We start from the raw sequence: 71,104 nt of genomic DNA, 5'->3' as shown, positions 1-71,104 counted from the left end.
GCTGTTCCCAGGAGAAAGGTGAGACTCACAAGCCTGGCGTGGACAGGAACTAGTGCATCAAGATGGATCTGCTGACTCGAGCGACAGCCTCTCGGTCGCTTGCTCGAACTAACTGTCACTTCATCGGAGCATGAGCAAAAGGGCCCCTAGGGTCCCAGGGATGCATGCAGAGAGCACCGGGTTGTCAGCCAGCAGAACAGCATCTCCCTCTGGCTCTGTGCCAGTCAGCTGGTTGTTTGTGAGAATGACGCTTCCTTTGGTTGGTTTGCCGCTTGCTTGCTTGCTTGCTTGCTTGCTTGGAGACTCGATCTTGCTATGCAGCCCGAGTGGCCCTCAAACTTGCAAGGGTGGGCAAGCTGCAGTTGCCTTCCTGAAATTGCAGGGTTGGGCCCTCAGACTGGGTGGGAATTGTTTCCTTACGTTCCAGGCTCCTAAATGTCAAAGCAGGTTAGAGCGTTGCTTCGCAAGCTGTGTTCTGAGAGCCCTTAGTCACCTCTGTTAACTTTGGGGGAGTAGTGGTATTAAAGAAGAGGGGTCCCATCCAAACCACGTTGACTCCCGACATCCTCTCAAATCCCATCTGATCTCCTTTGGAACAGTGCTCCCTCAGTGCATCAGGTACTGAACCCTGCCAACTCCCCACCCCTCAGGAAGGCTTTGACATTTCAAGTTAGTTACCCAAGTGTCTCCAGCCCTTCAGGAAAAGGCTTGCTGCCAAAGTCAGCCTACAAAAGCAGTGTTCTTCCCAGAGTAAAGGGTCTCAGGTACCTCGTGTCCTGCAAGTCCCTCTCAGAAGGAAAGGTCACAGCCCGGAGGATACAGGAAGAACTCTGCCAGGGGGAACCAATGATACCGATACCAGTTCCTAAGAGCATAATCTGGCTCGCGGCTCCCCTAGCATGCTCACATAGCTCTTCTACTGCCGTCTCCTCCTCACCTTCCTATCTTCTGTCTCCAGCTTCACCCTGACATTCCCGTGCCAGTCAGCTGAAGGCTTTCCCCCTGAGAGAGCCCAGGAGGGAAGGAAGGAAGGTCCAAGGTGGGACCCTCTACCTCACCTGGTGGATTGGCTACCCAGCACAGCCCTGACCCCCACCTGCCTATGGGGCCTCCTCATTCTGGGACTGTGAAGGAGAACACCTCCGCCCCAGTCTGCTGCTGCCTGAAGCCTGGGACCCTCCTCTGCCAGGACTCCACCAGGCTGGGCCCAGCTTGGCTGCCCGCCTGGGCTGCCGTATCGATTCTTTTGGCTCCTTTTTGCTGGGGATATCAATCTAGCGGGTTCCCGGGATGGCTGTGTTTTAACCTCTCACCCTGGTCTAGACTCTGTCGGCTCCTGCTGTCCCTCAGCCAGAAGGAGATGGAGGCCCCGAGCCTCTTGGGCAGGCTCTGGAGCCAGCGGATTTCCAGGAACCGAAGCTGGGATCGCCTGGCGGCTCCGCAACCCGCCAACCTGCCTCTCTCCAAACTGGCCGGTGAATTATTAAAGATGCAATTTCCTCTCATCTTTCCAGTAAAATTGCTCCCTGTACCGTGCGTTGCTGTCTTCCTGTCACTGGCCAGCTGGGGTCTTGGCAGAACTGTCATTCACCCCAGACTAGGGCATAGGGAACTGGGGTCGTAGAATATTGGTGCCTGTTTGATTCACAGCCCAAGTGAAGGCAGCTCAGAGAGATCCAGCCACCAGCCCCGGGGTAGCTCCGCAAGCTCCCGGCAGAGCCAGGCTGCGACCCTGTGTTCCAAACAGGGCTTCCTCTTCTCCGTACCAGCAGAGCCTGGAGAGTCCCCACCCCGTTGCTCAGGACTACTGGCACACACACTCCCTGGTGAGAGTTGGGTCAAGTTCCCTGGGTATCGATCTGGTCTCCCAGGGTGATTTACAGTCTTTTTGCTTGTTTATTTACCGCCAGGTCCCCCACCGCAGCCGCTCAGCTAGGTAAAGCCATCATGGTTAGCGCCCCCTTGTCTGGATTTATTGTTTTGGGTTTTGCTATTTACCGCTGGTGGTCATAACAGGGGGGTTAAGAGCAGGAGCTTCATGTATGTCCTCTGGGACTACGTGGCCGTGTGCCTGGGTACTGCTCCTTAAAGCCTTGCTCTGGCTGACTTTCTCTAGATGCCCCTTTTGTTTGTGAGAAGGAATTCTGTGTGAGAATTCTGTGTGTGAGAAGGAATTCTGTTAGAGAAAAGTCTGTGAGGGAGAGAATTCTCTTGTGTGAGAGAATTCCATGTGTGAGAGACTATTCTGCCTGTGAGAAACAGTTCTGTCTGTGAGAGACAATCTTGTGAGAGGAAGAGAATTCTGTGAGAGAGAAAAGAATCTCTGTATGAGAGACAGTTCTGTGTGTGTGAGAGAGAAGATTCTGTGTGTGAGAGATAATTTTCTGTGTGAGAGACAGTTCTGTGTGTGTGTGTGTGTGAGAGAGAGAGAATTCTCTGTGTGAAAGACAGTTCTGTGTAAGTGAGAGACAGGATTCTGTGTGTGAGAATTCTCTGAGAGAAATTGTGTGTGAAACACAATTCTGTGTGAGAAAGACAATTCTGTGTGTGACAGACAGTTCTGTGTATGTGTAAGAGAATTCTCTGTGTGAGAGACAATTATCTGTGTGTGAGAGAGGCTTCTATGTATGAGAGAGAATTCTCTGTGTGAGAGAATTTGTGTGTGAGAGACAATTCTCTGTGTGAGACAGTTCTGTGTATATGTGTGAGAGAGGATTCTGTGTGTGAGAGAATCTGTGTGAGAGAGAATGCTGTATATGAGAGAGAAAGAATGGCTGTTGGTGGGTGTGTTTAAGAAACAAAGACAACAGTGAGAATTTTATTGGCGAGAAACAGTAAGTTCATGAAGGCAGTGATCATGAACTTTGAAACAATGTTCATGAGTAGATGTCCCTTGCTGCAGGTCTGTTTTTAGAGAGTGGACACGTTGGCTCTGGAGTAGTAGAGCTTCTCCTACAGTGACTCAGGCAGGCCGTGAAGGAGAATGTCCCCCACAATGTCTACCTTTTTGGAGGGCTCCTTTGTCACCCATCATATCAAAGTGGTGGAGTGGAGCTTGAAAATTCTCACATGTTCACCTGTCACCAGGCTTAGCTTGGTGGTCTCTCTCAGAAGCAGGAGCCTCAACAAATATGCCACTCGCTGATAGGATGGCTTTCCTGTCAGCAGCTACTGAGAGGGCTGGCAAAGAGCCCTCTGCTGTGTGACAGCCACCCAAACCTTAAAACTCTGTGGAGAATTCCTTGGAGAACTCTGGGCACTGGCCCCATCCATGCTCAGAGTGGACAAGACGGTCCTCTCTCCAGATGCCCCCAGAAACTGGGGAACCGCTATATGGCAGGGAAATTGTGCCAAACCCGCACGCACATTCAGGCCTTTCGCCCTTCGTGGAGTCTTGGAGTTCTTTGAGGAACTGGGGGAAGCTTGGGTCCTCTTTCTTTTTCTTTCTTTCTTTCTTTCTTTTAGTTTTGTTTTGTTTTGTTTTGTGTTTTGTTTTTCGAGACAGGGTTTCTCTGTGTAGCCCTGGCTGTCCTGGAACTCACTTTGTAGACCAGGCCAGCCTCGAACTCAGAAATCCACCTGCCTCTGAGTCCCAAGTGCTGGGATTAAAGCCACTACCACCACCCGGCTTTGGGTCCTTTTTCTAAAGAGATGGTTCCATCCTTGCAGATCTCTCCTCTGATCTTAGAAGCTTCCTGAGTCCCACTCCTCCATTCAGTGTGGGTCTCCAGGCCCTTGGGAAATGCAACAGAGCCCCTGGCACCAAGGTAGCCTGGGTCATCCAGGTTCTCAATTGTATCTATGGCTTTTCCATGTCAGAAAATGTGCCAGGTACACCAGGCAACAGGAGCATATGAGTAAAACAGGAAAGAGAAAAAATAGTAGCAACCTATATGAATATTAGGTATATCTAAATATTGCTATTTAAAATCATTGTGATTCCTATGTCAAAGGGGTAGAGAAAATAAAGAATTTTAAAAAGACCTAGAAACCAGCCAGGCAAGGTGGTGACATCCTTTAATCCCAGCTCTTGGGAGTCAGAGGAAGGTAGATTTCTGAGTCTGAGGCCAGCCTGATCTACAGAGCAAATATCAGGACAGCCAGGGTTACACAGAGGAACCTCGTCTCAGAAATAAATAAATAAATAAATAAATAAATAAATAAATGGAAACTTTCAAAGATATAAAGTGGAACTATAGAAACAAAAATATAACCATAATACAATGGATAGGTCATTCAGCAAATTGGATGAAGTTAAGTGAGGATTAGGAACCTGGAAAGCATATAAAATATGAAGCACAGTAAAGTAACCCAATAGAAAATATGGACATAAAAGCATTGTAGTCACATTAGAAAAATCCTTAAACTTACCCCTAAGCAGCCCTCATAGGATAGCCTATATGTATACTACAAGCAATAATGAGCCCTCTATAATAAAGAATACAATGTACTTAAAGCATTCTACCATCTAAAAGCTAAAGAGTACAGGAGTCCGGGGTACTAATGCGCTACTGTTTCTCTCCCTGGGGAGTCAGACAAGGCAAGAGAACAGGCTTTAGACCACAGCTTGGTGGAACCCTGTGCCTGCCGCCTGGACTAAAACCATGAGCTTCTCTGAAACTGTCTTGTCATCTTAGAAGAGAAAAATACTGCAGTGTCATCATGAGGATCCAACAGGTGTGTGTTCCGGGTACCAAGTGCTGCATAAAGGAAGTGAGGAGAAGCTGGCTAGACTCAGGAGAAGCAGGCTCTCCTTGTGTCTCCACCACAGAAGTCTCTCTGTCCCTGCTTTCAGGCCCTCCAACCTGGATTTAGTTGAGCCAAACCCTCCCCTCCATTCCCCAGTGGATGTTGGGTGATATTTCCTGGGAAGATACAAACATCTCTTCACTACAGATTGGCTGCTAGAAAACAGACCAAAGGAATGATCGTAGGATCAAGTCCAGCCTGGTGATCTTTTAATTTATTTATCAGGGTTACATAAAGGAGTGTGCACGGCTCAAAAGAAACCAACCGCATCACCAAAATAAAGCAAACTGAACTCAGCACGTGCGATGACTTTGGTTCTGTAGGACAAAGCGGGGTTCTGGTTTTTTGCAGGTCTCTAGAAGGAGATGGAGGAGGGGCTCATGTTATCTAGCCTACATGCTAAGAAGTCACGAGGCAGGAAGACACCAGATGGACTTCAAGGTTTTCTTAAGCCTGGGCTTCAGAGGAACTGGGCTTTGTGCACAGCTGCAAAGGGGAGGGAGAGGACTCTAACTACTGCAAGGTCACAGAAGCTCTCTGTAGCCAGCCTTGAGAGACTGTGGAGGGGAGGGCTTGGCCTGATCTGGGGGAGAAAAGAAGGCTAACTAGAGAATGTGTGAGCTAACACCCGTTATCTTGCCTCTACTACTTAAAATAGCTTCTATAGTGTCTTGCATACATCACCATCTCTGTCAATTTGAATCTAGAGATAGATACTACTTGTCTGAGGGTTTCTATTCCTGCACAAACATCATGACCAAGAAGCAAGCTGGGGAGGAAAGGGTTTATTCGGCTTACACTTCCATACTGCTGTTCATCACCAAAGGAAGTCAGGACTGGAACTCAAGCAGGTCAGGAAGCAGGAGCTGATGCAGAGGCCATGGAGGGATGTTCTTTACTGGCTTGCTTCCCCTGGCTTGCTTAGCTTGCTCTCTTATAGAACCCAAGACTACCAGCCCAGAGATGGTTCCACCCACAATGAACCCTCACACTCCTGATCACTAATTGAGAAAATGCCTTACAGCTGAATCTCATGGAGGCATTTCCTCACCTGGAGCTCCTTTCTCTATGATAACTCCAGCTTGTGTGAATTTGACACGCAGAACCAACCAGTACACCATGATGGTATGGAAGTGAAATGTCTCCTACGGACTCCTGTTTTAAGGACTTGGTCCTGACTTGGCGGCACTATTTTTGAAGGTTTTGGAAACTTGGAAGGAAGGAAGTGGGTCTCTAGGGGTGTGTCATGCTATCCCTGAGCATTTCCCCACCCACCACCACCTCAGCGATGTCACCCTCCCCTGCCAGGATGCACCGAACCCTTTGAAACTGTGAACCAAATGAATCTTTCCTTCTCTAGGTTGTCTGTGCCACATAATTTAGACACCGCAATGGAAAGGGAACTAATAACACAGGCATCCTTCATAGAATGTTTTCTTAGTTCTTGTGCTGTCAGCAAAGGCACCAAGGAAGACCAAGACTCCACCCTGGTGGATTTGGGAAGAGGTGTGTAGAAGCAAGCACAAAACTTACCAAGGGTGGGGAGTGTACCCGGGACACATACAGAGGCTCAAAAGAGGATTACATTGCAGGAGAGGGTCCCTAAGACCCCTCTGTTAAAGTAATACACGCACAAGCAACCTGAAGGAAAGGTGACACCAGCCAGGAGATAGATAGATAGATAGATAGATAGATAGATAGATAGATAGATAGACAGACAGACAGATAGAGATAGGTATTCATATATAAAAGAGGAAGGATCCTCTCAGAGCCCTCAAAAGAGGATTCGTTACTCTTGGCAAAGTAGGAGATTGTGTTTGTGTTTGGTTTCTAAAGCAAGTTGTCTCTTGTAATTTAATAACATAAACCAAGGCTTTAAACTGCTTTCTCTGATCCACATGCCCACTTAGGAACTCAGCCACTGGAAAAATAATGTACACATGTATTTATGTGTAAGGTTATTGATTAGGGAAAACTTTTTTTTTAAAGAAAGATAAATGTTTAACAATGGGGAAATGGTTAAAATAATTTAAGGTCATCCACACTACTCAAAGGTGTATTACTTTATCAGCCTTTGGCCAAGGACAAGAATAACATCTAAGCCAGGAAGTTGTGGTACACGCTTTTAATCCCAACACATTCAAGGCAGAGGCAGCGGATCTCTGAGTTCAAGGCCAACCTGGTCTCAAGAGTGAGTTCTAGGACAGCCAGAACTGCACAGGACTACTTTGACTCGAAAAACCAAACCAAACAACAAAACAAAACATCATTTTGTTAAGGAAAACTATATTGATGTATAGAAAAAAATATATGCCAGGTGGTGGTGGTGCACGCCTTTAATCCCAGCACTTGGGAGGCAGAAGCAGGAGGATTTCTGAGTTCGAGGCCAGCCTGGTCTACAAAGTGAGTTCCAGGACAGCCAGGGCTACACAGAGAAACCCTGTCTCGAAAAACCAAAAAGAAAAAAAGAAAAAGAAAAAATATACATATAAAATTATGGACAATAATTAATAAATGATTATATGGTTAACTGGAGGGTATACACATGATCTCAGGCACCTGTGCAGGCCAGAGGCACAAGATCCCTGGAGTACAAGTGGTTGTCTGCTACCTGATATTGCAGAGAGAATATCTTGTGTACCGTATGGATGCATCACCTGTCAATTAAAAAGCCTGTGGCCTGTGGTACGGCTTAGGCAGAAAATAGAGGTGGGACACTCGGGAGGAGAAAGAATTCTGGGAGAGAGAAGGCAGGAGAGTCACTGAAAAGATGTGACAAGACAGAAGCATGGTACCTGAGCACAGGTAACCAGCCATGTGGCAGAATGTAGAACAAATGGGACATTTTAAGCCTACTCTGCGAAGAGCCTAGCTATAGGGCCAATGGATTTGTAAATATATTTTTGAATCTGAGTCTTTTTTTTTTTTTGGTTTTTTCGAGACAGGGTTTCTCTGTATAGCCCTGGCTGTCCTGGAACTCACTTTGTAGACCAGGCTGGCCTCGAACTCAGAAATCTGCCTGCCTCTGCCTCCCAAGTGCTGGGATTAAAGGCGTGCGCCACCACGCCCGGCTTTGAATCTGAGTCTTATTTCTGGGAACATGGGGCTGGGAGAAAGAACCAGGGCTTAACTTCTACATGATATAAATGCTAGGAGCTGTACTCAATTTCTCTGGAAGAGCAGCAAGCACTCCTAACTGCTGAACCATCTCTCCAGGCCCTTAAAGGTTTTTTTTTGTTTTGTTTTGTTTTATTTGTTTATTGTTTGTTTGTTTATTGCATGTCTGTTATCTAGGGCTTTTGTACTGAATATATCTGGTATTAATTTTTTTATCTATGAATACTAGTCAAAAGTCCAGATCTTGGGAAGCTCTTTTGTAAACTCAGCACACTGGAGGCAGGAGGAGCCAGAGTTCAAGGTCAGCCTGGCCTATAGACCCAGATTGTGTCTCCAAACCAAACAACAACAACAAAAAGTAACCGGTATACTTGGCTCTTTCTAACAGTCACATACTTCGTGAGCAGGTCTTTGATTAGCGTCTACCTTATGCCAGCTGCTCTGATGGTAAATCTCTGTAACAAATCAGCCGGTCACTTCCATGTTGGGAAAAGGGGGCTTGGGGGGGAGGGGAGAGTTAGATAGAGGATTGAAGGTCTCATAGCCTCCATCTGGATAGAGACAGAAAGTATAAGACGTGGTCACGGGCCACCAGTGGGAAGAAGAGCGCTGGCTGTGAGGAGGGCGTGAACCCTGAGGGACAGCTGATTTCCACCTAGTACCGAGAGCATGCTGTCCCCTAGGAAGCGTTGGCTCACGTGCCAAGACCAGCAGGAGCTACAACCGAGGGATGATCAGCCACATGCAGCTCCTGATAGAGCCTGCATCCCAAGGAAGAAGGGGAAATGGAGAGAGAGAGAGAGAACGCAGCCTAGTTGGAATGAGCGTCACAGATACCTGAGGCTCCCCAGGGAAGAAGGAAAGATGGCCGGGAAACCCCGTGGAGGCAAACATGGTGTCTTCCCCCTTCCTAGTTCTAAGCTGACTGTGGGAAGGAAGAGACCTACCCTACCAGACGGCCTCCCGGAAAAGCAGTCTTCAGGAAGCATCAGCCCCACAAGAGCTGAGCCGTACATCCTTAGAGATCACCTAGGACAAAGAAGAGCTTGTGGCTTGTCCGGTGGCAAACTTGGGGGATCTGCCCTAGGCTGTGGAACTCTGTCCTGTCTTCTCCAGCAGGTGCCACGCTCCTGGGACCTTCTCCCCTCTTGAAGGGTACCACTGCCCCCAGAGCATGCTGTGCTTGCGCCTGCATCGCGCCTGTGCACTCAGCACCAGGCCTCCCGCCTCGGCCCTCGTGGCATGACATTCTCCCTTCCCAAGCATTCCATTGTGCTTTAATGCAGCGCTGTACTTGTTAAAAGAGTAAATTTAGCTTTTATTGGGAGAAGCGACAGGGTTTGGTCAGGGAGGATGAGGCGGGGCCTGAGACATGCCAGCCATGGCAACCTCAGTCCCTCGGGGCCTGACTGGGAGGATCCTGCTCCCAGACACCTCTCCATCTTCCTCACCTGCTTCCACCTTCCCTTGTCCCCACTCTCTTACCTGAGCAGGAGCTGAAGGTGGTATGACAAGATGAGGGAGAGGCGACAAGGGACCATAAGTCGGCTAGTTCCTCTGGGGCTTCATATGGGAAATGGGTGGAGTAGCCAACAATGACTTCTCAGAGGTGGAAGAGAGGAAGCTGTCTCAAGGCTGCCCAGAAATATTTGCCGCTTTTTATGTCGCAAAGACTGGACTAGATAAAAGCAGAGTTCATGTTCTCCTAGAGCAGCAGTGGTTCTCAACCTTCCTGATGCTGGAACCCTTTAATACAGTTCCTCATGTTGTGGTGACCACCCCTCCCAGCCATAAAATAATTTTTGCTGCTACTTTATAACTGTAATTTTGCTACCGTTGTGAATCGTAATGTAAATATCTGTGTTTTCCTTTGGTCTTTGGCAGCCCCTGTGAAAGGGTTGTTCAACTCCCCCAAAGGGGTCGTGCAATTCACAGATCGAGAACCACTGTCCTAAAGAGCCCCCAAATTATAGAACTGTGAAGGAAAGTCTTGAAGAGAGCACCCAGGAATGCCCTGAGCCACCTCTGTGCCTCTACCTACCAGAAGTCTCAGGAGCAATAAGGAAATAAAGAGCCCTGACTTCTCAGCTATGCTGATATCATTCCCCAATGTCCCCAAGATACAGTAATGTGCCAGGAGAAATGGCGCACACCTTTAATCCCAGTACTCCAGAGGCAGAGGCAGGCGTATCTCTATTAATGTAGGACCAACCTGGTCTACAAACCAAGTCCAGGATAGCCAGAAGTCTGTCCGTATTATACATACAAGCAGTTCGTCAAGGCACCGCATCAGTTCAGAGACTAGGGAGCAACGAATGAGATCTGGGCGTGAGATCAGAGCACACGGAGAAATGAATTTCAAGCCCTGCGTGAAATGAGAGACTGCATAGCCCAGGGCCTGCACTTGGTGCCCTAAGGACTCTGTCCTGTCTGTAGCAGGCAGGTGGTGGCACCCACCACGGAGGAGTCCTGAGGGGTGTAGAGACAGCCTGGCAGCCGACCTCAGCCAGAAGTCTGCACTTTCTGCCCAGGTGCTGCTTTCTTCTCTCCTTAGCCTGCCCAGCTCTAGCTGAGTGCCATGTCCTGTGCAGGAAGGGGAAGCTCTGGCCTGGGAGACCAGGTCACACCAAGCACACGTGGGGCAAGGGTCTGCCCAATGAGCTGCCTTTAGGAACACGGAACAGACACAGCGCAGCATCTGCAGTGTTCTGAGGAGTACTGGGCTCAACACAGATCTAGGCGCAGGCACTTAGGGCTGATCCCTCTGCTTCTGAGATGATGTCTTAAGTGCCAAACTGTCCTATGGAGGAACACTGAAGATAAGAAGGCACGGGAGCTTATCACCACATGCCTCTAGGCTGCTATGCACCAATCCACACAGGCACACTACTCCCCATCGGGCCCATCCCAACACTGCTCCATGGGGATGAAAGTGTCAAAGCACAATCCACCAGCCACCCCACAGACTTGTTCATTCAAGAAAGGCCCCTGCCCTATTGCTAAGGTCACCGACACCTCAGGTCAGAGAACTATGCCTTCTCCCCTAACCCCCACAGGCAACTGTCCCACAATCTGACAAGCTGTGGATGAGTTTGTCTCCTCTATGAAGGCGGTACTGTGTGTTTCTGGTTGGTGGTGGCCAGAGCCCTAGGAAACATTCATGGCCTCTGTCTACTTCTCCCTGGTATGTGATCTTAAGGCAAGAAACATCCCTGCTTGGGGGCTGGTGAGATGGCTCACTGGGTAAGAGCACCCGACTGCTCTTCCAAAGGTCCGAAGTTCAAATCCCAGCAACCACATGGTGGCTCACAACCACCCGTAATGAGATCTGATGCCCTCTTCTGGTGTGTCTGAAGACAAAGACAGCTACAGTGTACTTACATATAATAAATAAATAAATCTTAAAAAAAAAAAAAAAGAAACATCCCTGCTCTACACAGGTGTGGTGGGATTTGGAGACCCCATGGGTTAGAAAGTCATTCCAGATCTTTTCTCAGGACCCTGCTTGTTATATGACTAAATCAGCCAGCCTGGCACATAGCGTAGGCCCTAATAGAAAGATACTACAATAATAATCCCTTAGTTAAGAAATGGGCTTTCTCAGGAGCTGGATGGCCTGGGACCAAAGGAATTAAGATACTAGTGGGTCATGAAGTGGAGAAAAATTGGGGTTGAGAGGAGGGGACACAACAGTTTCTGGTCCTAAAACCGTCTCGTAGTTGGCCATGTGGACCATGCTGGCTGCAGAGAATGTCACCTATGGAACCGACCATCCAGGGTGCTATCTCTGTCCTCGAAGTGTATTTAGGAAGTGTCAGCCTTCCCTACTACAACCCATCAGTTTCTCCCACCAGGATCCCTGTGGGGTAGGCCTTGCCACACCCATTTGTCAATGAAGGCCCAACGAGGCTCCGACAGTTTTACATTGTTCCAAAGACCTTCCTGCCATCACTGTCACAAACATCATCACACCCATGGTGTCTCCCTTTGACCCACAGAATGGTGTGTGGATGTGACCAGAATCCAGGCTCTCACCATTTAATATCAGAAAGATACAGGGGCATCATCAGTGGGATCAAGGCTTCCTGACTGGCGCATAATGATCCAAAGTAGAAGATGGAAGACTAGGCCCAGATCATCCCAGACTGCAGAAATAAGGGGCAGAGAAGAAATGGGCAGCTGAAGGCACAGAGATAAATGGCCAAGGCGAGTAGCTGAAGCATCACTAGAACTCACTGCAGGGTAGGTAGAGACAGTCAGTCCATGGCAGCCCTGGCTTCAACACCAGCTCCGAGGCCCAGACAGTAACCTGCCTCTGCTGGTTACAGCTGCCTTATCTGTGAGGCTAGTTCTGGTCTTTTACTTCCTGTTGGAACTGAGTGGTTTAAAAGGATCTGCTAAAGAGCTAGAGACAAGGAATAGCAGTTAAGAGCTCTGTGTTTTCCCCAAGGACCCAGGTTTGATTCCCAGCTCCCACAGCGGAGACTCACAACTGTGTGTTAACTCTAGTCTAGTACCTGATGCCCTCTTCTGGCCTCACTGGGTACTGCTTACAAGTGGTGCCTAGACATGCGTGCAGCAGAACACCCATACATATAAAAAATAATTAAGATTAAATTATGTCACGAGCAGGAAGTCTTTTGTGCTAGATCGTGTGTGTGATAACTAGTCAATATAGGATACAGCTATGAAGCTGGAGCCAGCCAACACTTAGGGGACCTAGAGAGATTGGGACAGGCTAGCAGACCCTGGAACTGTGCCCGTGCAGGGTGCTGAGGAAGGGCCCGTTGCAGAGGACATGCTGGGAAGACTGCCATTCCGCAAGGCTCCGTCCTAACCCTCTGCTCCACTATTCCCCTTGGGCTGGGGCTCCGAAAAGGTTGCTCTCTGTTTGGGAACATCCCGCGGCCACGCCTCCCAGGCAGAGTCTGGGGAGAGGAGCCCAGAGACACCCATCTGCGCAGCCAGAGCCAGAGCCCAGCAAGGAGGTGGGTCTGAGGGTACAGGCAAGTCCAACACCCACCCCATCCGCGCAGTGCGCGCTCGCTGGGGAAGGGTGCCTGCGTGGTCCCAGTCAAGGGGAAGAACACACTTCCCCGAAGTCCTGCCAGCCGGCAGCAGGCACCATGTTCCAGCTTGTTGACCGGGTGATGGCATAATTACAGTTTCAATCACAGATTAATAATAAGTCGTTTTTCCAAACGAGGAGGCAGGTCTGCACTGGAAAGGGCCCCAAAGGGCCGTCGCCTCTGCTATCTGTGGCTGCTAGCCGCTGTTTGATGTTTTTTTGGTTGTTGTTGGGGTTTTTTGTTGTTGTTGTTTTTTGTTTTTTATTTTTTGTTTTTTGGGTTTTTTTGTGTTTTTTTTTTGCCGAGATTCCCCCCCACCCCACCCCACCCCCAATGACGTTTGCAGCAACCACCACCACCACCACCACCACCACCACCCAGATAATAACAATTTTGCCTGCTCCACAGGCCTCAGATGGTGATGGAGCCAGGTTCGGAGAAGGCAGCTGCCTGTGTGTACCTGTATGTGCATGTGTGTAAGAGTTACCTGTGTCTAGCGAGATATGGGTGAGAGGGCACATGTGCTGATGTCTGTATGTTTGAGGTGCTGTGAGCAACAGCAGTACCAAGGAACCCCTCACAGAGAAATCATTCTATGTAAGCACACTCCTCCACCGCCCCCACAGCGACTGCGCCAGACTGGGGAGGTCAGAGGGAGTTGGTGACTCCTCAAAGTGCTCCTGAAGACAACTTTAGGGTACAGCAAAGACCCGGCTCTCAGGGAGAGCTGAGACTCTGTCTGCCTGCAACAGTTATACTCCCACTGGGCTAGTAGGACGTTGATATTAATAACCACGCAAGTGTATTCTGAGTTTTCACATTCTTTTCTGTTCTCCTTTATCTTCGGAGCCTTCTTTGAGCCTCATAATCTCTCTGAAGGAAGGCAGGGAAGGCCTCACCCAGGCCTCACATGGAAATAGGGACCACAGGGAAAGAGACCTGCGTGGGAGACACAGTTGTGGATGACAAAAGTCACTGTGGTTAGACGTCCCCCACCCTCACACATTCAAGGTTAGAGAAGAGATCCAATGATAGGGAAGAGTTGGTCAGGACAATGAGGGAATCTTATGTTCTCTTTTTCCTTTTGTTGTGATGGAGATCAAATCCAATGTTCCCAGATGTTCCCAAAAGCCACATTTGGTCTTGGCTTCAGCATCACAGACTTCCAACAACCCCACACACTCTCTTTGGGGGGGTGGGAGGGGCCTGGTCCCAAGGTCCTGGGGCAGGCAGAGTTTAACAGTCCCAACTTGAGACAGGCAGATTTCTGAGTTCCAGGCCAGCCTGGCCTACAGAGTGAGTTCCAGGGCAGTCAGGGCTACACAGAGAAAACCTGTCTCAAAACAAATAAACAAACAAACAAACAAACAGAGTCTAAAACAGTCTCAACTCTTCTCAAAGACAAGGGAATTCCTGGGCTTTAGGGAAGTGACACGTGACTATGTTGACTGGGCTTCTGAGTGCCCAGATCTGCATCCAAGCATCACCGTGGACCAGCCACACCCATTTTGCCTGTACCCAGCTTCTCATAGGACCATAATTTGGTCTGCTCTTTCCTTTTCACCGAGCCTGTTCAGTGATTTTTTTTTTTTAAACAACACCATGAGTGCAGCCCCACCCAACAAACCCCAGAGGAGGCAAGGAGCCAAGATGGAGGTAAGATGGAAGGGTTCATGGGTTTGGCTTCCTGCTAGGTCCTGCCTGACCCTGCCTGCCCCTTTTGCCTGCTCTGCCCCAAGGGCTCCTGGTTACCCAGTGTCTGGAGGGCAGGCCCATCCTCCCTCCAGAGCTGAGAGGCCGCCACGCTGCTACCCCAGCTGAGCTGTCTGACTGCCATGCAGTTCAAAGTGATCGGAGGCAACATCTAATTATGTGCAGGTGGAGCATGTCTTGGAGGCGGGGTATGAGTCAGGGCCAGGGCCCTGTCTGAGCAGCCCCTCAGAGCCTCTGCTCCTGTCATGCCGTAGAGCCGGAGGGAAGAACAGGAACTTTGGCTGGGCCCTGCTTAGAGGAACCCCACCAAGAGCCCCTTCCTGTGGAAGCCTGCGGAGGTCTCTTAGCATGTGTGTCTAAGCTGACACCAAGTCCTTTATAAACTGATCTAGAGCCATCCTCCACACCACTCCATACCTCTTCAGGGCCCCTCCCTGACCAGGATCCTTAATGCTTGACTCCATGGCCAGTGTAATTCTCCCTCTTCTATCTAGCCAGGGCTGGGAGCTTTTAAGCCACTGTTCAGCCTGTCTCTGATGTCCTAAGCAATGTCTGGTGCCCAGCACACCCATGGTGAGTGGTTTTCAAATGAACAAATGCATATGCTGGGCACACAGATGCCAGGCTGGTGAGCCCTTTCTTCGGATCCCTCGAGATATAATTTAAACTGAAGGAGCTTCCTGCTGAGCGAAGACAGAGCCTCTGGCAGCCAGAGCTGGGGCTCTCCTCCTTCCCATGTCTTCAGGCATCCTGACGTGCCTCACACATTCAAGGTTAGAGAAGAGATCCAATGATAGGGAAGAGTTGGTCAGGACAATGAGGGAATCTTATATTCTCTTTTTCCTTTTGTTGTGATGGAGATCAAATCCAAGGCCTAGAACATGCTAGATATGAGCTCTACCGCTGAACCACGCCACTGATGGCATTTGATTTATGTTGTTTTTATTAATGTGTGCATAATGGGGGTGGTACACATGACTGTGGCCCTTGGAGACTAGAGATATCAGATAGCCCTAGACCTGAATGCTGGGAGCCCAGCTCAGATCCTCTGAAAGAGCACTTGATGCTCTTTTTTTTTTTTTTTTTTTTTGAGACAGGGTTTTTCTGTGTAGCCCTGGCTGTCCTGGAGCTCACTCTGTAGACCAGGCTGGCCTCGAACTCAGAAATCCGCCTGCCTCTGCCTCCCGAGTGCTGGGATTAAAGGCGTGCGCCACCACGCCCGGCTTTGATGCTCTTAATAACTAAACCATTGATAACATTTTTTCTTTTTTTTCAGAATATGTGTTCTTAGCCAGGCTGTGGTGGCACTACACCTTTAGTCCCATTACTCAGGAAGCATAGACAGGCAGATTTCTGAGTTCAAGGCCAACCTGATCTACAGAGAGAGTTCCAAGACAACTAGGGCTACACAGAAAAACCTTGTCTCAAAAAACAAACAAACAAACAAACAAACAAACACAGGCCGTGGGTTAAATTTACACCTTTAATCCTAGCACTCAGGGGGAAGAGGCAAGGGAATCTCTAAGTCTGAGGCCAGGCTGGTCTACAGAACAAGTTTCAGGACTAGACAAACTCTGTCCTAAAAAACCAAGTCAAACAACCAAACCAATTAATTAATTAATTAATTAATTAATTAAAAGATGGGGTCTGTCTATCCTCTTCACCCCAGATCCCACCCTCCACTCCTCAAGAATGTGAGGCACACCGTTCTTGCTTTGCTTTTGTCCCTATGGCAATCATAGCTAAGTTGTTACGTGAGCGGAGAGTCTGGTACCAGAGAAGATAAATGACAGCTTTAGTGTCTGCAGGCTTCTCCCAGGTGCCACAGGACCTGAACTGAAGAAGAAGCTGCCATTGAGATGAGGAACCGGACTTCCAGGCATGGGGGTGGGTGGGGTGGGGGATGGGGGGTGCAGTGTTGAAAGAAGCCCTGGAGAAGGGAGAGAGCCGCCCAGACTGGAAGGGATTGTCTGAAGCCCTGGACCTCTGATTGGCCAGACCGACAGCCGCTGTCTGCTTGTGAAACAGTTGTTAGAGTGAGAGGGCCAGGCTGAAGCAGTAACAGGAAAGAGATAGTTTTGGGTCAATGAGAAGATGAACCAAACTTAGGACCCCATTGCTTCTCATGTTCCTCACCTTCAGATAGACAGGGTCTTGCACAGTCCCTGTCCCAAGAGGTCCTGCCGCCTCTACTTGTCATTTAGAGGAGCATGTAGAGGTGGGGGGAGAGACAGTGGGAAGAGAGACAAGAATCCTCCTCAGTCTCCCTTGGCCCTTCAGCTAGCCCTCAGGCCTCCTGGGAGCAGCTTCCTCCTCCCTCCCTGGAGTGGCACAGCTTGCTTTGGCTGTGGCCTCTGGCACAACCAGAATGGGCAGGTGAATTTCCCGTGTAAATAGTCAGTTCCTGCTGACAACTCTGCAGTCCTCTTTCTAACTCCTGAAGGGCTCTTTCGCCTCTGCAGGACACCCTCCTCTGCTGTGCTTCAAGCAAGAAGAGCCAAAGGCAGCCGGGTGTGGTGGCACATGCCTTTAATCCCAGCACTCAGGAGGCAGAGGCAGGTGGATTTCTGAGTTCGAGGTCAGCCTGGTCTACAGAGTGAGTTCCAGGACAGCCAGGGCTACACAGAGAAACCCTGTCTTGAAAAACCAAAAACAAAAACAAAAACAAACAAAAAAACAAACAAACAAAAGAAGAGCCAAAAGCCAAGTCTGCTTGCCCAGTTCCCATACATGATCTCACTATATCTCAAAGCTTGTCCTCAGCTATCTGCCCTCACAACACTGAGCACTGTAAGCACTTGTTCAAGCCATAATAGACAAATCCAAAAGTAGAAATTATTTTTTTAAAAAAAAATGATAGCATCAAAAAAAAAAAGAACAAACTACTTCAAAATTTCACAAGAGAAGTTATGCTCTGAAAACTAGAAAACATTTGAAGAAGGGAAGGAAAATCTAAAGAATTGGAAAAACAGCTGGGGGGGGGGTGGTACACAACTTTTATCCAAGCACCCAGGAGGCAGAGGCAAGCAGATCTCTGTGAGTTCAAAGTCAGCCTGGTGGTCTACATAGTGAATTCTAGGATAGCCAAGACTACACAGAGAAACCCTGCCTCAAAAAAACAAACAAACAAAACAAAAATCAAACAAAAAGAGAGACAGCCATTAATCAGGGTAGAGGAGATTTCACATCTCAAGGTCTGTTGTGTCCGGCCAGCAGATCACAGCCTGGGTTCTAGCCTGGAAAGGCATTTTGGAAAGCTGGAAGAGAAGAGGGGCTAGGCGGCGAGAGAAAGAAATGTAGCTAAGACAACATTCTGATCAAAGCTCAATTTTACTATTTCCAGACACTCAGTTATAAAGGAAGGGGGAGGGAACCCGATTTCCCGCCAAACAATCTCCAGGAGCAGGACGAACACGTGTGTGCCTCCAAGCAGCAAAGCGACAGGGTTCAGCAGTAGGCGCAGGACGAATGAGCAGGAAGCTCCACCCTTGAGCAAGCAGGTTCAAGCAGGTGGGGGAAGGGAGACCACAAAGGTCGACACCCCTAACTGACCTACCAGTTCAGTGGGGTTGCTGTCAAAATTCCAGCTGACTCCTGTATGGAGAAGCCAACAAGATGATTAGAAAACTCTCGGAAGAGGCACAAGGGACTGGAGAAGTGGCTCAGCGGCTGACAGCACTCAGCTCTCTTGCAGAAAACCTGGCTTTGATTCCCAGCACCCACACAGTGGGCCACAATCCTTTGTGTAACTCCAGCTCCGGGGGAATCCAACGTCGCCATGACCACCACCGTCTGTCTGCACTTGGAGCACTTACATCGGTGCAGACCAAACACTCACATACGTGAACTAAAAATAAACAAATAAATATTTTAAAAAAAAACAAAACCAAAAAACAGAATGCTTCATTGCTCAAGAACAAGACAAACAACCCAGCCAGAACTGGACAAAGACTGAACAGACGGCTCAGTGAAGAAATTCTTGTCATCCTTGGGGAACACCAGGGTTCAGGTTCCAGCGCCACAGGTGGCTCACCACCATCCTTAATTCCAGTTCAAGAGGATCTGGCACCTCATTCTGGCCTCCTCAGGCACCAGGCATAAATGTGGTGCACAAACATACATGCTGCCAAAATGTTCATGTACATAAAATAAAATAAAATAAAATTAATGAATCTTTAAAACTTAGACAAGGGCCTGGTATGGTGGTACACACCTTTATGGGTGGTACAATCCCAGCACTTGGGAGGCAGAGGCAGGTAGATTTCTGAGTTCAAGGCCAGCCTGGTCTACAGAACAAGTTTCAGGACAGCCAAGACTACACAAAGAAACCCTGTCTCGAAAACCAGAAAAAAAAAAAAAAAAAAGAACATCAAGGGAGAAAAAAAAGGTTACATCTAATTACTTGAGTTCTATATCCAGGGATACACACACACACACACACACACACAATTCAAAAAATTTTAAACAAACATAAAAAAAGTCTTAGGGCTAGAGAGATGGCCCAGAGATTAAGAGCACGAACTTCTATTGCAGAGGACCCACATTCAGTTCCTAGCAGCACATAGTGGCTCACAACAGTCTGTAGCACCAGTTCCAGGAGAATCCAAAGCCCTTTTCCTGGACTCCATAGACAATACACACACATGGTTACACATACATGCATGTAAAATACTCATATACATAAAATAAAATAATTTAAAGTCAGGGCTGGAGAGATGGCTCCTCAGTGATTAGGTTCAATTCCCAGCAACCACATGGTGGCTCACAACCATCTCTAATGGGATCTGGTGACCTCTTCTGGTGTGTCTGAAGACAGCTACAGTGTACTCATATACAATAAAATAAATAAATCTTTAAAAAAAAAATTTAAAATATTCTCTAAAATACAGAAAGAACAAAAAGAAAGGAAAGGAAAGAAAAGAAGTCGGGCCTTTAATCCCTTTAACTAGGAGGAGGCGGAGATGGTGCATCTTTGTGAGTTCAAAACCAGCCTGAGAGAGAGAGAGAGAGAGAGAGAGAGAGAGAGAGAGAGAGAGAGAGAGAGAGAGAGAGCTTGAGCCTAGAGTCAGGTTGGGTTGAGCTGCAGGAGGACCAAGCAAGCTGGATGTAATGCGGGCACCTCCCTCCCCTCCCAAGCCCAGGCCAACCAGCCCCCAGGCAGGCTGGAGGCTTGTTTTCCTTGGCTCGGTGCCAGGGCCGCCCCGCCAATGAGTAATGCGTGAGGACCGCTGGCTCCAGTTCAAGGGAAATGGACTGGAGACGGGGCCTCCTTGGCCTTCACCAGGCTCAGTTGAGGGGGGCTTTCCAGAAGGTGGCTGCCAGCTGCCTCAGGGCCCTGCCTTCTGCTCTCCTTCCTTATCCCCTGGTCCTGGGCTCTTTCTCATTCCCCCACCCCCCCCACCCCCGTTTTTTAGCCTGCTACTCAAAGACCAAGGAAAGATTAACTGAGTTTTCAGAAGATGAGACAGGGAGAAAAACAGGGCATGGTCCAGGACCCAAGGAGAAACACGGTAGAAGGTCCTCAACCCCCACCTCACACCCACTGATACAATCAGTCGCTCCCTGGTCCCACCAACCGCACTTTCTTCACTTGTATGTGTGGAGATGGAGAGAGACAGGCTGTCATGGAGGCAAAGCAGAGCAGAGGTGTTGGGGGCGGGGCGGGGCGGGGCCCTGGTGCTATTCCAATAGGAAGCTTGCGTACCAGAAAAGGCCTGTCGGCTTCCTGCACACATCGAAGGATCTTGCAGAGGACACTGAGCCTTGGGGACTAGGACTTACCCAAGCTCATAAGGGGACAATGGCAGGAGAATAAGGAAAGGAAGAAATCAGGCTTCCCCGTCCTGCTGAACTCAGCAGTGCCCTGCCCTTGGAAGCAGCAGAGTCCGCATGAATGAGGCTTTCGCCTAGGATGGCTTTAGTCCAGGCTGGGTCCTCCTGAAATAGTCCCAGAGGCAGAAATAACTTTACCAAACTGTCGGTGTGGAGTGGCCCGTGTAGGAGGATGCCATGGTTACAACACCATGGTGAGGCCCAGACAATCCCCGCCCTCCTGTCCCAAGGGGAATGTCTTTTTAACCAGCCTTGTCCAGTACCCTATATCCACCCCGAACTCTATCCATAGTCAGTCTTCCTGGTTGTAAAATGACAGTATTACGGTTGAGTTAAGCAAAGAAGGAAAAGGGACCCGAGGGAGTCATAGATGCAAGTTACAAAGTTTCTCCACAGCGAGGATGACTGTCAAGTCATACCTCACACGGGCCTCTAAAGAACTCTACCGACCCGTTACAGAACCTCAGGTGGCTCTTCTCTGCCCACTGACATCAGCAGTGGGCACTAAACTGATTCTATTGTTACTCTGTGGTCCCTACTGTTCCCCTCGAAGCAGTGTGTATGGCTGTTGCCCACAGTTCCAATGATTCTGCAGGATTGTGTTTCTGTTGCCAGATCCTGTCTCCAAAATGGTAGGGGCATCTGATGGGCCAGTTGCCGGCCAGGGAGAAACTGGGAAAAGCAAGAATCTGATCTCTGCCCTTTCCAGAAAACCCAGCAAAGGAAAGTTTCCCAGGAAGATTAACAAAAATGCATGTCCTGTTGACTGCATCCTGGCCTGCCTCGAAACCCTCACTGTTCCGATTTTTTTCACCCAGACTAGAGTGAACAAATATACCACGCATGCCAGGTGTCCTTGCACTAAGCATGGAATCTACCCCAGGCCATGGGTCAGGCACCGACCCTCACAGGGTTCCTTTCCATGAGCAGTAGGAAGGTGACAAGGGGCTCAGCTAGCTGGGGCAGCACCGGGCTAACTGATTCCTCTCTCTGATCTTCCATGGCAGATGAGAGTGTTGGTTAAAACAAAGTCATTTGTGTAAGCCAATGAAAGAAGACAAGAATTTCACGAGACAGTGGAGAGTTGGGGGAGTGGGGCTTGGGTGTGCAGTGTGCAGCTGTGGACATGTAGGGAAGAGACAAAGTCACTCAGTTTACTGACAGAGAATATGAAGCTCAGGGGTAGAGCGAGGCACTTAAAAAAATCACACTCTGGCACTAGAGAAAGAGCTAAGCTGTCAGGAACACTGTTGTTCTTTCAAAGAATGCCAGACTCCATTCCCAGCACCCATTTGACGGCTCACAAGCAACTTTGTAACTCCAGTTCCAGGGGATCTGACCCCCTCTTCTGACCTCCATGGGCACTGCATGCATGTAAAACACAGATATACATGATAGAAAACCATCTAGTCACATAAAATAAATGGCAAGAATTTAGAGCACACACTCTTGTATCATGTTATAACAAATATTCCCTCACCAAGTTTCCTGTGAGCCCCTAGCTTGTGGAGGGAATGTAAGAAGGACTAGAGAATGGAATGAGGTGTCTAAGTGACGGCTGGGACTGGAGGTGAGATTTCATCCGTTTCCAGGTGACATTTGAACTCTTTCTCCTTTCCTTTTATGAATTTGCCTTGGTGTTCTGGGGGCTGGGATCCAGCGCACTACATGCATGCACGCTCTCACTACATCCCCTCCTGCCTCTTACCTGATTGCTAAATAGTGAGTTAAAGTCAAATAAATAATAAACAAATAACTATTTTGAGCATCCCCCAAATAATAAATAAAACAGTGCCTGTAAGTGTGGTCGCATGTCATCTAAGACACTGTGGAGGCCACCACATTTTCTTTGTGTGCCAGCGTCCCAGAGTCCTCAAAAGAGCAAATTCCAATCAAAATTCAGTATGTGTGTGTGTATGTGTCTGTGTATGTGTGTCTATGTGTGTGTGTGTGTCTGTGTCTATGTGTGTCTGTGTGAGTGTGTCTGAGTGTGTGTCTGTGTGTGTGTTTGTGTGTATATGAGCGTGTCTGTGTGTGCCTTGTGTGTGTCTCTGTGTGTGTCTGTGTGTGTGTCTGAGTGTGTGTCTGTGTGATTGTGAGTGTGTGTGTTTATGAGTGTGAGTGTATCTATGTGTGTCTGTGTGTCTACTGTAAGGGTAGAGGCTTCCTGGGTACATGGGGTTCTCCAACAGGTACCTGACTATCAACTGGAGCGCCTTGTGTTTAAAGCGGCAAGGAAGTGACACAAAGAAACAGATTCTAACACAGGTAAGCACTCATCACCCTTTAGCTGCTAGCAGCTGTTGCTGCCTATATGTCTGTCTGTCCTTGTAATACCTGGGACTTAGAAGCTGCCATCTACAGAGCTGTGCACCAAGGATGCCTGTCAGTGCCCTCCAAAGTCCTGTGAACAGTCACCGCCACTGTGCCTCTTCCTCTCCTGTCTTCTCCCCTCCCCCACCCAGATGCACACTGTCTACCTCCATAACAAGGCTCCTTATCCTACCCTAGAAAGTTCCAGTCAGTGCCTTCTCACTCCCATTAGAGGCTGGTCCCCAGGGCCCAGGGAGTCCCAAATGAGAGTGTCAGTGTTGTTCTGTCCCTGCCCCGGGTGTAAATGAAGGTTCTCTTGTGGGTACAGCTGGCAAGGTGGGGGAAGGCAAGAGAAACGGTGAGCTTAGAGAAACGAGACTGACTTCTTTGGAGGGGACTGAACAATTCCACTGCCTTTATTTTTATTTTTGTCTATTTGTGTGTGTGTGTTGTGCAAATGTGTTTGCATGTGTGGAGGCACATGTATGTGGGTATACGTGGAGGCCTGAAGTTGATGTCAGACACCAAACACTCAGTCATGTTTCCACCGTATTCATCGAGGCAGGGTCTCTCAATCAAGCACAGAGTAGCTAGTCCTGAACAGCCGGTTTGCTCTGGGGATCCCCAGGCCCGACCTTCTGAGGGCTAGAGTTACAGGCGGGCAGCCACATTCAGCCGACATTTCTGCGCCTCTGAGGATCTGAGTTTCGTTCATTTGCTTCCACACTGCAAAGGTTTTAACCCCTAAGCCGTCTCCCTAGCCCTCTCTGCTGCTATTGCGTAAAGAGCAGACTAACTGAATTATTATACGTGTGTAGAAATGTACTACAAATCATTTTTACAAACTGCGCCACATGTGACCAACCCCAGACAGAGAACAGAATCCGAGGAGCCGAAGCTCCGCCCCCCACCCACCCACCGTCCACCCCATCCCCGTGCCCTCTGCCTGCCTTTCTTAACAGCAAAAATTAGTTTCACCTGGCTTTGAGCTTTATGTAAATGAGACCGTCCCATGTGATGGGGTTGTTTTTGGTTTTTTGTTTCTTGTTTTCTGCTTTACTGCGCAGGATGTACTCAGGAAACCTAGGGCATTGAGCACGCTAGGCAAGCCTTCTGCGGCTGACTGCTAACCCCAGCCCGGCACGTGGTGGCTTCAACACAGCATGGAGATTGTTAGAATTACCCTGGTGATTATCATCGAGGTTCCCTCCTTCTGGAAGTCAGACACCTTCTCCACATCACCCGTTAGGTGAGCACAGTGGTCCCTCACGCTCTCATTCCCGGTGAGCATCGTACGCAATACAACTGTTGCACTTTTGATGGGCATTTTAAGTCGCTCCAAGGTTGGGGCTCCTTGGAATAGCGTTGCTATGAAGATACTTCTACATGTCTTTCGAAAAATATGGAAATACACTTCAGATGCCAGTGTTATTTTAGCTTTGGCAGAGCCTGCCTGCCAAATGTTTTCCAAAAGCGGTTAGGCCAGGTCCGTGCCCACCACCATCAGGAGAGAGTGCCGGGTTCACACTGGCACTCTTATACAATTCTAAGTGACACTATCTTTTAAGTGCGTGCTGGCCTCTTACAATTCAGCTCCAGTACTAGACAACTATGAAAATGAATGACCTACAAAAAAAAATGTCTGAGATGTGTCGTTAGAGGAGGAAAGCAGGTTGCAGGCCAATACAACTCCACTTGTAAAAAGCTGTACAGATTCATGAGCATGGGCCAAATTCAGAAAGGCGGCGCTCAAAGGTCTCCAGTCCAGTCCCCTCTGAAGAGCAGTGCTGCAGAGATGGTTTAAGTTGTGAGACTCTGGGTCACTTTGACTTTTTTCATTTTAGACCTTTTGGGTATTGCTGTTATTGTTCTTTTTTTTTTAAAGATTTATTTATTTATTATATGTAAGTACACTGTAGCTGTCTTCAGACACTCCAGAAGAGGGAGTCAGATCTTGTTACGGATGGTTGTGAGCCACCACGTGGTTGCTGGGATTTAAACTCAGGACCTTTGGAAGAATAGTCGGGTGCTCTTACCTGCTGAGCCATCTCACCAGCCCCCACTGTTGTTGTTCTTTAAGACAGAGCCTTATTCTATAGCCCTGGCTGTCTTGGACTCTAGCTTCTCCCAAATCAGAGACATTCGAGAGCACACCTGGCTTGTTCTTCACTATTTTCAATGAAAAGTGATGCGTCAGGAAACTAAAATCCTCCATTTCCCTCACATACCTTTCCATCACCTGAGGCCAGCAGCCTGCCCGGTCCTCATTACTTCCCAGCATCCATCCCTGCTCTGGAATTACCCTGGGCAGGGCCTCTGGGACAAACCTCCTGGGCACTGTAATTTCCCTGGCTGCAGTATGTCATTAGACTTGGTGCTGATGACACGACGCCTCGTGTGAAGCAAAGATTACAGCCCCTGCTCGGATGAGACAGGACAGTCTAGCCCTGGAACGGCCCTCGTGCAGAGCTCCTCCCCTCCCGTAGCCACTGGCATCTCCAGCCTCCTGTTAAGACCCACAGCAAGGCTTGGAATGCCACGGACTTCCATTCTCTCCCTGGGGTCACTCATGAGCCTCCGCATCCTCATCTGTAAAATGGGCTGAGTGACAGCATTCCCTTCAGGACCACACAACACAACTTGTGAGAATCTCTTCCCCACACAGTGGGCTTTGCTTTGTTGTACTTTTTATAACTACTGTGTGTGTGTGTCCGTGATGCGATGCGAATATACGTGTGTTGGAGAGAGGAGGATAGCTCTCTAAAGGTGAGTCTCTTGATCTATCTTGGCATAGGTTCTAGGATCAAGTTCAGAGCATGAGGTTTGGGTGGTGTCCTAGGTAGGGGTACTATTGCTACAGTGAAACACCAGGACCAAGGCAACTTGGGTCTTACACTTCCATATCACTGTTTATCATTGAAAGGAGTCAGGCCAGAACTCAAATAGCGCAGGAACCTGAAGACAGGAGCTGATGCAGAGGCCATGGAGGGCTGCTCTCTGCTGGCTTTACTGGCTTGTCCTCATGGCTTGCTCAGCCTGTGTTTTGTTTTGTTTTGTTTTGTTTTGTTTTTTGAGACAGGGTTTCTCTGTGTAGCCCTGGCTATCCTGGAACTCACTCTGTAGACCAGGCTGGCCTCGAACTCAGAAATCCACCTGCCTCTGCCTCCCAAGTGCTGGGATTAAAGGTGTGTGCCGCCACTGCCCAGCTCGGCCTGCTTTCTTATAGAACCCAGGGTCACCAGCCCACAGTGGCACCCTCCCCCATCATTCACTAATTAAGAAAATGCCCTATAGGTCTGCCTACAGCTGAATTTTATGGAGGCATTATCTTAATCGAGGCTCCGTCCTCGCAAATGACTAAAGCTTATATCAAGTTAGCATAAAACTATTCAGCGCCACTGACGGACACACAAACACATCAATGTAAAGCCACAACCTTCCCTTTCTTGTTCATACCCCAAGATCACACATTAATATAAACATCACAGCATAAAATATTTTACAGACTTACTTTAAACGTCCCGCAGTCTTAGGAATCCAAGCACTTTTACCGGCTGGGCCATCTTGCCAGCCCCTAGGCTGTTCTAATTGTGACTGCTCTGGTGTTTATGGTTGTTATTAACCACCCCAAGAGGGACAGCTTCTCATTCACTTTTTGGGAAGAAAATAACAAGAACCACCTCTTTGTTTTCATGAGGTATCTGAAAGTAAGTAGATGCCCACTGTTTGGGGGGAAATTTGGCAGAAACATGAATGCACACCTCCCCCCCCCCCCCCCGCCCTCCCGGAAACTCAGTCACTGAGCATAGATTCATCCAAGCAGTCCCTGCAGTGTCACTGAGCATAGATTCATCCAAGCAGTCCCTGCAGCGTCTACTATGTTGCTGGGTATCATTCTAGACGCCAGGGAGCTAAGCTGTACAGTCCCAGAGCTGACCCTGTGCCACAGGAGTACAACAGCAACCAAAACAACAAATAAAAAGAGACAATGATACACACAGTACAAAGACACTGAAGAAAACTCTAGCAGGATAAGACAGGAGAGGTGCTGGGACACCTGGTGACAATTCCAATCATTGTGCTCAACAGGGCCAGAGCTCTCTCTGCTCGTACTTGAAACTAAAGTGCCCACAGAAGAAGAGAAACTGGCACGTCTGAAGCCACCATTTACTGTAACCCTCAGAAAGGAGGAAGCGTCCTCCATGTGTCTGGTATCCCTTCCGCCAAAGCTTCTCTGAAAATGTCAGCCCCAGGTCTATCTTCATCTTCTGGGGTTCATTGAAAGGATGTCGAAGCTGGGCCCAGCTTCTCAAATACCCAGAGCGGTTGGTTATGGCCTCGCTGGAAGGAGGCTCCTGAGTGAGTCTGTGTGGGTCTAACAGTCACTACAGAGATTCCAAAGTGGACCCAGCCTGTCCCCACAGAGGCTGTGTGCACCCCCCCCATCCCTCCCCATCCCTAAATCATCCCTGAATTAATCAATGAGCGTGCATTGGTTCGAACTCTCCAGGAGCCTCCTCCAGCGGCCACTTTGTGTTCAGTAGATTAATTGCAGCTGGGGGAGGGGAGGGAATCCATTTTTAGAAAATCATTACTTTCAGAAAGAGAGGGGGGCCACTTCTGGCTGAGGGAAAAGTGCTGAGTTGGCAGCTTGAGGCCTGCAGCTCCAGCGCCAGGAAACCGGGACTGTACCATGCAGGCTGTTCCCTGAACAGCCTGCGTCCACACTGCCCGATGGCAGGCCACCCTGGCCTTGGAGCCATGGCTTCTAGTGGCCTTGCCTCCTGCCTGGCCTGTGTTCAACCGTTTGATGGCATCCTAAACAGAAGGGCTCTCACCCCGGTGTTGACCATCCCCCACAATCCATTCGCTATCTTCTCTCCAGCCCACTTTGCTGCGCATACCACCCCGAGGACACTGTCAGCCCTGTCTAGAGAATGTCTAGACATGTCTAGAGAATGATGAAGGTCGGAGTCTCCTAATCGCCATTCCCTCAAACTGATCATTTCATTGATTTAACCGAATGAAACTGTTTCATCTGTAGGGTCAAAATTAGCGATCCCACATGGCTCAGCTAGCTCTCTGGGTGTATTTTCTCAATAATCCCCATTCTGGCCCCTCAGGGCAGGTCGAATACCTATTTGTGTTTCATAAATGGAGGGCCAAAAGTGTTGGGTGACTCACCAAAGTGAACACTCCAACCCAACTGCGCCCAATTCCCTAGCCAGTAGCTGTGAGCCATCTATTGTTTGCCATATTCTAGGCACCCTACTAGCCATCGACACATCTGGAATGACAGTGGGCTTGAGTCCGCTTTCTTTTGAACTGTTGAGAATACATAGACCAACAAAGAGGTCCCTGTCACTCTGGGCTGTGTCATCTGGGTGCACGTCTGCCTCAGCCACAAGTTGTGTAGGGTTGGGTCTTCTGGGGCCAATCATTTACCTCTGAAGAATAGACTGTTTCAGGAAGATCCGCCAGCATCCTCTGCAGTATAGCATGATCTTGGGGGAGTCCTTGGTGTAAACAAAGGTTGCAAATCCTGGGGACTGGGTTTAGAGGTCGAATGGCTTCTGACCTTTCAAACCAGAATTTACTTAAGAAAACACAGGCACCTGCCTTGCTCACCTTAACCCTGCCCTACCCAGTGATTAGACAGCTAAGTGATGAAATCAGACCTAAAACTTCCTGTGGAGGAACCTCAAGAAATTGCCTGACCAGCAACAGGGGTGATGGCTCGTGTACCCACAGGGAGGTCCATTATCGAGACCGTATGGGCAGTCAAAGAGAAACATCCCGACACTAAAAAGTCAGAACGGCTTACACTCTTGCTTCTCACTCCCTTGTGCCCCGCCTTCCCATCCCCTTTCCCCTTCTTTCTGGCCTCCACTTACCTACTCTCCTTTCTCTGCCTCTACTACCCTCTTAACTCCCCTCCCCATGCCCTAAATAAATTCTACTCTATACTAAAAAATAAGAATAAAAAAGTCAGAGCCTAACCAAGTGATTTTTTTTCAGGCTACACTAAACCTAACACAACTCTGCCCCCACCCCCCAACTATCCCCTTTCCTCTTCAGAGGCAGACGGAACCTCCAAGGGAGGCTGGAAGAGATGTCTACAGCACAGCCCTGGGCACAGGCGGTGGATGGTGTCTTCTGCAGCAGTTATCAGCTTCCACCTAACGCCAGAAGATCTGAAGATGCCAGCCACCCCTTAGTATCAAAGGGCTGCAGAGAGCACTTGTTGCTCTTACAGAGGGTTCTGGGTTGGACTGTCAGCTCCCACCCACATGGCAGCTATCTGTAACTTGACTGACATCCTTAGGCATCAGGTACACATGTAGTATTATTGATATGTGTATAATGATCAATCTAAAACATGGACAGAAGAAGGTCTCAGCTCAGCTCGTGCAGGCAGAGAACTTAAAGAGGGACCTGACAGAGCGCCAGGATGAGCAGAACCACAGGACTGGTAGACCCATCGGTCATGAACATTCCGGCGACTAAGAATGAAGCCTGAACTCCGTCATCACTGGAGGGGTGAGGAGGTGGAAGTTTCACCTCTCTGATCACTCTGGGACATTTAACCTCCATTTCCTGCCACAGTCCCCTCCCATGAGGAGGATGAATTAGGACGGTGTGGAAGGAGCAAGGGCCAATGGATCCTGGTTGAGGATGTCCCTGTTCTTCTGTCCCTGACCCAATCCTCTCCCCACCCTCCAACCTCCTCCCCCACTCTCCCAGGGATACTTCCCTCAGCCACAGGGCTCCCTCTAGTCACTTCCCAATATACAATGAGAAAACCTGGGTCACACCTAACAGAAGGGTACCTGGGGGGGTAGGGGGGGGTCCCTCCAGACCTGGGAACTAAGCCAAAGTCTTGGCCGATTCACCTTTGTCTCCACTGATAGACCTCCCAGCCTCCCCCCAAGCCAAGCCAAAGCTCTGAACAACAAGGGATGCAGTATACATTTTAAAAATTTGTTTAATGGAACATAAACTCCTTTAGAAAAACATTCAGCTGGGTGGTAACACCCATAGAAAAAAACACCAATCTTGTGTTTATCTTTTTTTTTTAATTTGGCATGTTATTTGCATTTATATTAAAGCAAAGTGCATCTTTTCTTTCTTCTTCTCGTTTATACACATTGCACAATACATAAATAATGATGCTTATAAAACGTCTTTGTATTTACAAGTAATAATATATTTATATATAACATAAAATACATTTTTCTTTAATAAATCTCAGCTTTTTTTTTTTTCTTTTAAGGAGTCCTTTCCTCTCTCAAAGCACTACAATGCTAAATTTCCAATGAGAACGCTTCTCTTGTCCATTTAAACCTTTGTAGTTAGAAAAATAGCTTATGTTAAAGTCTAAACATGCTCATTGAGCTAAGAACAGTGTCAAAGTATCATACGAGCGAGCGTATGAGCTGAGAGAAGGGCTGGGAGCCAGCCAAGGGATGGTACCTTTGTTGTGACGGGGCTACACCCTTCTCAGCGGGAAGGGGGGACACTGCGCAGGTCCCTCCCTGATGCCCCTCGCTGGTCTACAGAGCTCAGCACACAGGATGGGGGATGGGGCGCTGAGCTGACTTTCCACATCTGGGAGAAACCTGATGAAAAAAACCACCACGGCTGGGACCCGGTGGAAGGGCCTGAGAGGGTACTGGGGTAGCAATACTGTGACTGGGGCTGTCCCGGCAGCCCTTGGGAAGCCCATCTCAAGAGAGAGATCCAGGAGCAGATGGCCAAAAAAGACAGACTCGACAATGGCAGCGGGTGACAGGCGGCAGTAAGACAGGGATGAAAACAATTGGTTCTGGTTCAGCCTTCTAGCAGGCTGGCTTCTCAGAAGCCTGTGGATAGGCCCGTGTCCTGTGGAGGCGGGGGCGGGGCGGGGCGGGGTGGCTTCAGCAGGCTGGAGCAGAGCTTGGCACCTGCTGCCAGTCTGCCCAGGTACTGCCTCTGCCCCACCGAGCGTGTCCAAAAGGCTAGAGAGACACACAGCTTGGCACTGTGAGCCTCTCAGCCGGGGACATCCATAAAGAACACACACACAAAAAAAGCACGCCACTTCCCCCATCTGTCGCTCGGGTACAGCCCTAACGCACGGACAACCGAAACGCTGATTCAAAGGGAAGGTGGTATCCACTTTCACACACCATGCTTGGCAGTGCTGACTCTCGTTTCCTGTCTTCGTATGGGGGGGGGGGGGGGTGTCCTGCCAACCACCCCCACCACCTCAAAACAAAAACAAAACACACACAACACAACCCAACAAAAATCCGCACCATAAGCTAATTTCTCAAAGAACAAGACAAGCGGGACACAAGGATGACGAGAAAGGAGGAAAAAAACCCAAACAAACCAGAACGGAACAAAACAAAACCAACAATGAACAACACCAACCAAAGAGTTTGCACGAAAAGCAATCACTCGGGAAAGGTTAGCAGCAAGTAGTTTGAACGGTGGCCTGCTCGGCTCACGCTCCGCCCTGTCCTCTTCTCCCCGCCACGCGACCGACTACCGGCTGTTGAAGATGACCTCCAGCCAGCACGGGCAGCTGCTGATGAACTGGCGGGTGTAGCACTGGCCCCAGCCCTTCACAAAGCTGATCTGCACGGTGAAGCCCGTCCATGGCTGCTGCATGAACTCGTGGTCATTGGGCCGCTGCAGGCTGTAGGCCTTCTCATAGTCAAAAGCCTTGATGGAGAAGCCAGGGAACACTTTGTGCACCAACAGCGTCCTGGAGTCCGGGTTGTCCAGTGTGGCGGACTTGATGAAGATGGGGTAACTGCTGCGGTTGTAAACCCACACGCCATCCACTTCCCGCGTCAGCTGGATGCCACAGCCAATCTTGCTCCGCACTTTCTGTACCAGCTGACTCTTGTTGTCCGAATTGAGCTGTCCGAGGCAAAAGCCATTCCCCTGAGGTAGATCATAGAAGATATCCAGGGAGGGCTCTTGGACACAGTAGAGCCTCCCCACGCGAGTCTTCTCCTCCCAGTATGCCACCACGCACCAGTGTGACCGATCCCCAGGCTCCAGAAGAAGTTGGGAATCTGCAAGACAAAAATGGCAGACAACCGTTGGTGGTGACAGAGACCGGGTTCTTTTTCTCCTAGAATCAAAAGACTATACATAGACACATTTGCACATGTGCGCTCATGTGGAGTGTCCCCATAAGCAGTATAAAAACAAAAGAGGGTAAGCCTGGGCTAGCTGTAGGGTCAGCCTGGGCTAGCTGTAGGGTCTACAGTGCTAATGGAGGGAAGACATCTTAATCTGCCTTTAATTACGAGGCTTACTGCTGTCATCTTCCCTTCCCGTCTCATCTGAGCCTGCAGCCTCGGCCCCAGTGTCTACTTGTCCCCAGAAGCAGAGACTCTGGGACCGTTGATAGCCTGGTCCTGCTGTTTGGAGCTGGAGAAGGCCTCAGAAATGGCCTAAATGAGAGTTGCCTCCCATGGGTGTGGAACCTAGAGGGACAGTTTCTCTACCCCCTCCCCCCAAGACCTCGATGAGAGATGCTGGCCTACTGGGTGGTGGGTGACCCAGTCAGAATGAGAAGCCAGGTGGTTCACCTGCGGCCTCTGTACCAGCTTGTTCGATTCTCACATCCACATCGATGCCCTGCTCCCAAGGGAACATCAGACGGCTGGCGCGCTCTCTCTCTCTCTCTCTCTCTCTCTCTCTCTCTCTCTCTCTCTCTCTCTCTCTCTCTCTCTCTCTCCTGCCTGTACAAAGGTTATTAGTTCAAGGCCAAATGCCAAATTACAACATGTAGGAAGACATCAGCCTAGACCACACGGCCAGCCCAGACAGAAGAGGCCATGTCTAAAATAAACGTGACCATCCTTGATACACTCCTGCCAGTCTATCTCGCTGGCATGCCCCCTTCTCCTCCAGTTTGACCCTGCACAGCCCATACTGCCCTCTGTGGCATTTCATCGACCTGTCTGCCCGCCCCTCCTGTAAGCCCCCCCCTCCCCGCCCCACAACAACCTGGAAACCTGGGGTTGACACTGGTAAGGTGACTTTCCTAAACAAGAGTTCTGTGAACTTTGGGGGGGGGGGGCGCTATGTTTAAGAAAGCCCCTCCCCCTCGAATGGGCAGCAGGCTACGACCTCCCTTAACTCCAGTCAAGAGAGAACAGGCCCCAGACTGAGGCCTATAAATCTCCCAGCCCCGCCAGGCTGCAGGAACGCTGTGGTTTGTGGCGGCAGGGTGGAGAGCGGAAGTCTTGTATTTGCTAACAAAAATGGGGGAAAGCAAGAGGGGGAAGGAGTGTATATGGGGGGAGGGGGGGAGCACCAAGGCAGAATTGAAAGCCTCCTCCTCCCTCTCCCCCACTCCAGTAAGTCTGGCGGGCCCTGAAGATGGAGCTGTATGGGGAATATGTCTGTCCTCGAGGCCTTTGTTGTTTCTGGGCTCAGAGGGCTGTCCCCATGCAGGGGTAGGACTGAGAAAACTCAAGTCTTGCTGGTAACCCAGGGCAGCCTGGTACATCAATCCAGTCCAAGTTTTATAGGCATGTTAGGACCTGGGAACCAGTCAGATCGTTGCTTGCTTGCTTCTTTCTTTCTTTTTTTCCAAAGCAGCAGTCAGTGTGAGTCCCACGTGTGAGTCTGTATATTTGTGCAACCCACAAAGGTAGCCACATACACACAAATCCTGAGTGACTGTCCCCTACTTACAGACACCCCCTCTAGCTGGCCTCCCCGACCCATGCCCAGCTACACACAAAGAGGATGCCAAGATAGAGTGTTGGATTCCTTTCCTGAATCCCCACGCCACTGAAAACAAAAAACAAACAAACAAACAAAAAAAATCAACATCACAGACCTGCACTGTCCCTTGCCCCCAGTGCCATGGACCCACATCCCAAGCATACAAGACCGCGTGTGTCTGAGTGTGCGTTTATGATGGTGGAATGTCTGTGCCCGCACACACTAGAAAGGACGAAAAACAAGAGAGGGACGAGGGCTCAGAGCAGAAGGTGACTCATCAGGCATTAACTTGTTTCTGCAAAGTATCCATCAACTGCTAATAAACTCGTGAGCGCTGGCAAGCTCTGAACTTTCTTTCAGAGAGGGAGCTCAGCTCTGAAGGCCACACCAACGACCCCTAAAGTTAGTCCAACAAAGTAAGAAAGACACTTCTGGACTCAAGAGTGCTCCCCCAAAGTGTGCCGAACTTGGGTCAAGAAACCCAGACAGGGAAAGGAAGACTTAGGGAGCAGCTGGGGGGGGGGGGGGGTTGGGGAGACTCTTTAAGAGGGGCCTTACAATGCCTGTTTCATGCAGCCCAGCCCCATTGAAACCTGGCACCAGACAGCAAGGGTAGGGGGAAGGGAATGCGAAGGAGGAAGGAGGAGGAGGAGTCTGGGATCAAGTTGCTCCCCATGCCAGGCATGTTGGCCTCCTTAGCAAGGGGTGAGGGTCCTGTCTGCCAGGCAAGCCTCTGGGACAGAGCAAACTGGGCAATGCTGGAGCCTGAGGCCCGTGGAGAGAGAGTATGGAGGGGAAGACGCCTGGGTAGACAGCCAGTCTACCCAGCAATTTGCAGCCAGGCAACATCCCTAGGAAAAAGCCCTTTTCTGTTGAGCATTTTAATGGCCCAGCCCAGATAAATGGTTGTGTGTGGGTGTCCCCTCAACGAGCTCCAGGGAGACCCCTGCTTGCACCTCCCTGTCTCCAGCCCCACACAGGTCAGCTCCACACACCCCCTTGCTCTTGCCCAGACTATTTCTGAGCCCCAAAACACTCCAGCAAACCCCTCGGTGCACGCATTCCCAACGCAGAAGTCCCACACCTTCGGAAAAGGTAGGGCGGCCGGGCTCTACGAGACATCACCTAAATGCCCCCACCTTGGCCTGAAAAATGGCTGGCTGGGCTCACTTATGGGAAATACCCAACATCGTTTTTTCTACGGAACAGATACCTAAGCTGGGCCCGCAGCCCACAGTCTTCCAACAAAGGTTAGGGTAGGGATTTCTCTCCTAGAGTTTCCCAGGACACATGGGCAGGGCCAGCGAAGTCTTGGTCACCTCAAAAGGGACGGGAAGAGGACAGGAAGTCCAACTCTGGCTTCACCGCTCGCATTCCCAACGCAAACCAACTCCCGCTCGTTATGAGCTTTCTGATGTTCTTTTGCAACTTTTCCACCCCAGAAACTGTACAGGGGCTTGCATTTAAACAGCGCGTACTCATTCAAAAGCATCCAGAAGAAAAACTACGTTGTAAAAAAGCTCCGTAATCAGATGCCTGCTCACAATTTTTTTTTATTACAGCTGAGGGGATTTTTTTTTGAAGCAATACCAGAAAAAGTGCTGAATAGATCTGAAATTCCATTAAGGTGTTCGCCCCTCCCCCTCCACATTTTCCTAATGAATAAAGTCTTCCCTTTAAGGGAAAGGGAGCAGTAGAGACCTGAGAGGGAGGATTTCATGGTGTCTGCGCTGTTCATAGGAAAGACCACTGAGCAAGAAGAGCTAGCACCCCGGTCACCAAAGAACAGACACTTATAGACTAGACTCACAAATGCCTCTTATACTTTGGACCTCAATTGCACCCAAGAACACCCGTTAGATACAGAAGAAATCCCACCATTTAAAGGTATATAGAGCTGTCAAGATGGCCTAGTAGGCCGAGGTGCCAACAACCAAGCCTGACACGCTGGACTCCTTCCACCCTGACACCCAGATGGTGAAAGGAGAGAACCAGCTGACCTCTGACCTCCACACATAAACACTATACCCTTGTGCTCCCCCCCCCACAATAAAAAAATTCACACGATAAGTAAATAACTAAAACTTAAAGGTGTGAAGAGAAATGAGGAAGACTATGAGGTCACCCACAAACAACAGGATTCCGACTAGACAAATACATCCAACAGTTGGGGGTTCACATACAGGTACTCATGGCAGAGTCCTGGTGTTTAGATCTCTTGACAGAAAACAAGATTGCAAAATGAAGCCAGAATAGACAGAGTCACAGAACAGGCACTCACAAGGTTAACTGTCCCCAACTGCCAAGAAAGACATGGGGTGGTTGGCTGGAGTAGGAGATGGCCAAGGAGGAGGGTCTCACCCACTCTCACCTCTGTGAGGCACTTGGACTGTAAAGTCCTATTTTTCTGCCAAAACCCGAGGGTAGGCTGGCCTGCAAGCTCCTCCCGCAGGGCAAACAAAGGGCAGACGAGTAGACACAAAGGCTGGGCCAGCAACCTGGAGTACAAACACTGACTACCACACCTCACCCGCAACAGGTCAAGGGTCCTCCCTCAGCCCTGAGAGCCACCGGCCCTTGTCCCATTCTACAGCAGACATCTCAAAGGTTAACAGCACCACCGCCCAGCATCTCCCCACTGAGAAACTGAGTGTACTCAAACCATCCCAGGACAAAGGATAAAAAAGAAGAGGGGCCCAACCCCCAATCTAGGATCACCCAGCATCATGATAAGGACACTCGGCTTCCTTCTCGTGAGGCAAATGATCAAACCCCACAGCCAACAGGGAAAGCTACGTGGTTTATTGACTTGGACTGGTCATGTGTAGAAATCACGGAGAACTCGGGTAGAAATACAACGTCCAGAAGGTCCCACAGCAGCTCGGGATAACTCTGAACTTGGGGAGCAACTTACTCAAGAAAGCTGAAATGCTTCAGGTATAACTCTCCACCAATGAAGATGATGAGACTCGGCCTCCCCTTCAGCAAAGCCGAGCAGAGTGAAGTCTGAGGGCCACAGACTACACTAAGATCTCTCTCTCTCTCTCTCTCTCTCTCTCTCTCTCTCTCTCTCTCTCTCTCTCACACACACACACACACACTCACACACTCAAACACACACACTACCTCACTGACAGTTGCTGGACTGGGAGGAATGGTCAGAGCGTGTTGGAATCTCCTTCAAGGCCAGGGTGCTCAGTCAAATCCCTGGGTCCAATCCAGCTGGATCCCTAAATGAGTCCTTCCTTAGGTCCCTGCCCCCCAATCACTGCAATTTCCAACTCTGGCGGGATGCTTAAATTCATCCTAAACCAGAATCTCTCTGGGCCAGCCTCAGAGTTACGATGACCACTCAATAGTAACGTAACCGTGGACAGCCCATCCCACGTGGTATGCTACACACACCCAGAACCCTCAACTCTAATCTAAACCTCAACTACTGAGAAGGTGCCGACCCGCACCTGCCAATCACACAGGTGAGAGGACAGTTCAAGGTCAGTGCTAACATCCAGTAAGCCTTACTGTGTTCCAAAAGGCCCAGGTTATCCGCCTGAGACTGTGTGGCATCACCATCTTATGAAGTCTCAAAAGCAAGGAGGCCCAACTCACAGGCCTAAGAATAAAGCCGGGATCCAAGCCCAGGCTATCAAAAGGTAAGCTACCCCGGGCCACTAAATACCTCGTTCTGAAAGTCCTCTCCTATCGCTCCAAGGAAAAACTTGAGTTAAGGGTCCAATTGCTTTAAGCCAAGGAGAGGAGGGCAATAGCTTCCTTGCCAGTAAGTCACTCTGTAGCTTGCTTTCCTGAGAGTTATCACTTTGATCCGTCTATAAATTAGAGGAAAGCAGTTTGGGCAAAACAGGCCCCTAGGCTCACTTTATGGAGAGCACGGACGAGACCTGAGCTATCAGCAGTTCCCACGAGCGCTTGCTTCCATACATCCCCACCACCTTCTAGAGAGGAAGAAAAATCTCCGGAAGGAGTTGGGCAGTTTTGCATTTAACTTGTAAAAAAACCTAAACAGCCTAAGGAGAAAAAAAAGGGCGTCAAAAAAAAAAACCTCGCCATGTCCACCTCTAAAGCAACATTTTGGTTGTTTCTTTATTTCCAAACGAGTTCTTTTTCTTGTCACTCATTCGTCTCCTTTAGAAAGAGCGGTGCCAGCCGGGCAGTGGTGGCGCACACCTTTAATCCCAGCACTTGGGAGGCAGAGGCAGGTGGATTTCTGAGTTCGAGGCCAGCCTGGTCTACAGAGTGAGTTCCAGGACAGCCAGGGCTACACAGAGAAACCCTGTCTTGAAAAACAAAAAAGAAAGAAAGAAAGAAAGAAAGAAAGAGAGAGAGAGAGAGAGAGAGAGAGAGAGAGAGAGAGAGAAAGAAAGAAAGAAAGAAAGAAAGAAAGAAAGAAAGAAAGAAAGAAAGAAAGAAAGAGCGGTGCCCCCAAAACAAGGTCTCTTATCAGCTTCCTATTTCCGGGGCCCACCCTGCAGCCTCTCTCCTACTGCCCTCCTGTACAGTGCCCGGAGCTTCCACACAGCCTGCTGGTCTAAAAGGGTGATTAGTAACTCGGTCCTTGGACCAGCCATGATGAATCACAATGATTAGCTCTAAGGTGTGCTACCCTGCACTGCCCCCACCCTTAGGGTCCACGGCTGAAGCTCCTAACTCGGGGGTCTCTCCTTAGAGCACATTTAGCCGTCAGAGCTTAGAACAGGGTAGCAGGGCCCAGGAGGGAAGCCACAGAAATCAAAAGCTCCTTTCTGTCTCGCCAGTTGGGCTGACGCGGCTTCCTGTGGCCCTGTGTTCAGCCATGCAAATTATAACATGTACCCGGCTGCTGCTGTTGCTGTTGCTGCTGTCTGAGGAGACTGGCTCTGCCCAGCTCCGAGTGGCTCAGAGGAAGGGTGGGGCCTCCCAACCCAGCCAACTCCATTCATAATATTTACAGTAAATGGCCTCTCTGGCTGCTGGTGAGTGTATATCCAGCCTAATTACCTCTGGGGTTTGCCTACAAGACTCTTCCCCTGCCCCCCCACCAAGCTCCCACCATGATCCCCCACCCCGAGAATAACTCAGCAGCCATCTCCTGTGAGAGGGTTTTTTGTCATTGTTTATTTATTTATTTACTTTTGGCACCTGAACATCTGGAGCCCCCACATCTAGACAGTATCATCTACTTTGCCTACTTTCTTGGTATGAACCCAGTCAGGCCCCAGAAAACATAAGAAGTGGGCGAATATTATGACAAAGTTCACTTGTAGGCCCAAGAAAGACAGCCCTGTTAAACCCAGCTCCTCTGAAGAGCTCCTAAATTCCAGACCTGGATTGTCAACTGCAAAGACAGCTCTGGAAACTGATAAATAAATGTACACCCAAGAATCTGGCAGAAAGAACCGTAAAGGCGCCACCAGAGCCTGTCCCCTTTGCTTCTTTCACTAACCATTCTAAGTATGTTAGCTGTATGCTAGAAGTTCAATAAGACCCTTGAAACAGTATGGTATACACAGGTCCCAGAGTGCCACAATGAAACTCATTCCTTTGTGTGCTAACTTTTAAAATCTCCTTTCTAACACAAACGGATACATTGAATCAGTTTCCCAAAAGGGCAAAAAGATTCTTAGGCCTGTAGAACCCAAAACCATCTTGCCTGCTTTTGCCCTAGACTTCACTTTAATGAAGTCCCAGGCCATGCTGAGCGCCCCCCCCCCCCCCCCCCGAAGCTGCCAACTCTCCATCCACTCAGTATTTTTCTAGACGGTAAGAAGAATTGTCAGATGACAGGAAAAACCGGGAGAAACAAGCGTCCTTCGCATCCCTCTCTTCCCCGGACTCCCCTTGTTCCACAAGGATTATGAAAAACTGGCGGACGGGAAGGCATTTTGAATATTTACAGCATTCCAGCCAATAAATTCCAGCGCAGAAGCTGATGGAAGAAAGGCCTCCCTCTCCAGCGAGCTCCCTCCCTGCTCCCTCCTCCCCTGTTCAGTCCCAGCCCTCATTCCTCTTTTCTTTACAACCCAGGCCCAGGGCTAGCCAGGCCAGGGCTGCACTGTACTTACAGGGGAAAAACAACCGAGAGACAGCCTGGAGACTGTGTGCAGCCCGGAAAAGTTAATCATTACTTCTGTCTGCCTCTGTAATCTAATCTCCCCAGCTTGGACACACTCACTGCTCAGCCATCCTGGCCCTTTCACCCCCAAAGCACCCAGGACCTCCTAGACTTGAGCCTCCCGGCCTAACCCACCCCCCAAGCCCCTCCCCTCCCCCCAGTGTGGGAGCCCGTGGGAATGGAAGGCTCCAGAGAGTCCTCTTATAAGCCAGAGTGGTACCACAGGGATCGGGAGTCCACCGTGCATGCATGGCTGCCCCCTTCTGTGGGATGCTCCATGGTTCTAAATATTTCCTGGCCTCACATGATGTGGGTTCTAATCTGGCTAGTACATTAGCGCCGCCCCCCTCACTCCATATATCCACTGTGTGGGATATACACTTTAAAAAAAAAAATCGGTGGTTAAATTAAGTGTTGTTTTACCACAGAAAGAAAGGGTAAGCAGGCAGACTGCTCAAGGGCAGAATGTCTGCACTGTGCTAATGATCCTGGGTTCGAGGCCCAGCACAGGACGGGAAGGGAATCCCCATTTCCAAAGCCTCTATGTATCACCGTGAGCCTGTTCTCCTATACATAGGGTTTTAGACTGTGGGTTAATAGGAAGGAAAAAAGCCCCCCTGAAAGACCAACGGCAGTGTGTGTGCACGCTGAGCGGAGGGAGGATCCTCCACTTCCACAGAAACGTAGAAGAGTTTGCAAGCCAAGACATAGAAAGAACCATAATCTTATTTTTAGTATAAAGAGGCTGGTGATGGCTCCCTAGACACTCTCCCCCCCAGCAGCACCCTCCCCACCCCCGCCAAACCACAAATCCAGGAGTCCAAGCTTCACAGATCTAAGGGTGAGAGGGGGATTTGTTGACCATGCCTAGGTCCTTTTCTCTAAAGCAAACCAAGGTCCAGAACACAAAAATGGCTCCTTCCATGGCCATACTCCCCTCTCTCTGGGCCACACTGTCAGTCTCTAGGACCTACAATGTGGGAACAGCAAATGTGTGGGGGAGGGGAGCGTGCTGAGACTTCTGACTCTTTCAGGAAATACCCCCCCACACACACCCCAGAACTGGAGATGGGGCCAATCTATCCTTAAGCAGTAGGCACACACCCAATGCAGGGAATAACTTTTTCTTTTCCCTCTTAGTTACTGATTAATGAGGGGAGGGCCAGCACTGTCTAACAGGCAGCCTGCCACTGGGCTGACAAGAATCCCCACACACCACAGCAGAGCTCACAAACAGCTCAGATGGCCCTCACTCTTCCCAGGAGCTAGGGGGCAATGATCTCAACTCCCCACACCCCACCCCCACCAAAAAAAAAAAAAAAAAAAGGTAGCCACTGACTGTCATTATCTTGGCACTGCATCCATTTGTGTTGGTTGGGCAAAGGTCCTAGATCAAAAAAAGCAAAAAGGCTATAGAGAAATTCACCAATACAGGAGCCAACAGAGGCAGTTACTGGCCCGGTTACCTGTGTGTCTTTTGGCTGAGAGAAGTTCCCAGCTCCACACGGGTGAAACTGGAGTTGGGACCAGTCCTTCCTTTTCAGCTTCAAGTCAAACCAGCTCTCCCAGCCTTCTCCCCAGCCCCCCCCCCGGGGGGGGGGGCACCAGAGAGACTTCTAGGATAATTCAATTAACGGGCCCTCAGAGCTCACAGAAGCCTGGGTTAGTCCCCCAGGGAACCCACAGGGCGGGAGCAGTGTAGAAATGAATGAAGAACCTTGATAAACACATTCTTAGATTGCTATGTGCCAGGAACCCCGGGTCAATCACGGCTTCTCAATCAAGAGTTAGACCTCAGAAATAGTTGTAGGCTCTGAAAATATCCCACCTCTCCTCTAGCTACCAAATATTGGCTGCTGTCCAATGTTGCATTAAGCCGTGCCCCCCTCAATGGTATCACTAAGAACCCAGTTCCCAGGTCACTTCTAGCAGCCTGTGGCCCCAGGTGCTACCAGGGGGTCTGCAAGGTGAGTGGACATTGTGCCTTGAATTCCTGCTATGATCAAGCAACAAGCAGAGAGGGCTGAAACCAGACCGGGGGTTGGGGGGGGACCTCTATTTATCTACAGACTTTGCTGTGGTTCAGTTTTTCACAGAAGCAGAGGCAGGGCGCATGACCAAAAAATAAAATAAAATAAAATAAGCCCTGCCTGTCCCATCTCCCAGAGAGCCATCCTAGTAGAACCTCTGCTGGACAGGCCAACTATATAAGATGCTGCCCCTGCCTTCAAGGAGGCTTTTTATCTTAACTCCATCCTCTGGGAACCTAGACCCTGATCCCCCACACTACACGAGGCATGATACATGGTAACTTCTCAGGAAATAGCTGATGAATTAATAAAGCAGACACCACTGGCATCTCCCAAAACAAATGGCCCACTCAGCTTCACACCTGGGCGTAAATACTCCCACCAGGGAGAAGGAGAGGACAACGGGCCTCTCCAGCAGAGCCAGCCAGAAGGACCGTGGCTTGTCTTGGACCCTGCACAGTTGGGAAGAGAATCCCCTGCTCTGGGGCTGAAAGGATGCCCAGCCAGTGGCTGGCACAGGCTGAGAGGTGTTTCCAAGGTAGGCGCCGGCCAGGCAACCTCTGTGGGTACACCACCTGCCCACAGCGTTCTGCTCTGGCGTCCTGCTCTGTTTGGACAAGTTACCCTCAGCAAGTGTTCAACAATGCTTTTACACACCCCAGGGCTCTTGTTGTGTTATGAAAACAGAACAAAGCACGCTAAACGGGGGGGGGGGGGGGGGGGGGGGGGGAGCTGGGAGGGTGGGGGTGAGAGGGAGGGCAGAGCAGCCAGCCACACACAGTCTCTTTCTTTCTGGTCTCCTCTCCAGCTCTGGGAAGCACTGTCTCACATCCTGAGCCATCAGAACAAGGGCATCAAAAGAGAGGACCCGGATCCCCAGGGATGAATACATAGAAGCTGTATCTTATCTGCACCCCTCCCTTGAGGAGGGATGCTTCCTGAAGCACTGATGGACACATGACCTATTTCAATAGCTGTATCGATGGGGCGTGAACCCCCTTGCCCCATCCTCGGGGACTGTGAGAAGGGGTTATGACAGCACTGAGGTCCAAACCGTCCGATGCCAGCTATCTCTCCAAAAAGACAGCTACGGTGTGAAACAGCTAAGGAGTGAATTCCTACCTACACTTACCAAAAAAAAAAAATTTTTTTTGCAAGTTAAAACTGAGCTAATGACACTGGGTGGGGCTCAGGGTTCAGGATGCCAAAGCTAAACCAAAATTAGTTCCCAGCCAAGCATTGCCTGGCCTCACCATTTGGGGAAGGGAACTGGAAAAAAAAAAAAAATGTCATGAAAGATTCTTCAGAAAACCGGGAAATAAGGCTGCAGTGAACAGTTCAACTAAGGGTGACCCCTCTGGTAAAATATTTTTTTAAATAATAAAAAATAACATAAAAGTTCTCAAACAGCCTCTTTCTTAAAGAAAACGGTCTAAACGTCTTCATGGGCCTGGAAGGGAAGAGGGACAGGGGCAATGTCCGACAGACTCCTCAGGTACACTACTTTTCATTAACTTTTCCCCCCAGGAGTTCTTAAAAAACAAAACAAAACAAAAAGCACGGTGACGCAATTTCCTGTCTTATCCCGATATTTCCTGTTAGCTGACAAGGTGAAAGTTATCACTGGTTTAAATGGCTGTCCTAAACTCCATCAAACCTTTCCCTGCCCAGTTCTCGACTTCACTACAACCTGTCTCCATCTTGGCACTTCAACAATATTGTTTTCTACATCTTTAGGAGCAGTCAGGCAGGCAATCCTTCTACGGTGACAGTTTCCTCCAGGAACAGGGCCAAGGGCTGGGATCCCCAAGGTGACCTCATGGGGAGAAGCAGGAGAGACAGGAGAGGTGATACCCACCTCCTACCCAGGGTATACGCTGGGCAACTGCAATCAGAGCATACAGCTTTCTTGGTGTGTTAGCCACTCCACTGAGGATGGTGCCTCAGCAGTTAATAATATCTTCCCTCTGAAAATAGCCTGGAGAGGAAGCCTCCGTGTGACAGTAGGCAGGCGGCCAGATGCTGGGCCATTCAATCCTCATCGAGAAAGATGCGAGGGCCAATGGTGACCTCCCAGTGACTACACTTACAGTATCCTCTCTCAGACTCCCAACAAGGGGCACCTGCCTGCCTGGAAATACAGGAGGGATGTTGCATGGAAGCTAGCCCCTGAACCTTCTGAGGACACGACATCTGGGGAGAAGTAAGAATAAGTGTAGTTCCCCACCCCCACCCCTACCCAAGACAGGAAGGTCAGACTTGGGGAACCAACTATAAGAAATTTCCTAATTAAGGTTTTTGCAACTTGAATGGAAATGGGAAGGCTGAGGAGGGTGACGGCCCTTTTGTCCCAGCACTCGGGAGACAGAGGCAGGTGGAGCTCTGAGTCTGAGACCAGCCTGGGCTACACAGAGAACTCTGTCTCCAAAAACCAAACAAACAAACAAGGAAGGAAGCTCAATACTGAAATGCACATGTTCACTTCCAGCAAGCTAGGCTCTGAGATCTGTTCCAGGGCCACCAGTGGACCAATAGTCCCTCCCAGAGACCTTCAGGTGCTATGGAAACCTGCGTAACCCGTCAATAGATCCAGCCCCTGCCAGAAGTCTCGCCTCTCCTCACCAGTCACTGCTCCTCACTGATAGAACAACAACCTCCAACCCCCAATACACTTGAAAGCTACATCTGAAAAAAATTGTTGTAAAATCCATGTAGCATGAAATTTTGAATGGACTCAGTGACAGAGTCCATTCAAAAAACTACATCTCACTGTAAGCACATCATAGCAACAGTTTAGATCACACTGGCTGAGGACCTGGGTTCAGTTCCCAGCACCTACATGGCAGCTCACAACTTGTCTGTCTGTAACTCCGGTTCCAAGTGATTGCCTCCGGTAAGCATTTATTTTGGCCAAGAACAACAACAACAAAATAGATCATACGGTGCGGCAGGATGTTTGGCATTAAAAAATAGCATCGTTTTTGTCATATTGGTTGTCTAATATTTCAAAAAGAAGTCTTTCTTTTTTTTTCTTCTCCTTTGAGATAGGGACTCATCGTGCAGCCCTGACAGGACAGGAATCCAGGCTGGCCCCAAACTCAGAGAGAACGGACTGCTTCCGCCTCCCAAGTGCATGGAATAAATAAAAAGACTTAAGTGCTGCTCAAAGTTCAAAGCACACACTAGAGTAAAGAAAAGGCCAACCTAGGGAACAGGACGAGGGCCTTAGCTCACAGTGGGGAGGCCTTAGCTCACAGTAGGGGGTCTTTGCTCACAGTTGAGCACCTGCTCACTGTGCTAGAGGGGTCACCACACTTATCCCTAAGCACTTTAAAGAAGAGACGAACACCCTGTTATCATACAGCATACCATATAAAGAATTATTATGGAGTTAATTATTATGGAAAGAAGCCAAGAAAGCCAAACCCTGTCATGAGTCTGTGACTCGTCCCCCTTTCTCTGCTGCTGGCCCTGAAACTCTCCAAGTCTGAGCATGAGCAGTCTACAGCAGGCTCTGAGAGACCTAACCAAATGGGAGTTGGGGTGGGAATGGGGTGTGGGGGAGCTGTTTGCAGGACCACAGCCAAAGCCAACTGCCATCCTAGCATGGCCTTCTTGGGCCCACTCCTACCCCACCCCCCCTCGCTGGCCTGACTGGGTTCTGCCTGGGGACAGGATGCAGAGGCAGCAGCCATCTCGTCTAGCCGGCAGAGCGGCCCAAATTTGCTCCAGAGATTTTTAAATGCTGTCACCCTGCATTTAACCCCTGCCTGACTACCTCATTCTTTCCAGGACAAAAGAGGTTTATCAGGGAGTTGCTCTCCAGGGGCGGGGCCCATGACCTCAGGCCCTACAGAAGAGGCTAGCCAACAGCCCCAAGCTGCCCAGGACTGGTCTACACCAGGGTGTGGGTGTGCATCAGGTGAGCTGCCCAGGCCTAGAGCCATCAGACTGACTTGGTTTAAAAGAGATGCAGACTGTATTCTTGGAGTTCCAGACAGGTCATTTCTCGAGTGACCTGGTGAGAACACTGCTAGCGGACTCCCCAAAGCCAGTCCTTTCTAACAGCTGTGAGCTCAGTGTGTGACAAACCCACCCTCACTTTTAAGTGTATTGGAAACCAGAGGTTACCTGTTCCTAGGCATGAGGAAGAGACCCTGGAAACAGCACACACCTAAGGCCCAGACTCCCTAGTTCAGTATCACAGTCTCATGCCATACAATTAAAAAACATCTTCACATTTAGCTGAATGGCTTTCTTACATCAGAATGTAGCCATCTTCCCTGGGAACTGCTTGGTTTGAGCCCAAGTCACTGTGGACTGAGCCAGGGCAGCATTTCAGATTATATATATGTGTTTTGAAGTCTCTCCTCAGACACTAAGGCAGATGCCAGCAGGGAGCAAAGAGGAGACAGACTTGTCCTTGTAGTTGACTTGGTACTGACTCAAAATCTGTCCTCCCCAAACCTGGCCACCAAAAGCTAAGTCCTTAAAGCAAAGGAACTAGCCAGCCCCTCATAGCCCCTGCCCCTCCACACAAACATGGCTACATAGACATAGACGGGAGATGGAGTTTCTTCAATGCCCTTAAGACCCCTGCCTGCTTCAAGTCCCCAGTGTCCATTCCTCAACCCCACCCCCACCTCAGTCCGAGGGAGTTCCTCCCCCCTCTCACTCTCTAGATAGAGGTTACAAAAATGTAGAGTTGAGAGCAGTTCTTCCCTATGGTGGAGGGCCTAGATCGGTATTCATGCCTTCTCCTCCACTGGGCTGCAGAGAAGTTTCCCAGCTATGACAGTTCTTGCCAAGGTGGGTCTCCCAGCCTCATTCGTGTCCAAGCAGCATTAGCAAGGGCCTGACCTGGATTTTGCATGCCTTCCAAAAGACACAGGTGCCCAAAGACAGAGCTAAACCCAGGCTAAACCCAAACTGCAGTTCCAAACCCATCCAAATACCAGTTCCCACACAGCATACAAAACTTCATGTAAGGGAAACCCGACCAGAGCAGGACCCCAGATTCTCTCAAGACCCTGCCTGTAGGCACAGCATCTCTCTGCTCAAGTGTCAACACATGAGCTTGTCTGTCTGTCTGTCTGTCTATCTATCTGACTGCAGTATGTGAGCGCGCGCACACACACACACACACACACACACACACACTCACAAGCCTGCTCAGAGCAACCCATCTGTCTCAGAGAGCCGGCTGTCAAGAAATGAAAGTACAATCCCCTGGAACCAAATTATTGCCTTCTAAAAATGTCCCGTTTTCCCAGACTGAGGAAACTCACAAGGGTGGGGTGTGTTTCACTGCAGGTCCCCAAGGACCTTGGCCCATCGTCCCCCTGCCCTCCCCAGACACTGCAAGGCTGGAATTCCAACCTGAAGCCAGCCAGGGTGCTGCTCTCAGGGCTCTCGGTCCCCACCCACTCCCCTTCCTCTAGCTGGCCCTCTGCAAGGGCTCAGGAAAGGGAAGGGCCAGCCTTGGAGTCACCCTGCATTTCAGGAGGGGCTGGGCCTGTGAGCACACCCCACCCCCATCTCCAAGGCACCACATTTTCACATTCGGCTGCTTTCTCTTTCCCTTCTTCCCCTGCCAAGAGAATCAAGCCCTGGCTCACACTGCCGACCTTCCTCCCACCCTAAACTGAGCCCCATTCATTAAGCCCGCTCTCAGCCAGGGCAGGACAGGAAGGAAAGCGGCACACAGGGCCTGTGAAAGAGACTCCCAGAGGTTATTTCGGGGGTGGGGGGGGTCACTACCCCCCACCTTGATTGATGCCCGACCTGTTCTAGCGCTGTGTCACCCCAGTGTTCACCACAGGAGCCCCTTCCCTTCTTCTCTGGCCTCACTCAGCCACCCCTGCCTATTAAGAGCTCAGCCTATGCAAAGAATACACATCTAGTGCCCTACACACACACACACACACACACACACACACACACACACACTGCAAAGAATACACATCTAGTCCCCTACACACACACACACACACACTGCAAAGAATACACATCTAGTCCCCTACACACACACACACACACACACAGCAAAGAATACACATCTAGTCCCCTACACACACACACACACACACACACACACACACACTGCAAAGAATACACATCTAGTCCCCTACACACACACACACACTGCAAAGAATACACATCTAGTCCCCTACACACACACACACACACACACACACACACACAGCAAAGAATACACATCTAGTCCCCTACACACACACACACACACACACACACACACACACACATACACACACACACAGCACCACCTCTGTAAAAAGGAGGCTTGGCCTTCCAGAAGGTATAAAACCTTCTGCCAAAGCTCAAGAAACCACCCTTTGAGGGCATTCGTGGGACAAAGAGTATATAGGTGGTTTCTCTCTGTGCTCCTTCACCTCAACTCCAGATATCCCCAAAGCATTGGCATCAACCCAAAAAGCTCTTCCTACAACCCCATCCCAAGCACATTGTGACTACACGGCTCCAACTACGGCTCCAACTACGTACAGAAAGAAGAAAGCGCTCCAACTTCGAAGCCTTGGGAATTAGTAAACCAAGAGCTGAAATTCAAAACAAATGCTCTTTCATGTGGTGGCCTCCCCGCCCAACCCCCTTTTTTCCTTTCTGCAGTTTTGTTATATCATGCCGTCCCTTGCAAGACACACTCCTGCACCCTAGCAGAACCTCATCCATCTCAGGGGCTGCAGTTACCCAGGGAGGGGGCACTGGGGTCTGGGGAGTGGGGAACGCGAATGCTGCTTCTCAGCTCCTCTCTAGAACTGGATGGACTCTGGGAATTTTGGGAAACAAGGTTGGCTGACCAGGTCAGGCTGCCTGGCTCCTCGGGCGGGGCGAGGAACTCTGGGGGGGGGGGGCGCTGGTTCTCAGCCTGGTGTCGTCATTTCCTCCAGTAGAGGAGACAGACAAGATGTTATCAATAAGACAAACCTTCCGAAAGGCTCCACTTCCCTTGCTTATTTTATGTGGTTTGGAGAAGCTGGGGCTCCTCCCTGCACACCCAGGGCTTAAAAATCGTAACAAGCCAACAACATCCTGAGTGTGTTATTCTGTTCAGACTCTTCCTCTCTTGTTTGTTCTTTCTCTCAAGAACTCTCACCTCATTTCAGCCTTAGAAAGCAAAGCCACGAAGCCTTCCCTGGGCATATTGGCTCCCTGTGCTCAGCGAGCGGGGGCCCACTCCCTCCTCCCCCGGAGGCCCTGCTTTTCCTGCTCAGTTCTCATTAGAAGCTTTGAATAAACAATACCCTCGGTCTCAGATAACAGTCAGAGTACACTGCACTGGAATCAAAACAAACAGGGTCCCCCTACAGCCATTCCCCAGCAGGCTCCACTCCTGCAGGGGAGAGAGTGGGCCTTGAGTCCAGAATGAACTGTATCTCCAACACATAGGGGAAGCTCTTCAACAGTCAAGTCACCAGGACCCTCCTACCCTGCAATAGGTCTAAGGGAGGTCCCGTTACTTCCACTAAGGGATGCTAAAACAGGACCTCCACCAATGGCCTGAAGGCCAGCTCTGATGAGAGCCCAGAAATGTCCTGGAATTTCGCCACCCTTCTCTTGCTTTAACTAGTTCTTAGGGAAAAAATTATGACGTGGAAGGATGAGAGGAAGGGAAGAAAACATTCTTAGGAAAGAAAGAACTTCGAGTGAAGTTGCCATATTATCCTCTTTTGTCCTCTGGGGTAATAATCCACTGGCTTTCCCCAGGATACCTCCTCCAGCACCATCTCTCCAGGGCCCAGAGAAAGCTTGTCTAGCTGAGGGCAGCTTTGGTAACTATGTATCTATAGCAAGCCCCGCCCTGTTGCTCCAGAACCCCAGTCCACTGAGGTCCTTCTTGCACCTGGGCTATGCCTCGAAAACCTGGGTCTGCCTCCTTCAAGGCACGTGTGCAAGAGCAAAATAAAGGCACGTGTGCAAGAGCAAAATAAAGAGTTTAAGCACATGCGATCATGCCAACGTTAACAAATGGAAGTAACTTAAGTCAGGGGTTGCTTCAAAAACCACGAGGGAGGGCGAGGTGGATCCCATAGGAAATAGCTCATAGAATAAATGCGCCCGCCACCAAGCTCAAGCTCTAGATGTGCTGGGTCCCTGAAGCCCACAGGGTGGGAGGAGAGAAAACAACACCTACAGGTTGTCCTCTGACCTCACATGAGGAACACACACACTCAACTTGAAAGATAGCCCTGAAGCTCGGCACACACACAACACAGTTCCCAGGTGACTCCAGATCCCCCATTCCTGGGAAGGGCAAGGTTCTGACACAAAAAAAGGACCCTAGAATGATAAGCTGAACGAGGCCACAGTCAGCGGATGGGTTCGGTTTAAAAGTATATGTAAATGAGAACAATTCCAGACCAACTGGGGTGGCTGAAGGCCACCCCATGCCTTTATTAGCCTCCAGCGGATCTCTAGGAAAAGAGAAAGTCTCTTACCTGAAAGCCCCCCAGGGGCCAGATAATTCGTTCCCCCGGTTTCCGCGGAGGAAGGTACAGCATCTGGACAGCCTGCTGCAGTCAGAGAAGAGAGAAAAAGTCAATTCAAAGAAGAACTATCAAGCGCTCACTCATCCTGATGAAACGCACGCTCTGAGACGAGAGACCACACATTCCAAAGGGCTGACTCACAGCCGTGATGCAGATTATTAATGGTCTACTCGGCTTCATGGTCCAGCCTAAGACAGACCACAGCACCTTGTCACCCCGTCTAGGCTCCAGGCGGCCGGCCAGTTAATCATTAGTCAGGTCAGGCTCAATCACAGACTGCCTGGAATTTCTCTTCCATTAGAAGTCTCCCATTGAGCTCAGGTAACAACTCCCAAGGTCAAGGAGGGGTCGAGGTGTACTTTCTCAATCCTGCTCTCTTCTCCCACCAAGCACAAAACCTCCTGCCTCCCACTCCCAGAGACAAGGGTCTCAATCCCCACCTTTAGAAAGAAATCGCACAGGCTCACCAACTTCTACCAGTCTTATCATGGATTCAGGGTCAAGACCTCTCAGCAAGGACCCAGCCAGAGAGAAACCTTTCCACCTACTTCCAAGCTGGTCCAAACCCACATCTGGAAACCCTGCTCAGACACCTAGATTCTACAAGGCTGCCTGTCTCAGTACCCCCACAATCTTTCTGGCACGATATCCTTCCATTTTCTCTACTAGACCTTGACCAGCAGATTCCATATCCTCTACCTAACTCCCAGGTGCTCATGACCAGTGACCTCAATGTTAACAAGGATAATGACAATTCCAGCTGAGTAAGAGACAGACCCTACGGAACAGCCTCCAAGCGACAAACAAATGCCCACAAACCACAACAAATCAGTCCCCTGGACCGCAAACGCAGAGGCCCCTCTACATTTCTTCTGCACCACTGCTAATGTCAAACTTCTTCCCAAGTCCCCATAGACAGCTTGGCTCCGGAAAAGCAAACGCACCACTGGTTTGTACAGACTCCATCCAGTCCTCCCACCCTGGCTACCAGGCATTAGCAAATGTCTCTCTGGCCACAGTGGTGAATGCTAAGTTACTCGAAGAAAAGAGCAGCCTGGATAGAGACAAGCAGGACAGCTTAGGGATGGCCCTCTAGTTCCTGACCAAGGGAAGGTGACCTGCCCAGAAGTCTCTGCTGAGGATCCCTCCCTCTTACGCTTCTCTCCCCAAGGCTGCAGTGGGTTGGAAAGAGAGGCGGGGATTACTCAGATATAGGCAGCACTTGCCCGGTGTGTGTTTACATTTTTTTTTTTTTTTTTTTTGGAGACAGGGTTTCTCTGTATAGCCCTGGCTGTCCTGGAGCTCACTTTGTAGACCAGGCTGGCCTCGAACTCAGAAATCCGCCTGCCTCTGCCTCCCAAGTGCTGGGATTAAACGCGTGCACCACCACGCCCGGCCGTGTGTTTACATTTTTAAGAGAAACCTCTTCTTCTAAATGGGAGGGAACACAGAGGCCAGCAAGGGGATAAAAGAACATGTATATATACACGTCTCATTTCTTCAATGGAGAGGATAATTCCTGCCAGGAATATGCAGCTTTACAGGACCCAGGCTTCATCGAATGGAAAACAATGGGGGGTTGGGGAAGGGCACACAAGGAGTACGATGCAAGTCTGTACATTCTAGCCCCACCATTTTCTAGAGATTGGCTTCTCATTCCCCTCCCCCTCACACTCCCCCAAATGGAAGACACCCCGCGGGCCACTCCCCCAACTCTGGCTGGCCGTGTGCCAGGGGCAAGGTGTATTTCAAAGGCAAGAGCCTGGCCTCTCCAGGGCAGAGCCTAGAGACCTCAGTCAGCATGTCAGCCTGTCTCACATCAAAGGTGAGCCAGCTCCAAGATGCAACCACAAGTGATTTTTATGAAATGCGCTCTGCCCTCTGCATCGCCTTTGATCTTAGGAGGGCTTTACACACATTAATTAGGCCTCCCCTACCACCCCTGGGAGGCAGCAAGGCATTTGAGAGGCACCCAGGGAAACTGAGGTGCCACTCCACTAGGCCAGGGGCCACCCAAGCAGCTAGCTGAGCCACCCCCAAGTCCAGCTTCTACCCCAGGGCTTGCTTCCATTCCCAAACCTTCTTCCCTGGAGTTGGCTAGGAGGAGCCTGGTCTCTGGTGTCTAGATTTCCACCTACCCAAGACTCTGGCAAAGATAACTCTCAAGTCAGAAATCTCTCACCTTCCACCACCATCTCCTGCTCCCCAGAGCCCAGCCTGGCAGACAGCAGAGCTGAGCCGTTCTTGGCTCTCCTCTACCACCGCACATTACCAAACACCTAATTAAGCCCTGGGTTCTGTGGAACAAAGATGCACACCCACTTCTCCCAGCAGTTCCAAGAGAAGTGCAACCCAGAGAGCCTGGGGAACTTGTAAGGTTCCTTCCCACTTCGCTCTTCTGAGTTTCCCTGGTACTACTTTGTATAATGACTGATGGAAGCAACAACCGAATAAATGAATGAATGACCTAATCATTCATTAAAAGGGACTTGGAAAAGTTAAAGAGACCTAAATTAAGAGGGGCCAGATGGCAGATCAAGATGCCAGCCGTCCGTTCTGGTAGGATTTGAAGGTTGTACCATCAGAGGCCATCCCTACAGCAGCCAGTCTCCTTGCCTTTCAGCAGCGGACACTGAGCTGAGAAGGAACAGAGCCCCACTCAGGCTGCCCCTCCTGCATCTGTCTACAGGCGAGATGTGGGTAACACAAACAGCAAATCCTTTTCCCTTGCGGGGGGGGGGGGGGGGGGGGGGGGAGGAAAAGCCACACAAGTCAGAGCCACTCCTGCCCTGAGGTCCAGGCAAGACTCCTTGCACACAACTGTTCTGGGACATACAGAACCGGGTGCAGACCTAAATCCAGGCCCTTCTAGAGGCTACAGCCATCCCAGATTTCCAAGTTCAACTATCCCAGGCCCCAGAACCTTTCCCTTTGCCTCATCTGAAGCAGGAGATCTCGCTAAAGGGATTCCCTCAGCAGTACTGGCTCATTAAGATTTTAACAGTTGTCCACTGGAAAACCCTATTTTCTGTTTCACCTAAGTAACCCAACACCAAACTCCTCAACCTCAACCTCAAGCTGGGAAAGAAAACTTAAATCCCCAGGTCAGCACTTTCCCACACACTGGGGGGGAAGGAGGGGTGTGGGACTTGAGAAAGTCCCCTGCATTTCTAGCTACAACACCCCTGATCACCACAACCAGCAATCAGGCCCTAGACCAGTCCCTTGGGCCAGTCCTGAGCCCGGCTCTGCTGTCCGGATCAATCGCTCCTCTCAATGGGGCCTTTCGGCTCCTTTCCCCTCCACACGGTGTGGTGCCTTGAGTGTGGGTTCTTCTTGTTTTGTTTGAAGCAAAACATTTGGGGTGAGCAGCCAGCTGCTCGGGTTTCCGATTGGCAGGTTAATCACTTCCTATTGGGTGATGGGGGAAGGTTGCTCCCCTCCTTGGAAATGGCACATTCCTGTCTTTGTGGCTTCTCTGTTTACACACATTTTGCTACCTAATGTCAACACTTGCTAATGAATAAATATATCACTCTACTCCCCGAAAATGAGGTCCTGGCCTGCCAGAAGGACTGCTGAAATCTTGTGAACAGATTTACCCCCAGTATCTTTTTGGCAAATCCAAGAACACATGGTCGTTCTTTGCTATGGAGTTTGGACTTTAGGGGAACCTCGACCAGAGCTGTCTTCACCTCTGGAGCCACAAGGCCTTCGATTTGAAAGACGAATGAGGAAACACAAAGCCAAAAGAAAGAACTGAGGTGGACACCCTGGGAGAAGTGACCTCATGGAACAATTCTGGATCCTTTAAGCCATAAACTCAAGACAAGTTACAGCCCTCAGAGTTTGCTAATGCCCGTTTCAAGTTTGTTGCAAACACAGAGAACCAGTTATCTTGTCATTAATGACCATTTATCTGGTGTTTTGTAAATCGAAAGCAAAATATCAGACTCTGCAGGCCACCTATTAGACAAGACACCAGGCAAGCAGCAACGCCTTCCCAACTTGAGGGAACTGGTGAAGCACGTGAAGGGAGGGCTAGCTGGGGCTTTGCTTACACATTCATTAAGCATTTAATTTATGACAAAGTCCCCAAAATGGGGGGGGGAGGGGGAGGGCCCGTGCAACAGCCAAAACGCATGAGGCAAAAGGTTCCAAGAGCTAAACGGTGGCAAGCCCTTTACTTTCCCCTCTCCTTGGCAAAGCAAAGACGTCCCAAGTGTTGCAGTTTTCTATAAGCACCACAGAGCAGACACAAAAGACAAAAGCTGAAACCTGGCCTTGCAGCAAACGATTCTGTAATTCTTCCACTGTAAGAAAGAAACAGGACTTGTCCCTGCGGCCATCCCCCCACCCCCATCTGTTTTGCTGACCCTGTCCCCTGGCACTGTCAGCTCTAAGGGATGGGCCCTAGGACTGCCAGCCAGAAGCTGAATGCAGACAACCACAACAGGGCTGGTGCCAGTCTCAAATGGGCTTCTGCCCTGGCCCTCTGCCATCCGGCAAGAGAGCAACAGGCAGGCAGAGCTGTGCGGAAAACTTTTATGGTCTCTCTACCAAGAATTCTGAGAAAACCCCAGGAGAGAGCCGACTTGTGGGTGACTGAGCAGGGGGGGACATGATCCCCGCTAAACCCGCTGCACTGCCTAACTTAGTGTTACTCCAAACAGAAGGAAGCTTGCCTTCGGAATTGCTCCTCATCCACGTACCCATCCCTACCCACAGATCCGACTGGCACTTACAAAGCTTCAGAATTGTTTCCATCAACCTGTCCTATTTGGCTCCCAAAACATTCAGTGGATTAAAAGCCTCCATGTGTTAAAGCTGAACTAACTTCCGTCACACAGTTCCAATGCATTATTAAAAAAAAAAAAAAAAAAAAGGAACAAACTGTAAAACATATTGGGGGGGGGGGTCAGAAACTTTATGGGGAAAAAAAAATTCCAATCACAACAAGACAAAAATCCAAACTTAACAACAGAAGAAAATTGCTTTGAGCAATCCAAACACCACTCCAGGCCCCAACCTAGACACAAAAACCAAGGTTCTAAGGATGGAAAGACTTGAAAATCATCTACTCACCAGTTGGTTTGAGAAAATCCATTGGGTATCTGGAGTAAGGAGGAGGGGGGGACTCTGAAATTAAAAAAGTAAAAGGATATAAAGGCTGAGCCATGAGAAACAGAGATAGAAACTTATGATAACTCAGGCATTCTTTTAGCCCAACTGTTTGTCTTAGCTGTGGGGGTTGGAGGCAGGGCCGCGAGGCGGTGATTGCCTTGATATTTAGCTGTCAGATAAACAAAAGAGGCCGCCTGGCGCCAGCCTCGGCGCTCTGCTCCTCCACGTCTGCGGCCGCCGCCACCGCCGCCGCCGCCGCGCTCGGCGGGCCGGGCTGGAAACCACCGGCTGGGCCAGGGCTCCAGCGGCTGGGCCGCGCAGGGAACAGTCGCTAGGATGGGGGGCGCCTGGGGCTGCTTAGTGTCCCACAACTACAGATGCCGCTTCCCCGGCCCTCCCCGACTCTAGGAGCACCAGTCACCTCCGCTGCTGAGCTTGGCACCCACGCACTCAACTAGGGAATCCTACCCAGCCCACCTGAGAAACACACACACACACACAAGTGTGCCGCTGGTGAACTTGAAAGATTTGCAAGGAGTAGGGTATGCTCCTCTACCCTGAGCACAAAGACAAGGAGCAAGCAGAAGGCATGGGCAACCTAGCAGGATAGCACGGGGAGGAACCTGCTCAGGGTCCCAGACATGAAGCCCAGGCCAATTATGGAGCAGGGAAGGACATCACCGAAACGCAGGGGGTGGGAGTGTCGGACACCCTAAGGACCACTAACTGCATGCTTTTCTGTGCGAAATAAAGGTTAAAAAGTCGAGGCCACCCAACTTCTCCAAGCTGTTCCTTCTCACCCCGAAGCTCGCACAGCTGAGACTGGATACCCAGTTCAGTCTCCATCCTACCACTGCCCCCAAACTCCAAAGCTGTGAGGCCAGGACAGTATCTGGGCCACTCGTGCCCCACGTGACTGTCCTTATTTACTAAAGGAGAGACTTTCCAGCCTTTAAAGCTAGTTTCTCCCAGCCTTCCTTGGCGGGCTTGGGCCGAATCCAACTCGGCCACACACCTCATCGCCTTTCCGGGTGCGGGGGAAGCCGGATTCCCCACTTTGCTCTGTACCCCCTTGCAGACCCGGAAATTAGACTGTCTCATTTTCTGCAGCATGTCTGTTCAGTAGAAGGATAAGCAGTAGTATCTCTGGGTCCTCTCCTCTGGAGGCGGGGGGTGGGTGGGATGCAATAGAGAAAAATCTTAAAAAGGGAGCCCCAAGTTTTCCCTGGTCCCTTCTCTAACTTAGATTCCTTGTCTCCTCCAGGAGGTTATACACACATCCTCGAGCATTTCCACGCCAGAGGGAACGAAAGGTGGACTCAGAACAACTTCTTACCTAGTTCACAGAGTCGACTAAGGTGATGGGGGTTGCAGCACACCAGCTCGGGGTTGATCTTCCCGTAAGATTCACAGCAACACAGCCTCTTGACTTCCGAGGAATGCCTGAGATCCGGCCACCTGAACACTTTGCACAGCAGGAGGGGGAGCGAGTAGGACGAGGGCGGCTGCGCGGGCTGCGAGCTGGCGGGCGCCCCCGGGCCCAGCCTGCAGTCCAGGCGGCCGGGCAGCAGGAGGCACGCGGTGCGCGTACCGCCGCGGGACTCCACGGCCTGAAGCAGCAGCTCCAGCTGCCGCTCCTTGAGTTTCTTAAGCACCGAGTGCGTGAGCGCCTTCAGATCCGCCTCGGCGCCCCCGGCCGCCCCGGCACCCGAGGTTGGGGGATGGGGATGGTGGTGACCTTTGGCACCTCGGACTGCCTTGCCCAGGCAGCAGCCAGCCCTGCCCGCACCGCCGCCACCAGCCCCATAAGCCCGGCCGTCCGTCGCCCCTTCTCCCCGCAGCTCGCCTCCTCCGCCGCCACCCCCCACGCCCTCCTCCTCGTCCTCGCCGCCGGGCGCACGGCTCCTCCAGAGACGCCGGACGAGCGCAGATCGTTTGGTCCTGAACATGCGGGGCGAGGAGGCGAGGAGAAAAGTCGTTTGCCGGCTAAGGAGCGAACATGACCTCCGCACACCATGAAGAAGTCGGGCGCCGAGTTGGGGCAGCAGGCGCAGGCGACAGCAGCAACAGCAGGGGCCCGGGCAGAAGCGGCGGCGGCCCGAGGGGCGCTCCGTGGCATGCGCCAGTCTCCCAGAGGCCGGGGCGCGCGCGGGGGCCCAGGGGCGCCTGCCGGGGATCGGGGGCCTGAGCTTCGGCTGCCCCACCCGGCGCGGCCCGCGCCCTGCGCGGCTTTCGGGCCCCGGCGTGTCCTGGAGGAACGCGGCCGCCGCTTCCCTGGGGGCGGCCGAGGCAGCCCCAGTAGACGCCTCCCCCAAAAAAGGCCCCCCTACAGTGGCTCCCGAGTGTCGGGCTCGCCAGCCTCGGCTTCCTACATGGAAGATCCTCGGGGGCAAAAAACCGAAAGACGTTAGGCTGAGCTACTGAAGGGAGGAAAAAGCCTCTTTCCCCCTTGCTAAGCAACTTAATTTGGGGGTGGGGAGAAGCAGGCAATTAAAAAAGGCAGGCACGACTTATTTTTTTCTTCTATATCCTTAGTAACCGGATCTCCTCGAATTCTGTGCACCCGAAGACTTGAGGGAGGGGGCCGAGTAGACTTCACCCCTCGTGAGATGTCTGGAGGGTCTCTCAAAAGCCCCCAAACCAAAATATGCAAAGCCCCCAATGAAAAAAACACACCACCTCCTCGCACCTCGGAGGTCTGGAGGGCACCGGATGGAGCCCGGGTTTAAAAGAGAAAATGTTTACAAAGTAAAACAAGATGTTGGAAGGGTGGGGAAAAAAAAAACCGTATCCACGAGTTACATCCCCCTTTTTTCCTTGCTGAACCCAGCCGGTCTTCCTTTCCTTTTCTTCTGCCAAAAAAAAAAAAAAAATCGTATTTCTTTTAATCCACAGAAAGGTCTGGGTAGGCTGCTTCAATCTTGCGTATCTGGGTGTTTTAGAGTCTCTGGTCTTTCCTCCTGCGTTCCCGGGGGCCCAGGTCCTCGGCGGGGACTTCCTCCGCGCTGGGGAAGCAGGGACAGAAGATGCTGCGGCGGCGGCTGCGCCCCGGGGGGCTGTCAGCGCGGGGGAGGGCGGCGCGGCGGCGGGCTCCGGCGGGTCGCAAGCTCTCGCCCCCGAGGGCACAGGCTAGTGTGGGGGCCTCCGGTGCTCCTTCTCCTGGCCGCGGGTGGCCGCCGGGGCTGCTCGCATGAGCTGCTGGCCCCGACCCGACAGTGGCGGCAGGAGGCCCGGGTGTCCTCTCGCAGCCTCTTCCTCGGAGACTCTCTTCGTCGCGCCCGGGAGCCTCCTCGTTCCCCGTCCGCCCTCTCCTGGCGCTCGAGTCCTTCTGCCGCCGCTGGGGGCTCGCCGCGCCGCACTCAGGGACTCCGGGGCCGAGCGCTCGGCGGCGTGGCGCCGGCTGGCTGGCTGCGTCTCAGGCAGCTCTCTCCGGCGCGGCGAGCGGACCGAGCGAGGCGCCCGGCTGGCTCTGCTGGCGCAGCTCGGGGACAAGATCCTCTGTGCGCCGATCAGCGAGCGAATGTGCCCTGGGCTCGCCGCCTCCCGCAAGGCCTCCCGCCTCCGCCCCCTTTCCTCCCCCCTCCACCCCTCCCTCCCCCGCCCCCAGCCGCCGCCGCCTCCTTCCCGCCCCCCCCCCCCCACCCGTCCCTCCGCTCGGCTGGTTCCACTGCGCAGTGGCGCGCCCGGCTCCGGCCTCGTCACGTGGCCGTCTAGACACCCTGTCGCTTTAAAAAAAAAAAAAAAAAAAGCGATTGTGTTTCGCAAACAACAGATCGGGTTTCTAAAAGCTATTTCAACCCCCCTCCCAGTTACCGCCACCCTCTCCCAGGTCTAGAGAGGGGTACCCACGGCGGAGGGAGGTGGGAGGCCGAGACGGCCCCGGGGGTCGGCGGAAACCCAGCGGGAGCAGGGGGAAATCGGAAGAGCTGGGGGCATGGAGCGGGCGAGTTTGGAGCGGAATGAGCCGGTCAGTGGCCCGATTTAGACCAGCAGAGCTCGCCCGGGCGCTTCATTCATTCGTTTTGTTTTAAGGCCCTGGCGGCGGATCCCTTGGAAAGGGGAGGAGATCGCTGTCTGTTTCAAAGACATTTACACCGGCCAGGACGGAGGCCCTGGGAAGTGTGCGCTAGAGGGAACAGCCGGGCGGCCGAGGGCGGAGAGGCGGCGCGAATGTGACCTCAGCGGCCGCCGCGCTCCCTCCCGCCCTCTCCCGCTCCGGGCTCGGGTTTCTAGGACTGCCTGGAGAAGTGTGTCTTGTGCACAGCTCTGGAATGCATTTGGCAGGCTGACGAGCAGCGAGGGGCAGCATCCTGGAGGGAGGAGGGGTGCAGCTCGCCCGCGCGCCGCCGGCAGGTTTCCTCCGGGCCTGGAAGACCTCCGGCACCCGCCACTCGGCCTCCCGGCGCGCGAACCTTACCCAGCCAGCAGACCTGCTTAGAGCATCCAATCGCTTGCGGGGCCTGTTTAGGGTCAGAGAGTTTATCCCTTCACCATAGGTTCCAGAGAAAGCTATCCCCAGATGCAGGTGATTGCTAGGAAGCAGAAAAGGTATTTGTCAAGCAAAAGTCCCTGGAGCAGGTCTGAGTGTTAAATGTTACTGAGACAACTAGTTGGCATGGTGATCCAACCTGACATATTTAGTAGGTTTTTGAAAAGTTGCTTGAAATTATAACATTAGGACAGTCATGAAACTTACGGGGGGGGGGGGGGGAAAGAATTTTTTTTTTTTACCAAATGTGGAATATAATATTTATTTCTTGCCACTGGAATGATATGTTCTGGAAAAGATAAATTGTAAATACCCTTTCTTTCCAGTAACGTTTGTTTCTAACTTGATAGATAATTGATACACATTTAGAGGGCTGAGAGTATAATTCCTTAGAGACCCTGGATTCAGTGACTAGCAACACTAACTAGGAATCATCATTTTGAATTAGGTTCTCGGACCCTTCCACACTGAACTCATACAACTAGAAAAGAAAACATACAAGTTCTATCACATGATTCTCTCGCTAGGGAGCCCTGCGTTGTGGAAGGAAGACAACAGTATAGGACCATCAGCAGGACCGGACAGAGAGGGGCACGTAAGCAGTAATTACTGGATGGCATAGTAATTCTCCTAAAAATTAAAATGCCGCTTATTGGAATGGTGTGTGAACACTCTAAAGCAACCCGGGAAGAAGACAGCAGTCAAGAAGACCAAGGAAGGAAATGGAGGAGGGATGACCCCACCATTACAGGCAGGGAAGGACAGAAATGCAGTCTAAGAAATGTGTCATCTTAGAAAGGAACGGGAAGGGGCTGGAGAGGTGGCTCAGAAGTAAAGAGCAGTGGATGCTCTTTCAGGGGACCTGAGTTGGCCTCCTAACGTCTTCAGCTACCTCCTAACTGCATGCAGCTCCAGCGTGTAACTCCGGCACTGCGATCGCGCGCACACACACACACACAAGTTAATCTTAGAAAAGCATAGGAAGCCTGGTTTTTTTGTTTGTTTTGTTTTGTTTTTGTTTTTTTGAGACAGGGTTTCTCTGTATAGCCCTGGCTGTCCTGGAACTTGAAGACGAGACTGGCCTCGAACTCAGAAATCCACCTGCCTCTGACTCCCGAGTGCTGGGATTAAAGGTGTGCACCACCACACTCAGCAAGGAAGCCTGTTGTAAGAAGTGATTCCATAGAGGAGTTCTGAGGCGGCTCAGGGCTCACTGTATAGGCAGCTTGACTAAACAGTGGACCTCAGGTAAGATGCTGCCTTGAAAGACTGTCTAAGGCCTTTTTTTTTTTTTTTTTTTTTTGAGACAGGGTTTCTCTGTGTAGCCCTGGAACTCATTCTAAACCAGGCTGGCTTTGAACTCAGAAACCTGCCTGCCTCTGCCTCCTAAGTGCTGGGATTAAAGGGTGTGCCACCACTGCCCTGCTAGTCTAAGGCTTTCCAGAGAAGGATCATGTTCTTGCAGGGTCCCATTTCTCTCAGTAGACAAGAGAGGCTAAACCAGGCTGCAGGTGACAGGAAGAATTGAATAAACTGAAAGCAAAGGGCAGCCTTCTAATTACGCTGCTTTGTGGCTACGTGGACAACCTGGAGAAGTCTGGAAATGTGAGTGGTGCTAATCCCCTTTGTAATGAAAGGCCCGGGTAAAAACAGACGGGGCAAGTAGGTGTAATGGGTATTTCAGGAGCTTGAATCTGATGTCACAGCTTGTCTGGATGGGACGTGCATCTACTTGCAGAGCTATGTTCCCATCTAGTGTAATTGTGGGTGTTTTAATTCAGGCGTCACCTCTATTTTGTCCTCTCTCCACAGCTTTCCTCCTCCATTTTACTACTTGAGGGAGCAGTGGGTGGGATACTGGGCAAGTAGCTGCAATGGCTGGTGCTTTATGGTTCCCTGGCATCCCCTGAATCTGTTAACATCCCAACCTTCTTGACAGCCAGCCCCACCCCATCACATTCTTACTCCTTCCCTTTCCAAGAAAGAAGCCAGAAGCCCGAAGCCAGCAGTAGAGCTCTGACTGGCTTGTATGCCTAGAAAGGAAGGGCTCTTCTTTCGCCTCACGGGCACAAATGGGACCCATGAGCGCCGATTTCAGATGATTCTGATCCTTTCAAAAAGAAAGTTAGGAGTCCAGGCTACTGTGAGTGAATTTGATTCTAATCATTTCAGAGAATATGGAATAAAATATCTCATTTGCAGTTGTTTATTTCCTGTTGTGGCTTCTATTTTCATCTTTCAGCCACTTTGGTGATAGAAATCAAACCCTAATCACGGTGCAGCCACAAGTCACAGAGACCGAAATAGCAGACTTAGGACAGACAAGGATGGAGACAGCTAAGGAACTGGCTATTAATCACCAGTCCCTTTGCTCACAGCCCATTGGGTAGGTGTCTGGAGAAGAGCTGAAGCAAAGGGTTATCAGCCTGTGCCCAAGGCCTCTGAGCAGCCAAGGCCCCTAGGTCCCAGAACAGCACAGTGAACAGGAAATGGCCTCCAAGAAAGTAAGTTCTCTGCATATGTCAAGGAGAGGTGATTCACAGAAAGACCTGTTTTGAGCCAAATCAAGGCCAAGAGGAGTCTCCCAAAACTCTTGCCAGCTCAAAATGACCACAAGCAAAAGCAGAGAAATCGCCTCCCTAGGAGGACGAGATTCTGGCTATTGGTTCCTTTCTCCGTTTTTGTTGGTTTGTTTGTTGCTTTTTTGTTTTTGTTTTTGAAGTTCCAAGATGGAAGAGCAAGAAGCTCACAGTGCCCCTGGGGGCGGGGTCAGGGTGAGGCAGGGACAGTTTTTCTTGCAAAAGCCGAAAGGAGAAACAATTGGAAAATATCAACATTTCTTGCACAATCGCCACCACCCCCCCCCCCCGCAAAGAATGTGTGAGCGAGCCCCAAACCATCCTCCTCAACTGCAGCTTTACAAACGGAAGTGAGGTTACGCAAGTAAGGCGGGCGTGAGTAAGGCTGGCAGGGCACTCAGCACTTCTTGCCTTATCTCGAGAAGAACTCGAACTTAGTGAATGAAACGCATCTGATTCACAATCAAATAAAGACGCCATAAGTCCTGACTCATCAAATACTGTAGCGTTACAGGCAAGCTGTCAGCTGATCCAGAGTGGCTGCCAGGTATCTGTCCAGAGCACTCAAGTTAGGTGCTGAGTGTGGGGTGAGGACACGCGAAATGGATGCTTGTTGTAACAACGAAGACAGCAACATCCAGAAATAGTGGCGTGGGGATAGATATTTAAATATATAATCATGTTGAAATTCCTCTAACCCTAAACAAGGGCCATGGATAGCTAATGGGCAGGGTTGGGAGGGGAGTCCAGGCACGTAGCTTTTTGGACTGCTTGAATTCCGAAGCCAGTGAGCACGTTACTCATCCACAAACACGGAGCTGTCAATTGTTTTAAGCCTTGCCTGCATTTCTCGTTTCCTGAAAATCACTGCTGACAGTCTTGTGGCAAAAGACAGTTGGCCAGGTCCCATGCAGAGGTGATGCTATAGCTAGCATGTCTCTCTGTGGGGCAGTTGCTATAGGAAGGCCAGTGACAACAGAAGCCAGTATCTCATCTCAGAGAGCAAGGAAGGGCAGAGAGTCTACTCCCTCCTGACCCTGGCAAGAGTCAGAAAGAGTCCCAATCCGAAAACATTCTAGATACCAGTCAGGTGCGAGTCTATAACCCAGGGCCAGAGGCCTGACAAAGGCTGGTATGATGATGGAGGTTCAGGGAGGAGACTGCCCAGCCTGAGAAAAGGAGAGCTTTGCTTGGGGTGACCAAAATGGATGCACGTGATTCTCTGTTCACTTAGCAGTCACTGGTTCAGAGCTGATGTCCCAGGCGCTGGGAGAGACCTTCTGGGGGATGTCAGCGGGCATATTAAAACAGCTTCTGTCCCCAAGGAGGGAGTGAGGAAGAAAGAGGGTGGGAATGAAAGACACCCTATCCTCACCAAATGAACCCTGACTGGAGAACAGAGAATTGCAGGGTTATTCTGAGTAAGGGCATCTCACGTAGTTTCTCGAAGGGAGAAGATTTGAGGGCTGGGAGGACTGAGCTGAGTGAGCAGCAGAGTGGAAGCTTTTGTCTCTGTCCTAGCAGAGACACAAACAAGGCCAGGCTGGAGTTCAGAAGCAGAGGACGCCCTGGGATAGAAGCCCCCGTCCCCCGACATGGGACGAATGGGAAGCGATAATCAAAGTAGATCCTAACCCAGAAGAACCCTGGTCTACCCTCATGCTATTCTGAGTACTGTCCAGGTTTCTATCTAGAACCCCAAGACACGAATATACTTCAAGATTCTAGTCATGTGGGGCTATTAAGTGGTCTTTGTTACTGTCTAATTTGTGCCTGGTTTCTATCTTTCCATTGCCTGTAAACTTTCAAAGCGTCACATGGGCGCTGGGTGCTGGTTAAGATCTGAGTGGGGTAGCCTGATAGTGGGGAATTGCAGCCAGCAGCCTGTAGGACAGGGACTATTCCTCTTTAGTACAGTGTCACTTTCTGAGGTTGGCCACATCTAATGGTCCTGGCTTACGGTAGAACTCACCAGTTCACCAGACGAGCCCAGACACACTCTCTCTCTCTCTCTCTCTCTCTCTCTCCTTTTTAAAGATTATTTATTTATTTTATGTATATGAGTACACTGTAGCTGTCTTCAGGCACACACCAGAAGAGTGCATCAGACCCCGTTACAAATGGCTATGAGCCACCATGTGGTTGCTGGGATTTGAACTCAGGTCCTCTGGAAAAGCAGTCAGTGCTCTTAACCGCTGAGCCATCTCTCCAGCCCCGAGCCCAGACTCTAGAGATCGGTCACAGAAGACCTAGAGAAGTAGTTCGTAACCTATGGGCTGCAACCCCTTAGGGAACGCATATCAGATAGTCTGCAAATCAGACATGCGAGTTACAATTCATAAAGTAGTAACATGACAGTTATAAAGTAGCGATGAAAGAAAACAATGTTATGGCTGGGGGTCATCTTAACATGAGGAACTGTATTAAAGGGTTGCAGCATTAGGAAGGCTAAGGACATCTTCACCAGAGGGACAGGAAGGACCACCCCCCCTCCCGACCCAATTCTGAAATTAAGCAGACTTTGCAGTCATTGCTAACTCCTCGGAGGCCTTTGGAGAAGCAGTTTCCGTTGTCTGCCTGCCTTCCTCCTCCGAGTACCGAATTAACAAAGTCTTGTGTGTGCCAGACTCTGAGCATCCCTCAGAAAACAAAGTGCGCCCCACAGGGCTGCTTGGAAGAGGTGCTGCCACCGTGGGAGCCCAAGTTTATGTAAACCCGGTGGCATACAGATGCTAATCTCTGTTATTATCATGAATCCCAAGGTCGGAGCCTCTTGGCCTAACCTTGCGGAGCCTAGGAAATGCATTGGTAATTGTCCAAGCAATAGGGTAACTAACTGAAGGAAACCACTCTTTGGTGACTAGGATTTTGTTTGGGTGTGGGGGGTTTTACAATGACCAGTTTCCATGGGGTTTTACAAAGACCGGTTATAGCTCATCCAAAGGTAAAGCCGGGTGTTTGAGTTTAAAAACAAATAGGACTGGGAAATCTTTTCCGGTTGCAAAGAGAGAACGTTAACTGAGAAAACAAGTACAGGTTTACTTCTTTACTGGTGGGAGCCAGTATTTCCCTGCACCTTGGCAATAGCTCCATTTGAATGACGGACAGCGAGGAGGGAAGGGCTCCCCTTCACAGAGGAAGCACCCAGGATTCTGTCGCTCTGAGCCCTGTCTCTCCATCCCACGGACATTTGTTCTGAAGGATCTCATGGTTATAGGAAATGATGTTATCGAGCTGTCTTGGTGTTTTGCAGACCCGAGGATGAAGGATGAGGAGGATGGAAGAAAATGGGAGTGGCGCTTGCTGCAAAGGGTCGCGAAGGGTCTCAGCACCTGCCAACTGGCTCCAATCCAAACTCCACTATTCATGGTCAAGTTCACATAGGGCCGTAGGGTTCTAACAAGATGTGACTAAACTTATGTTTTCTATCTTATTGATTGTTGTGTGGTTGATGCACGTCTGGTGGTGCATCCTTGAAGAACACAGACACCCTGAGAAGAGACATAGTCCCCAGGTTCCAGCACTTACTTCTCTGTGAGCTACCACTGTAGCTGAAGATACAGGGCTCAGGACGAACACTTGGCCTTCACTTTGAACTTCAGGCCCACGTAACCATCAGCCTACGTGACACTGCAAAGGCACCTTAGCTCTGCTGTCCCAGATGGCCAAGCCAACCTTATTCCAGAAGCTATTGCTCCTCATGTAAGAACCAGACACAAAAAAAGACAACCTCTGCCTCACCCTCCTTCACACAACACTGAGTCTGTCACCTTTGAAGCATTTCTCAAGCCGTGTTTATTCCCCTGGCCTACATGGAACACAGCCAGGGTACGGAACACAACCTCAGCACCGGTTTGCTTTCCTCTCCCCCTTTCTGGTCTTTCTCAGATGCCCAGAGCTCTTCTGTCCCAATGACTGCTTATCAAAGATCTCACTGTGTCCCCACCCAAGGGGTCTTTGGCCACCCTGTGAAGTCCTAGTGGCCTGGAGTTTGCCCCCTTTCCCAGGCACCTTAGGGTTCCTGCTGCAGCTCCAGAACTGGGGGAGCAGGGTTGGGGGTGAGTGTGTGTGTGTGTGTGTGTGTGCGCGTGTGTGTGTGTGTCAATGTTGACTCACCCTGCAGTATTCTCTCCATCTGAACAGGTCCCCAGTCTCTGAGACTGAATCACCCCTCTTTCACTATGCCTCTGCACAGCTGCCCTTGTGCTCCCTCTCCTTGCCCCGCCTCTTTTTAAGACAGAGTATTATGCAGCCCTGGCTGTCCTGGAACTTGTGTAAACCAGCCTGGCCTTGAACTTGCAGAGATCCACCTGCCTCTGCTTCTGCCTCTGCCTCTGCTTCTGCCTCTGCCTCTGCCTCTGCCTCTGCCTCTGCCTCTGCCTCTGCCTCTGCCTCTGCCTCTGCCTCTGCCTCTGCCTCTGCCTTTCTGCCTCTGCCTTTCTGCCTCTGCCTCTGCCTTTCTGCCTCTGCCTCTCAAGTGTCAGGGATTAATGTCTGCCACCTCCCCAGTCCCACCTCTCTCCATCTACCATGTAGGTTCCACGGGGCAAGCCCAAGTCATCAGTGCCTTTCTCCACTGAGCCGTTTGGTGTGTCTTTGATGGTGATTATTTACAGGAGCTATTCAGCAAAGTTAAATGCTGGCAACCCAATGAGGGGTCTCTTGATCCAAAACTGAGAAGTTGAGGCACTATTTCAGAATGACCAAAGACAGTGGAAGAATCTAGATATGTCAATGATGAGAACAATAATAACTCCAAAAGCTGAGGGAAATTAACTCAAAAGCTTCCAGCTTCCTTTTCCTTACCTAGTTTAGTGGACTCCAACTCTCGGGATAGCTTTTTCCTGGCCCCAAACTCACCTGATTCGTCTATCCACCGCCACACTGAAGAACGAACAGCTGTCTCAGAGAGCTTGGCTCCAGAGCTCTGCAAAAAGAGAACACCTTGCCTTGAGCTGTGTTTCCAGAATGCATTGCAGCCCCCAGAGTCATGTACTGTGACCAGGTCAGGACATGCATCTTCTGTTCTCCTGTACCCAGGGCCCCAGCAACCAAGGATCTGGGGACATGGCTGATGTTTGGCAGGTTCGCACTCTGAAAATATTTGATGAGACTCAGTATATGCTAAATAAACACTGGATCAAGTTCTTGGTCTCTCCTTTGGGGAATTTACAGTCTATCCTACAGAGAGGATTGACAATGACCATTTGGTGTGTATGCATGTGGGGTGTGTATGTGTGTGTGTGTGTGTGCAGGGTTTCCTCTGTATATGTAATCCAGGCCTTTAACTTTTGATCCTCCTGTCTCTGCCTCCCAAGTGCTAAGATTATAGCCACTATACCCAGCCTTCTTTTACTTTTTCTTGTTTGGTTTGGTTTGGTTTGGTTTGGTTTGGTTTGGTTTGGTGAGTCTCACTAAGTTGCCCAGGCTGGTCTTGAACTTTCAAATCTTCAGGGTTCCTGTACAGTCAGGGCAAGCTTGATGTTTTATAAATGACAATTAGCCTCAGTGGCAAGAGCTTTGAGTAGACTGAGGGAGTTGAGTGGGAGAGGCCGAGTAAAGGTGACAATGATGTCAGGAGTAGCATCCGGAATACCAGATTGGGAAGAACAAGGTCCAGGGAAAGAGTCTTCCAGGAATGAAAGAGCCAGGTCCTGGCTGCTGTGTGGATGAGCCAACAGGTGAGCTGGCTTGCAGCCCACTGGCCTCGCCTGGAGGCCATCAGGACTGGGTGTGTCAGCTGCAGGGAGCTGTGGAGCACGGAGAAGGCCTTGGTGACTGGATTGAGCAGTACCTTGGAACCCTCATTCCATGAAATGGAAAGTGCTACCAAGTCTGACAACTGTGATATCAGGGATAGCCCAGAGCATACAGGACATCAGGTATCCCCTCTGTCCCCAGTCGCAGTGTCACCTCAACTTCCCATCCATAAAACAAGGGCAGTCATCCCTCTAGTGGAGAGTCGTCTGGGAGTTTGATGAAATCATGGATGAGAAGGGGGAGAAGAGAAGCTGCTGTCAAATCATGATACAGGAAGATGCAGAGCAGGCGGAAGGCACCCTGAACCTCAGCACACAGTGGGTGGGGCCCCTCCCAACCACTGTGCATTCCACTTCAGGATGGCACTGCAGCCATTCCGGTCCATTCTAGTATTACTTTTAACCATCTCATCCTGTCTGGGGAGCACCTTAAGCAGTAAGGTGAACAACCAGAGGAAAATAGCTTCAAAGATTCCCTGAAACCGGGCTGGAGAGATGACTCAGTGGTTAAGAGCGCTGACTGCCCTTCCAGAGGTCCTGAGTTCAAATCCCAGCAACCACACGGTGGCTCACAACCATCCATAATGAGATAGGATGCTCTCTTCCAGTGTGTCTGAAGACAGCTAGAGTGTACTCATAATACATAAATCTTTGTAAAAGAAAGAAAGAAGGAAAAAATAATTCCCTGAAACTGACCAGATTCTGTAGTCAATTCCCTGCCAGAGTAAATACACACACACACACAACACACCAAGCCCATTGGACCAACACTGAGGCACCTGGAAAGAACACTCTCCAACCTGCTGAGCTGTCTACAGGCTGTGCACTGTGCTCCAGGCTCCCTGCTTTGTGAGTTGTCACTCATGCTGGGGTGGACTTTGAGTTATTTCTAGTCCTATAGATAACTGCAATGAAACTCACTGGTTCACCAGGTTGGCCTTCAGTGGTATCCATACTTTGGTCTGTAGTGGGTTCCTATCTGGGGTAAGTAGACTAGCATGTTTTATCTCCCAGGAAAGGTCTTGTCACACAATAGCAAGTGTATGTGTGTGCACCTGCACAGATGCCACAGTGTGGCTCTCAGAGCCGGGGCTCTGCTTCACCCTTCTGTGGGTTCTTCAAATAAAACTCAGCTCATCAGACTTACATCGTTAGGTGGTAAGCACCTTTCACAGCTGAACCATCTTGTATGGTGTGTTAGGTAGAGTTGGGAGGCTGAGACACAGGGCCCTGCTATGTAGCCTTGGCTGGCCTTGAACTCAAAACAAGGTAGAAGAGGAAATCTAATTCCCATACTTGTCCTCTGATCTCAATGCATTGACGATGGTACTCCCAACACACACATGTACACACATGTACACACACACACAATAAATAAATAAATAAGCAAACAGAACAAAACAAAACAAATCACCAAAACCATAAATGGAGTCTGCTAGGCACATAACTAGTGGAATGCTTGTGTAACAAGCGTAGGACACAGCGGCCAGTCCCTAACCCGGAATTAAAGGGCAGGTGTAAAAGCCGGGCGTGGCGATGCACACCTTTAATTCCAGCACCTGGGAGGGAGGCAGAGACAGGCGAATCTCTGAGTTTGAGCCAGGACTACAAATAACAACAAACAAACAAAAACCACATAGGCATACCTGAGAGTTCAAGGCCCTGGGTTGCATAAGGTCCTGAATTAATAAAAACCAGAGAATGGTCATTCATATTTGTAATCCAGTACTTGCGAGGGAGAGGCACAAGGACCATATATTCAGCTATATATCCTCGGCTATTAAGGAAAGCTCAAGGCCAGCCTGGACTACCTGAGACTCTGTCTCGAGCAAACGGATGAAAGACAAAGCAGGCTGGAGGCTACATGTAGGCTAGGAACAAATCTGTCCCGTTTTACTGAAGTAACCTTGAACTTGGGGATGGGGGTCCTTGACAAAACCTCCTCAGACACCAATGGGTTTTGTGATGCTCTAATACCTAAGTCCGGAGAGGTCTTCCTTCTCGAGATGGTTGACCAGTATTCCCTCTGACTGGATGAGGTGTACAGTAACTTGCTAGGATCTCACGTCCGTTCCTGTTTTCCTTTTATGGACAGATGCATGCTAAGCAACCTGTGAGGAGAAAGATGCTGAAGAGACCCTTTGATAACAATGTGAAACTGGCCATTTGTTTAAAAATCCATACAAACACCAGGCAGTGGTAGTGCAAACCTTTAATCCCAGCACTCTGGAGGTAGCAGCAGGCAGATCTCAGTGCCTTCAAGGCCAGCCTAGTGGACAATTATTTCCAGGACAGCCAGGGCTACACAGTGAAATCCTGTCTCAAGGAAAACAAAAAGAGTGAAGACTGGGTTTTTAGGAGGTCTAAACCTAGACAGTGCCTTCTGTAGCGTGGGTTTAGAGTCAAAGGCTTTGAAACAACCTGTTCCAAGCTCCTTTATCCCTCAGAAAGACCCAAGATATTCATCTTCTGTTGCATGAGTCTTACACTCATGTGCACACAGGGAAGGAAGGAAGGAAGTCCTTTTGCAATTTTTACTGAGAATACAGTAAAGTCTGTCCATGAGTAAATTAAGCTAAACGGTGAGATTTACAACCATCAGGGCTGGAGAGATGGCTTAGCAGTTAAAAGCACTGGCTGTCCAGTGTCCACTTCAGAGACAAGGCACCCACAGGGCAGTTCCAAACCATCTGTAACTCCAGTTCCAGGGGAGTCAATGCTCTCTTTTGGTCTGCGTGAGCACCAGGCACACACGGGGTGCACAGACATGTGAACAAATAAAATAGCAATAAAAATAAATGAATTAAAAATTAAAACTTCAGGTCTACTAGTCAGTTTATTATCACTATGCCCAACTACTGGACAGGAGTAACCTTATGGAGAGGAAATTTAGTTTTGTTGTTTGTTTACTTGTATGGTTGTTTCCTCCTCCAGTTTGGTTTGATTTGAGACAGGG

The 71,104-nt window shown here is 50.2% G+C and overlaps 1 protein-coding gene across 1 annotated transcript; it reads right to left on the bottom strand.

Annotated features, from left to right (window-relative positions):
* Window positions 1-31,004: 31,004 nt before the first annotated feature.
* Smad7 (SMAD family member 7) lies at window positions 31,005-58,855 on the bottom strand. The gene is made up of 4 exons (XM_021150582.3): window positions 56,658-58,855; window positions 55,283-55,336; window positions 50,147-50,221; window positions 31,005-31,861 (listed from the first exon to the last, which is right to left on the bottom strand). The coding sequence occupies exons 1-4, from the start codon at window positions 57,268-57,270 to the stop codon at window positions 31,323-31,325; spliced, it is 1,281 nt and encodes a 426-aa protein (XP_021006241.1). The 5' UTR covers window positions 57,271-58,855; the 3' UTR covers window positions 31,005-31,322.
* Window positions 58,856-71,104: the final 12,249 nt, after the last annotated feature.

This window comes from Mus caroli, unplaced genomic scaffold (genome assembly GCF_978045245.1).
Source record: "Mus caroli unplaced genomic scaffold, Mus_caroli_1 scaffold_19, whole genome shotgun sequence".
NCBI lineage: Eukaryota > Metazoa > Chordata > Mammalia > Rodentia > Muridae > Mus > Mus caroli.
The sequence above is the reverse complement of the archived record's forward strand: the minus strand, read 5'-3'. Positions and strand labels throughout refer to the sequence as shown.

What these genes read in the sequence shown, in the direction of transcription:
- Smad7 (XM_021150582.3), bottom strand. Translation starts at nt 57,270, where the DNA reads ATGTTCAGGACCAAACGATCTGCGCTCGTCCGGCGTCTCTGGAGGAGC. An exon ending in TAGTCGACTCTGTGAACTAG is followed by an intron (nt 55,337 to 56,657) that starts GTAAGAAGTTGT and finishes TTTTAATTTCAG; the next exon opens with AGTCCCCCCCTCCTCCTTAC. An exon ending in GGCCCCTGGGGGGCTTTCAG is followed by an intron (nt 31,862 to 50,146) that starts GTAAGAGACTTT and finishes TTTGTCTTGCAG; the next exon opens with ATTCCCAACTTCTTCTGGAG.